At 36.0% G+C, this 71180-nt stretch overlaps 2 protein-coding genes and 1 pseudogene across 3 annotated transcripts; all 3 read right to left on the reverse strand.

Annotated features, from left to right (window-relative positions):
• Positions 1–7605: 7605 nt before the first annotated feature.
• Positions 7606–12425, reverse strand: SIS3 (SUGAR-INSENSITIVE 3). Its single transcript, XM_078293340.1, has 10 exons — positions 11996–12425; positions 11869–11907; positions 11386–11452; positions 11100–11173; positions 10879–11017; positions 10540–10632; positions 9850–9915; positions 9640–9756; positions 8261–8374; positions 7606–8135 (listed from the first exon to the last, which is right to left on the reverse strand). Exons 1-10 carry the CDS (start codon positions 12022–12024, stop codon positions 7707–7709), a joined length of 1167 nt encoding a protein of 388 aa, XP_078149466.1. The 5' UTR covers positions 12025–12425; the 3' UTR covers positions 7606–7706.
• Positions 12426–30037: 17612 nt separating this feature from the next.
• LOC144548141 (zerumbone synthase pseudogene) lies at positions 30038–33681 on the reverse strand (annotated as a pseudogene). Its single transcript, XR_013509258.1, has 3 exons — positions 33638–33681; positions 31039–31398; positions 30038–30680 (listed from the first exon to the last, which is right to left on the reverse strand). The product of XR_013509258.1 is annotated as a zerumbone synthase pseudogene (transcript).
• Positions 33682–48420: 14739 nt separating this feature from the next.
• LOC144544792 (zerumbone synthase-like) lies at positions 48421–51697 on the reverse strand. Its single transcript, XM_078293348.1, has 3 exons — positions 51564–51697; positions 50027–50382; positions 48421–49060 (listed from the first exon to the last, which is right to left on the reverse strand). Exons 1-3 carry the CDS (start codon positions 51599–51601, stop codon positions 48615–48617), a joined length of 840 nt encoding a protein of 279 aa, XP_078149474.1. The 5' UTR covers positions 51602–51697; the 3' UTR covers positions 48421–48614.
• Positions 51698–71180: the final 19483 nt, after the last annotated feature.

The raw sequence follows: 71180 nt of genomic DNA on the forward strand, positions 1-71180 counted from the left end.
TGCTCTTCTTCTCCTTCCATACAGAGATAATACTACTGTGCTGCAAGGACATTTAAATGTAGTGTTGTATTTGGGCTGCAACCACCCTCTTCTCTTTCCATACAGAGGAGACACTGCTCATGTGCTGCAAAGTGGAGTGTTGTGTTAGGGTTGCAACAACCTTTTCTCTTGTTATATGGAGCCCTCTACTAGAGTGCTACAAACACCTTCAATTGGAGTGTTGTATTAGGGTTGCAACTACCCACTTCTTTTGTAATCTGAGGACACTACTAGAGTGTTGCAAAGACCTTCAATTGGAGTGTTGTATTTGAGTTGCCACTACCTTTCTTCTCTTGTCATACAGAGACAATATTATTTTGTAAGGACCTTCAGTTGGAGTGTCGTATTTGGGTTGTCACCACTCTCTTCTTTTGTTATATGGAGCCCTCTACTAGAGTGCTACAAACACCTTCAATTGGAGTGTTGTATTAGGGTTGCAACTACCCACTTCTTTTGTAATCTGAGGACACTACTAGAGTGTTGCAAAGACCTTCAATTGGAGTGTTGTATTTGAGTTGCCACTACCTTTCTTCTCTTGTCATACAGAGACAATATTATTTTGTAAGGACCTTCAGTTGGAGTGTCGTATTTGGGTTGTCACCACTCTCTTCTTTTGTTATATGGAGCCCTCTACTAGAGTGCTGCAAACACCATCAATTGGAGTGTTGTATTAGGATTGCAACAACTCTCTTCACTTGCCATATAGGGGAGACACTACTAATGTGCTGCAAAGACTTCCAATTGGAGTGTTGTATTAGGGTACTACCCTCTTCTCTTGCCATATGGAGCCCACTATTAAAGTGCCACAAAGACCTACAATTGGAGTGTTGTATTGGGGTTGCAACCACCATCTTCTCTTACCATCTGGAGACACTACTAAGTCAGTGCAAATACCTTCAATTGGAGAGATGTATAAGGTTTACAAGTATCATCTTCTCTTGACATCTGGAGACACTACTAGTGTGCTGCAAAGGCCTTCAATTGGAGTGTTGTATTAGGGTTACAACCACCCTCTTCTCTTGTCATATGTAAACACTCCTAATGTGCTGGAAAGACCTTCACTTGGAGTGTTATATTCGGGTTACAACCACCCTCTTTTCTTACCATCTGGGGACACTACTAGAGTCCTGCAAAGACCTTCAATTAGGTGTTGCATTAGGATTACAACTACCCTCTTCTATTTCCACTTGGAGACACTACTAGAGTGCTGCAAAGACTTTTAATTGGTGCGTTTTATTAGAGTTGCAGCTACCCTCTTTTCTTGTCATATGGAGACACCACTAGAGTGCCGCAAAGAACTTCTGATGGAGTGTTGTATTAGGTTTACAACTACTATCTCCTTTTGCCATCTAGAGATACTACAAGGGTGCTACAAAGGCCTTCAATTGGAGTGTGGTATTAGGGTTATAACCAACCTTTTCTCTTGTCATGCGAAGACACTCCTAGTGTGCTAGAAAGACCTTCAGTTGAAGTGTTATATTGGGGTTGCAACCACAGTGACAAGGTTTGCGTTTTATTCGCGAATAATTCATTTTTTCAGTGTTTCCGAACCGAACAGCGTATTAAATGTTGACCGAACCTTTGACCGTATAAAACGCGAATAAAACGCGACTTTTACGAATTTTATGAATTATTCGCGTTATTTTCAGTAAAAATTCATCGGATTTCACGTGAGAAGTAAGAACAAATGTGAGGGGAGGGAAACATCAAATCAAACTTAATCATGTGGGCCATGCCCACGTGATTCCTCTCTCAAAAGGCTTGCCACTTCAACAAAAAAAAATTGAAACGTGTTGTCAGAGACAATTTAAATAAATTTTGAGATCTTTTGTGCTTAGAAATTGTATAAAATCTGTATGGCAACTTAAATTTGGTAGGTTTTTTTTATTTTTTATTTATTTTTTGTACCGAATCATTCCCGAATTATACCCGAATTATACCCGAATCACGAATTTTTGACCCCGCCAAACCGAACCCGAATTTTTCATTTGTCACTATGGTTGCAACCACCCTCTTTTCTTGCCATATGGGGACACTACTAGTGTCCTGCAAAGACCTTCAATTGTGGTAATGCATTAGAGTTACAACTACCCTCTTCTGTTGCCACTTGGAGACACTACTAGAGTGCTACAATTACCTTCAATTGGTGTGTTCTCTTGGGGTTGCAACTACCCCCTTTTCTTGCCATATGGAGACCTCACTAGAGTGTCGCAAAGACATTCAATTGGAGTGTTGTATTGGTGTTGCTACCACCCTCTTATATTGCTATCTGGAGACACTACTAGTGTCCTACAAAGACCTTCAATTGAAGAGTTGTATTAGGTTTAAAACTACCAACTTCTCTTGCCATCTGGAAACACTACTAGTGTGCTGCAAAGGCCTTCAATTGGAGTGTTGTATTAGGGTTGCAACCATCCTCTTCTCTTGCTATCTAGAGACACTATTAGTGTGCTGCAAGAATTTTCAATTGGAGCGTTATATTAGGGTTGCAACCACCCTCTTTTCTTGCCATATGAAGAAACTACTAGAGTGCTACGAGGTCCTTCAATTTGAGTGTTGTATTAAGAATGCAACTACCCTCTTCTATTGCCATATAGAGACACTACTAGTGCTCTGTAAAGAACTTTAATTGGAGTGTTGTATTAGATTTACAACTACAAGACTCTTGACATCTGGAGATACTACTAGTGTGCTGCAAAGACCATTAATTAGAGTATTGTATTAGGGTTGCAACCACCATCTTTTCTTGCTATATGGAGACACTACTAAAGTGCTACAAAGACCAATTGGACTATTGTATTAGGATTGCAACCACCGACTTTTCTTACTATCTGGGGACACTACTAGTGTGCTGCAGAGACCTTCACTTGAAGTGTTGTATTAGGGTTGCAAGCACCCTCTTTTATTGCCATATGAAGATATGAAGACACTATTAGAGTGCTACAAAAATCTTCAATTGGAGTGTTGCATTAGGGTTGCAACTAGCCTCTTCTCTTACCATATGGAGGCACTACTAGAGTGCAGCAAAGACTTTCAATTGGAGTGTTGTATTAGGGTTTCAACTACCATCTTCTCTTATCATTTGGAGACACTACTAGAGTGCTTCAATTTGAGTGTTGGAGTGCTTACAGACACCTCCAATTGGAGTGTTGTAATAGGGTTACAACTACCATCTTCTGTTGTCATTTGGAGACACTACTAGTGTGCTGCAAATACCTTCAATTGGAGTGTTGTATTTGGGTTGCAACTACCATTTTCTCTTGTCATATGGAGACACCAATAGATTGCTACAAAGACTTTCAATTGAAGTGTTGTATTAAGGTTACAACTACCATCTTATGTTGATATCTAGAGACACTATTAGAGTGCTGCAAAGACTTTCAATTGAAGTGTTGTATTTGGGTTGCAGCTACCCTTCTTCTCTTGCCATACAAAGACAATGCTACGGTGCTGCAAGGACCTTCAATTAGAGTGTTGTATTTGGATTACAACTACCCTATTCTCTTGCCATATAGAGGAGACACTAATAATGTGCTGCAAAGACCTTCAGTTGGAGTGTTGTATTAGGGTTGCAACTATCATCTTCTCTTGTAATATGGAGCCCACTACTAGAGTGCTGCAAACACCTTCAATTGGAGTGTTGTATTAGGATTGCAACCACCTACTTTTCCTTGCATCTGGGGACACTACTAGTGTCCAGCAAAGACCTTCAATTAGAGTGTTGCATTAGGGTCACAACTATCATCTTCTGTTATCATCTAGAGATACTACTAGAGTACTGCAAAGACCTTCAATTGGTGTGTTGTGTAGGGTTTGCAACTACCTTTTTTTTCTTGCAATATGGAGACACCGGAAGGGATTAGTGTCCTAGAGCAAACTTAATGTTGCCATTTGATATGAATTATAGAATGGTTGATGAGAGTCAATTTATTGCCTAGAAGTTGCATTACTTGTGGTTCATCTACAATTTTAGATTGAGTGGCAACCATACTATAAAAGTAATTAACTTTAAAGTATCCCTAGCCAAAGTAATCAGCAAGGAACACTGATTGCACTCAAGGCTAGTGTGACGATTGAATGTTGTGATTTAAGCTTACGGATCAACTCGAACTTGCTGCTGGTTCAATGTCACAGATGCATATAAATGTCTATATGACATCGGATTTGACCATGCGTGAACATCATTATGGATTATGTGTTTTGTCATTGATGGTTCACGGTGTTGTTGTCTGAGAATATGGTATGCTCGCTTAAGGAATGTGCATTAGTGGTTTATGTCCAACGCTCTCTGTAAAAAGGGGCCATTTAGACATCTTCTCTATGTACAGTACTTACGTTGGGTATGACGCATATGTCAATAGGACTAAATATCCCTTGCCTGCATCCTAGTATATGCGGTAAGCTATGATATCCCTGGGCCCCTTGATAGAGGTTATATTATATGTGCACAGCCTAATTGACTAGCTGCAATCAGGTATTATAATATGATACTCACGTGTCAAGAAACATAATCGATGATAAAGCGGGAATGACAAACATCATGTCTCGCGTTCATCATTGGATAGTCATGAGATATTGAAAATAATATATGCAGTGTTATGCACTATCTATATTGGATCTACGATACTGTCTGGATACATATCGTCTGTATAATTGGATAGTGAAGGTGTGTTGCTAGACGCTAACCTTGATTAACTGGAAACTAGCTGTTCCAGATTGCCAACATAATACAAATCCAAACCGGTCACACCTCCAAGGTCACTGGTCGAGATGTCATACAAGTTTATGACACCATGCAGATATGTTGGAAACAACATGCACAGCGAATTATATAATACGAGTTATTAGACTGTTCAACACTATGAGAGATATGAGGACATGATCAAAGCAAATTTGTAATTGACTGTACAAATTGTGTTTTGATTATATGAGGTGTATTAATCCTGCTATTTTGGTGAATTTAAGTGTACCAAATGATAGAGGATTAATAGACGAGCATGTGGATATGTACAACGCGCGAAATGGACTTGTAGATCAAAAGATATGGCTAAAAGAAGGAAGGTTGACAAAAGTCAAACTTGGTCAACTTCAGAATTGACCAAAGGAGAGTTTTGTTGACCTGGTCAACATTATGAAGAGATGAGAGTTTTCTTGGAGGGCAAGTCCCTAGTGTGGACCATGAAGAAAGCATTGGATTCCATTTGAATTAGATTTAAATGGACTCATTGTCCATACACCCTTTTGAATGATATTACTATTGTGTCCCTTTAATTAATGCACTCTTCTAATTAATTGAAGGGGCATGATCGTAATCTTTCATGTCTATTTAAACACATGATCCCTCCATCCAAACCATGCCAATTCATTCTAGCAAGATCTACTTTCTCTCTCTTCAATTAGATCACTTGTTTGAATCTAATTATTTCTTCTCCTTCTCTTTGATTCCTCTTTCTTGCAAAAGAAAAGAAATGCCACAGTAACGGGTCACTGCTACAGTAACGGGTCGAGCTACATTACCAGAAACTATAGTTCGGTTTGCTACAGTAACCCGTGAACAATTATTTCTACGTTGCTACAGTAATCCAGCCAAGTAAAGAGATTCAACTCTCTTTTGATCGCCGTTTCGACACCGCGTGATTGATCGCCTTGAAGTCGAGCCGCAACAAGTCCGAATCAAATCTGATCTGTGTATGCCTCTATCCAATCCATGCTTGATCGGATGAGAGAAGATGCGAGCCGCCTCGACTTGATCCAAGCCAATCCACCACTCCACCGCCGTGAGCCGCGCGTCGCCTTGCCTTGATTGGCTAGACCCGAGCCGATCCATGTTGATTGGATCTGAAGCCGTGCCATCGAGCCTCCACCCGAGCCGGACCTAGGTCGAGCCGCCTAGGCCATGTGCCACCATCCGCCACCGATCCTCCAAGCCGAGAGGATCGCGTCCGCCGGTTCCGCCTCTTCTAGATTGATTTCGACTTGATCTATTTGAGGTGATGTGATCTAATCCTTGTTTAGATTCAGAATTATGGATGCGCCTCCTCACGTGGCAGAGCGCCTTGTGTCGCCACCACATCATTTCGCCGAGTTTGATCTCTCTCTCTCTCTCCTTCTTGCATGAGATTGATCTAGATCCGTTGGATCTAGATTTTGGCCTCTCCTTACCTCCTCGATTCGAGTTGAGATTTGGATTATCAAGAAGTGTATGAGATTGTGTTGATGCGCTATGCGAACACTATTCAAAGCAATTTGAAGTAGTGTGCTAGCATTCTAATTCGCAAGGGAAGAGGACTATAGAACTAGCATTCGACCTCCTCTTTTCTCGACTAAACTCTGGTGTGCGAAGTTTGAGGTTTCTTATTTTGAAAACTAGCGAGGCGACCAATCAAGGGTAACTATGGAGCTGGCAACCTATCTCCCTTTATTTAATGGAGATGTATGTATTATAACATTTTGCTTGATCGTGCATGGTAGCACCATCCATAAACTGTGTGGGATTGATTGCATGTTCTATCGTAAGATCGTCTCTAGATGTTAGAAAATTTTAAAAAATGTACCTGCTAACCTAGAGAATACCGTAACAGACACTACAAGAGTGCCGCAAAGACCTTCAATTGGAGTGTTGTATTGTGGTTGCAACCACCCTCTTCTCTTGCTATCTGGAGTCACTACTAGTTCGTTGCAAAGACCGTCAATTGGAGAGATGTATTAGGTTTACAACTACCATCTTCTCTTGACATCTGGAGACACTACTAGTGTGCTGCAGAGGCCTTCAATTAAAGTGTTGTATTAGAGTTGCAACCACCCTCTTCTCTTGCCATAACACTCCTAATATGCTCTAAAGACCTTCAGTTGGAGTGTTGTATGGGGTTGCAACCACCCTCTTTTCTTGTCATTTGGGAACACTATTAGAATCCTGCAAAGACTTTCAATTGGGTTGTCTTTCACCTTCTATTAGTTATCTTTCATATTATTCTAGTTGTTTTTCTTGTTCAACTAGTTGACTTTCATCTCATACTTGTTGTTTTTCATATTTTGCTAGTTGTCTTTCATCTTCTTCTAGCTGTGTTTCATCTTCTTTGAGTTGTATTTCATATTATTCCAGTTGTATTTTATCTTCTTCTAGTCTTTAAAGTTCAACTTGTTGACTTTCATCTACTACAAATTGTATTTCATCTTCTTTTAGTTGTTTTTGACCTTATACCGATTGTCTTTCATATTCTACTGATTGTCTTTTATCTTTTTCTAGTTATATTTTATTTTCTGCTAGTTTTTGTGAGACCTCCAAATATTTATGATGCACAGATTTTGTGATTACTTGAGTACAGTTACTGTTATTAGTTTCCTGTATTAAAAAAATAAAGGCTCCACACCACACCGATCCTGTTCTTTAGAATTTTTATAATGGAAGTACATTAAGTCGCATGTTTTTAAATGGTCTATTTGAGTCAAGTTTCCTTCAACGTTTCAACCGTTTTCTTTAATGTAGGGATCTTATAGGAAAGGAGTGAATTGTCAAGGAAAAAGATGATGAATACACAAGGAATAGCTTATCACAATTTTTGAAAAAAAAAAAAAAAACTATCACAAGCACCATTAAGCATAGATTATATCCCTCATTAAAATAAAGAAAAAGTTATCAACAGTTACGACAAGAACATGAAATGAAATCACCGATCTGGCAACAATTGGGGATCAATTACTACACAATGGTGCGGCGGAACCGCTTCCAAAACTGACATGTGAGATCCATCATTCTCCAAGACAGTGGGCCCCATCCCAGATCCTTCAACCCTCACTGGACAGAGCAAGCCCTGCAACCTCAAAAGATAACTCTGGCTCTGGGCAGCTGGTCCCACTGACCTGATGTACCTGTTGACGACATCAGATGTCACCACAGTACTGGTGGTGGTGGTTAGGTCACTGATGAGGAGGCCCCGTGCTGGGGGTTCAGGGGGCTCTGCACGAAGGCCATTGAGTGCACTGAGATCGAGGTTAGGGAAAACAGAGCATCGACATCTGGGGCACTTCACATTTAATCTCAGCCATTGATCAATGCAGTCCACGTGGAAGTTATGTGCACATGGAAGGCCACGCACCTACATTATAATTCATACGAAACAACAACAACATAAATGGATATACACTTATTTTAATTTGAAAAGTACACCAATTATTTACTTGTTCCAAAATAATTAATGTTTAAGATGTACAAAAATAAGACCTCATTGCCCACATGAAATTCTTCAAGGCAGATGGGGCACTCGCTGCAGTCTGTGGGGACAGCTTTCAACCTGAATTTTGGTAGCTCCTGAATCAGTGCTGCTACTGCTTCTCTCTAAAGAAATGTAAATGACATACTTTTAGATAAATAAAAAATAATTATAATAATTTTTCATACATAACCAATGTCGTATCTGGTATGATACAGATGTGTCTACAAGAGAAGTCTGAAAATGCTAAGATCCAGTACACTCAAAAGTTAAAACTATATATTTTATTAGTTATGAATAAAAATTCACGACTAATTTCTTCTATTAAATCTCAATATGTTTTGTTTTGTTTACAAGAGTATACACAAGTAGTTAGGACCATCTAAATTTGTATTTTTTCCAGAAAATATGTAAATAAGAAACTAAAGGATAATGATTTCTTTATGAGAAACAAATTACAGAGAATGAAAAATATATGTCAGTTAACACAAGTTTTGAGGTTTCCATACAAATTATTCATGTGACGAACTGCTCAAATAATTAGAAATGCCTCTGATATGAATTGTTTAAATGCATAGGTATCCGTATTGGATATGTATCCACTACGGAATACAGTTGCATGCATGGAGTATTGGGTAACATAGATCATAAGCATCAAGAACAATGACAGCTTCTATATAGTAAAATGTTGGGAAACAGGGAAAGCTGAAAGGAGGCTGGGGAAAGAGCCGTTAGGAGTGATCCTAGAGCACATCTGACTTAAGCAGACCCCCATTGGTCCACTCCTTTTCCACAATAGCTCATGGGAAGAAACAGGGCTGTTGGAAACCCCAGCCTAGCCCTCACTTCCCTCTCTAACTCTTCCATCCTCTTCTCTCCCTCTCCAACCAGATTCAGGTTACCACCAAGCAAAATTTGTGGGTCAAAAGATGAGGCAGGTCACTTGGGGTTTTTGATATTAATGCAGTGTTGCGGTAGGTCACAAGCTACTGCAGGTTAGCCAAAGATTCTTCTCGTGGCCGGTCACAGGGTGCTCAGTATCAGATAGCCTGAATAGGTTTTATGCCCATATGATGCGGCAGGTCAAAGAGAGTAACTGACCGGAGAAGTGGCCACAAATTATGAGTTTGCTGGATGAAGAGATCATTTTGGGTCATGCATATCAAGAATGACTAGTGGATGTTCAGTCACGGTTCTACCGGGCCAACTACGTGTACAATGCGGCGGTTTTTAATGATTTAGGGATTTTCTATACTCTGTTTGTACTTGTGTTGTTTTCTTGCATTATTTTCTCCAATTCTCCTTGTAAACTCTTTTTATTTATTTGATAAAAGGCATTTTGCCTACTAATTCAAAAAATAAAATAAAATAATAAGCACAAATACATAACCTGAGTAGGGGTCAAATAAAGGCCTGGATGGTATGCAGTTTCTTGACCAAAGCCTCTCATCTCCTGACCAGCTTCCTCAAATGCCCAATCAGGTACCCTTATCATATCTACCAATACCTAGTAAAAATAGAAAACCATGTAAATACAAGTAATATATAGTACAAAAAGACATAATGTAGTTCTAATAAGAAAAAAAATAAGAAATCCAACCCCATATTCAGAGATTGGAATTCCTTGCTGTGCCCTCTGTAAGTGTACATGCCTCCTGTTTAACCACTGTATAAAAATTTAAACAAACAAAATTAACATAAATAAAATTAAATTAAATAAATACACAAACCATATACCAAAGGGAGAAAACAGGCTGGTCAGATAGTCTCAGGTTAGACCAAGTCTAGTCTCAGGGTATTCTGGTTGGGTTATTTTGGGTTCGGGCTGTTTTATGTCTTGGATTATTTTTGCAGCTTGAAGCTGTTTTAGGCCTTAAAATTTTACAAGTTTTGGATCTGATGCATTCAGGTTTCGGTTCAGCTGGCTTGTTAGCACTGGTAGTGTTCAATTATTGTCAAGAAAAATAATTTTAAAGTGGCAGTTGAGTTTTTCTGGGTCAGAATTAGGTTACAAGTCTGGTTGAGAGCCAGACCAGGGTGCTGGGCTGGACTGGTTGTTCCAGAGCACCTCAGAGTGCAGAGTGCAGGTCAATGAGGTTGATATTAATTCAGGTCAGGTTTGGTCATTTGACTTAATTAAAAAAAGAAAAAGGAGTCTGGTTCTAGGCAGGGTTTTCAGGTCAAGCCATATTTTTTCAACCCTAAACCAAAACAGAAGCATGTAAAAAAATAAAAATAACCTACTCGCCAAATAGTTTGAATTATCAAAGGGGAAAAGGGCATATGATACCTTTCCACCAGCCATGCATGCAATGCAAACAAGACCACAATAGCTGAAGAGCAACCATATGAGAAACCCCCATTTCTGTCCTTCCTCTGGTAACTAAAACAACAGATAAAATAAACAAGAAAGTACATTACCACTATTATACTACAATTTCTCAATCCTTCTCCAAGATGAACATATGAAAGTAGGGGTTATTAGGTCTCTTTTTAATGCATGAGTAAAAAGGGCAATTTCTCATGCTTGCACAAGGAGCCACGGGAAGCATACATAATATGCCTTTTTTTCAGGTTTTCAATAGACCACAGGAATGGATGTAATTTGGGGAAAAAAACAGATACTTACACAACTCCGTGCACTGGTAAACCAAAGTGTACCAATTATGGTCCAGGCCCACAGAAAGGGATACAGAAGAAGCACCAGAACTGAAAGTACCACAATCCTGCCACAGAATCGGGCGTACCGCTGTTGCCACCCCAGATCCCTAATTGAATGTCACTATTACGAGATAATCCTAATTCAAATATCATGAACGGAGAATGTGATAGTCAAGAATAGATAATTACAGGCCCATTCCTGAAGCAAGTCCATTATCCAAAAACATAAGCAGCCTAAATATAAACACAGTTGTGTAGTCAACCTAGAAATCAAAAACAAAAAATTTCAGAAAGAAAGAGACTAAATTACAAATGTTTCTTAAACGTATCCAAAATGAAAAATATAAGCTAGCGTGCGCTTGCCATTGGAAGTCCAAAGTTACAAGTTGAACTGTAATGGCCTAATTGGAATTAGGATAGATTTAAACAAGGAACTAATGTAACTAAATCTCATTAAAAGAGCCAGATAACTTACCACAATCCATATATGAAGAGGATGCATGCATAAGTGGTACCTTTTCCAATTTATAGACACAATTATACTAGAGTAATATAGTTAAGGAGTACAATCAATCTTGAAATATAGCGACCATTTTGCAAAAAATAAAAATTAAAAAATTCTGATTTGAAATTTCATGTCACCATAATAAAGTTTTCAATAAACCTTGTCTAGCAAATGATGCCAAAACAAATCACTTTTCTACATTATTTACCTGTTATACAGCACATACCAATATTTTAACATGAGGAAATCGAGTAAAAACGGGTAAAAATTTATGGAAATTACACAAACATATATCACAAGCTCAGTTTTAGCATAAATGTTTAACAATTGAGCTGAAAAAACTTAAGAAATATTTCTTGAGTAGGCTTAATTAAGTCCTGGAAAGAATATGGTTTGGTACAAAATGACAATAATATATAGAAACGGACATAAATAAGCAATTGAGAAGGATACACACTAGTGGCAAGCATCGAAAGAAAGAATCCATCATACCTAAAATTATGCAATTTACAACAGATTAAACTACATTAGAAAAACAGCAAACGATGATGTACAGTGTAAAACTGAAGTCGACAATTACCACTTAAAATCGACTCCTCGTATTGCCATGATTATAAACGCTTGCTACATCCAGAGACGGAGCGCGGGGGTGGCCTCCCCTTTTGTAATATTTGCGAACTACCTTATTTTACCTTCTACTATAGCAAGTTCCATTGTTGCGTTGCTACCATATTTGGAAATTCTATCAGCAGCCCACGATCCCCAAAATTGTCCGATTCCCAAAATGACTGGCCGGAGGGCGATAAACCGCTGGAATTGGAAGAGACTCGCCTTATGCCGAGTTAGTTCGTTCTAGTTTATTTGTGACTGACTGTGATTCTTGAGGTATCTTTTATCGATTCTTCAGAGGTTGAGGGCTTGAAGCCAAGTCGGATCTGGTGGATTGAAAATCGGAAGAGAGAGATTCGGAGATAGCGTGAAGCAGTGAAGTGTGTTTCGTTAAAGAGAGAGAGTACTTTTTTTATTGGGTCGGGTCGCGTATTTAGAGTTTTTGGGCCTGCTATTTTTTTTTTTGTATTTAATTAGATTAGGGTTAATTATGGTTTTTTAATTTCTTCCTCGACGGTATAAAATTTCTCGTTTACCTCTCAACTATTACAATGCTTTTCTCATTTGCCCATCTGGTTAAAATCATAATTTCAAATATATTCTGAAATATTTATTCCATAAACAAAAGTAAAGAGAGAGAATCAGGTGAAGGTTGATAAACTAACAAGGAAACGTTGAAAGTGCATGACGAAAAAGAGACTTGGATAAATCAAGTGAACTAGCATCACCGATTTTATTAATAACGATTAAATATGGAATTAAATCAATAACAAAAAAATATATATAAATGGAGTTTGAAAAATAATATGGACAATGTTTGTTATTTCGTCTCAAATCTTTTTTTTTTACATAATCAACAACAACAACAAAAAAAAAAAAGAGCTGATAATAGTACCACACTGTACCCGCAGGGAAACATCAAAAATTAAATGTGGAAAGATAATTTTATGTGAGGGTCACAAAAAACTTCACAATTCGAATTTTTTTTCCTAAAGTATTAATACTTATGCACGGAAGTATTTATAGCTATGAGGTGAACAATTATTTATTGCGTGGGTATTGTAGCACGAAGATAACAGTACCCGCATTGTACCTGAGAGGAGGACCACCAAAAATTAACTTGTGTAAAGTTAGAGTTTTTTCAATAAGAAAAAACAGCTAAACACCACTACAAAAATGCATTTTTACCATAAATCATTTTCTTTTCTCTTTTCTATTTTTCTCTAAAATTCAACACTATGTTTATTTTCTATATTCATGCATTTGCAATGTTTAAACGTATGTATTCATAAATTCTTATTCATCTAATATGTTAGTTTTTATTTAAGTTTGTAAATTGAAAATTTCTGAATAAATGACCCAAAAAGGGGGAGAACATTCTTTTTGTGTGTCTTTGTAATTACACGGTATATGTGAACGTATGTGTTTATATGTTAAAAGGTATATATAGAGTTGTTAAATTGAAATTGAAAATATTATTGAATAAATTTAAATAGACAAAAGAAACGTATCCTCTGCATTTACCTCATCTTTTGTTAAAACGTATGTTAAAACGTATGTGTTTTTATGTGTTTCCAAATAAGCCGCTTCAACCCGAACTGACAACACGCTACGACTGAACGAGTCCGGATCCTCTGCATTTACCTCATCTTTTGAGTTTGTATCGGGACCGTCCGATCAGAATTCGGATTGATATGGGTTGTTGGCACAACGGCACGTCCTGTTTCGGAAAGCCAGGTCGTGTGTGTGAGAGATCTTATATAAATTATTTAGTTTAAGAAAAATTATGTCTCTGTTATAAAATATATTTATGTGGATGTTCATTCTATAACTTTCAATATTAATTTTCATTTTATTGCCCACTACCTCCACTACCTCCACTATCTCCACTACCATGGACATTCATTTTCTCCTTTATTATTGTAACATCTTTTTCTAGCCTATAAATAGAGGTTTTGTAAGTAGAGAATGGACACACATATATGATATACAATAGTGGAGAATAAAATTCTATTATTGCTCTCTCTATCTCTCTTGTTATTTACTTTACTTCTGTTGCAACTTTATCTTAATTTTACAACACGTTATCAGCACGAATTGCTCGGAAGAAGTTGCAAAGTAATCATGTAAGTAATTTGTGTGATTAATTATTATATCTTTCATTAATTTAAATTTCATTTAAATTTTTTATTATATTTGTTTTAGTTTATAAGAATCATTCGTTGAAGTGAATGATGAAATAATAACCTAAAGTTATTATCGAAACTAAAAGTTTATCAAGAACCTGAAGTTCGTATTACTTGAATAGAATAATAACCTGAAGTTATTATTAGAATTATTTACAACCTGAAGTTCTATTATAAATTTTAGTATAAAATTAATATAATAACCAGCAGTTATTATATGCCACTGGATGTTCTATGGTAGCCAATCTGGATGAATAATAACCTGAAGTTATTCTCAATTAAAAACTTGAAGTTTTATTAGAAATTTTCATATAAAATCAATATAATAACCAGAAGTTATTATAGGTCATTGGATGAAAATATAACCCGAAGTTATTTCAAATTAAATTTTACAATTGCGCAGCCAAGCAATTTAATAACCATAAGTTATTAAATAAAATATTTTATTATAACATGAAGTTATATAATATTAATCTGAAGTTATATAATATTAACCTGAAGTTATTAACACATTTAAATTTATTTATTTATTTATTCATGCAATTTACGTATTCTTTTATTTATATTTATTTATCTCCCTTTTCATAACCTGAAGTTATGATATTGATAACCTGAAGTTATGACATTGATAACCTAAAGTTATGACATTTATAATTCAAAATTATGGCATTCATAACCCAAAGTTATGACATTCATAATCCGAAGTTATGGCATTAATAACCTGAAGTTAATGCATATCTTTTTTGTATTACATATGACAAATCTCACAAAGTTTGAATTTATCTCCTTTATCATTTATCATAACTTGAAGTTATGGTAGTAATAACTTAATGTTGAAAATACATATTAATGAGAAAGAAAAATGTTCTGAAGATGTTTGTTTCAGATGTGGGATGATAAATCATTGATCACGTACCTGTCGTACGCCAAAACATTTTGTAGAGCTATATCAAGTCACAATCAAGAAATAAGGGGAAAATGTGAAAACTAACTTTACTGAATATGACCCCAAAATGAATGCCATATGGATACACATCTTGATGTATCAGATTTCTTCCATAATGTCAATGAAGAAATATATATTATTACTTAGGGATAAAATATAGTATAAAAATTTATATTTATGTTTAATAAAAGTTTAGTTTACTTTTTAATTTTTTTTTATGAAAATAAGTTTAATGAATAAAAGTAATTTATTTTTGCATTTTAAAGGAAAATGACTGACACAATGATAAGTAATGAAGATCCATGTCTGGTAGACAGTGGAACAACTAATACTATATTGAAAAGTAAGAAATACTTTTCACAATTGCATCTTGGTGAGAATACTATTCACACTATATCTGGCACAAGTAATTTAATAGAAGGCTCCGGAAGAGCTTGTATTTTGTTACCTGTTCACACGCAAGCGTATACACAAAGTTTCAGGTACAGCTAGTTGTACCCTTTTAAACCGTGATTTAGCTTTCGAATTAGGTTGCAAGTGCACAACCCTTATCTAATAGTATAATCAGGTATCGATTCACAGGGACGGTACAGTTCAACTTTGGACTCTTTTCTTATCTCAGTTAGGTACTAGAAGTGAGAAAAAATTGATTTGGTTTGTTTAGGTCTCCTAAATTCAATAACAGTAAATGATAACAATTAAAGGTTTGGTTTTACTCAATTACAAAAGGAAGTTTCTAGGGTTTCAGACTTGATCTTCAACTCTGCCTCTCTAGATCTTCATGCGACTCGCATACCCCTGCATGCGACTCACATGAGAAGTGATGCGACTCGCATGATCTTCGAGTGAATGCAGCATGCGGTTCATTTCTGAATTATTCGTTTGTGTAAGGATCTGTTGACCGTACCTAGTATTCCTAAATCTCAACTCTTGTTTATTGACTTAATGAACCTAGTAAGGAATTGCAACTTCTCCTTCTTAGATCTCCAACCTCAAACTCTCGTTTACTGGTGTTCAACCTAAGTTACTTGTCTGGTTTGCTAAAGGTATTCACTATCTCTCAATAGATGGAAATTTTACCTCTCAGTTACTATTGATCTCACCTCTCGGATCTAAGATCCTCCTCAAATACTTGATCTAATTGCAAGAAACATCAAGGCCAAGGTACTAGAAGATATGCTATAGACAATCAACAGTAGACATCAAGATTCATTCAAACAATTTCAATCAAGTAATGAAAAATAACACTCAGACAAATAAACACAATCAAGAATTCAAATTCAAACCTTATGCATACAAAATAGAGTTTCAAATCTCATCAAAACCCTAAAAACTAAAAAGACTACTCACACATGATCAAGAAAAGATGTAAATCTGATAAAGAGAAGAGAATTCATCATAAAACCGAAGGAGATGATCTTTCTTGAATCTTCCCATATTCCTTCTCAGCTCCTCTTTCTTGAGCGACACTTCAAAGCGCCAAAAATATTTTTAATCTCCAAATCTGCTCCCCTGGTTAGTGGTAGAGAGGGGTCTTTTATAGCCTTCCAAAACGACCCTTCTCATTTGGGCAGTGGGCCTTTACTGGGCTTTCATTGGGCCTCCGCCTTTTGTTCTGGAAAACTCTGATGCGAGTCACGTCAGCAGTGATGCAACCCGCGTCGGAGTCTGTCTGAGGCGCCTCGCATTGGTGATGATGCGACCTCTTCAAAGCGGCTCGCATTGGTGGATGATGCGACCTGTCTGATTCGCGTCTGTAGTATCATCAGGTTGATGTGACTCGCATCAAAATCTCAGAATGTCAGCAACTTCCCTGATTCGTCAGTTTTTCTGCAAAACAAGAATGAAAGTGCAGCAATACCACATTCTATATGTATTCAATGTAATAAAAGCTATTTGATGGTTTAAAATGCAGATTTTGGTACGGAAATTAGTCAAAACAATAGGTCAAATAAGATGATATCATTACCTGAAGGAACAAAATTAATAATAGATGATGCATTATATTCAAGTAGATCCAGAAGAAATCTACTAAGCTTTAAAGATATTCGAAAGAATGGTTATCATATTGAAACTATGAATGAGAAAAATTGCGAGTATCTTCATATCACATCTATTAAGAATGACCAGAAGATCATAATTGAAAAGATGCAAGCAATGTCATCTGGATTATATAATACTTATATAAGTAAAATAGAATCAAATATGGTTGATAACCCGAAGTTAGCCGTTACTAACCAGAAGTTAGTTGTTACTAACCAGAAGTTAGTTGATCCAAAATTATTTACATTATGGCATGACAGATTGGGTTATCCAGGAAATATAATGATGAGGAGAATAATTGAAAGTGCAAATGAGCATCCCCTAAAGGACCTAAAGATCCTATTATCAAAAGATATGACATGCGAAGCATGCTCTCTTGGAAAACTAATTATTAGGCCATCTCCAAATAAAGTTGGACCTGAAGCTCCTTCATTTTTAGAAAGAATTAAATGAGATATATATGGACCTATTACACCTCCATGTGGACCGTTTAGATATTTTATGGTGTTAATTGATGCATCAACATGCTGGTCACATGTGAGTTTGTTAGCAACAAGAAATGTTGCATTTGCTAGACTATTAGCACAAATTATCCAATTGAGAGCTAATTTTCTGGATTATCAAATCAGAAGAATCCGGCTTGATAATGCAGGTGAGTTCACTTCTCAAACTTTTAATGATTATTGCATGTCTATTGGAATTACGGTAGAACATCCAATGGCCCATGTTCATACACAAAACGGTCTGGCAGAATCGTTGATATTACAATTAATTGCTAGACCATTACTCATGAGGTCTAGTTTATCGTCTTCCGCATGGGGACATGCCATATTACATGCCGCTACACTAATTAGATTAAGACCAACTGCTTATCATAAATATTTCCCATTACAATTGGTCTCCGGAAGAGAACCAAATTTGTCCCATCTAAAGGTATTTGGTTGTGCAGTATATGTTCCAATTTCTCCTCCACAACGCACAAAAATGGGACCTCAAATAAGGTTGGGAATTTATATTGGTTTTAACTCTTCTTCTATTATTAGATATTTAGAACCATTAACAGGAGATGTTTTTACAGCAAGATTTGCTGATTGTCATTTTAATGAATCAATATTCCCAAATTTAGGGAAAGAAAAACAAAAACTGGATAAACAAGTAACTTGGAATTCATCGTTATCTTATCTTGACCCCCGAAGTGGTCAATGTGAACTCGAAGTTCAAAAGATCATAAATATGCAAAGAATTGCAAATGAATTGCCTGATGCATTCACAGATACAAATAGAGTTACTAAATCACATATTCCAGCTATAAACGCACCTGCTCGAATTGACATTACAAAAATATCTAATGAATCTAATGTGCGTAGAAAACATGGAAGACCACTTGGTTCTAAGGATGTAAATCCACGTAAAAGGAAAGAGCAGAATAAAGCAGTTGGTTCAACCCCATAAACGGTTGATGGTAAATCTCCTGAAGAAGTCAATAAAACCCCAGAAGAGATTGACAGTAAAACTCCTGAAGAAGTATATAAAATCTCAGAAGAGATTAATGATATAACTCATGAAGAAGTTAATAAAACCCCAGAAGAGATTGATGAAGTTCCAGAAGAAACTCAAGTACCAAATGATTATGAGATTTCTATAAATTATGTAATAAATGGAATCTTTGCATTCGCTATAGCAAGCGATGTTATAAACGAAGAAGATAATGTGCCAAAAACTCTAGAAGAGTGTAGACATAGAAATGATTGGCCTAAATGGAAATATGTCATACAAGCAGAATTAAGTTCATTAGACAAGCGACAAGTATTTGAACCTGTAGTCCAAACGCCCAAAGATGTTAACCCTGTAGGTTACAAATGGGTATTTGTCATAAAAAGAAATGAGAAAAATGAGATTGTGAGATATAAAGCAAGGCTAGTGGCACAAGGCTTTACACAAATACCTGGAGTTGATTATGAAGAAACATATTCACCTGTAGTGGATGCGATAACTCTCAGATTTCTAATAAGTCTAACAGTTGCAGAAAATCTAAAAATGCGACTTATGGATGTTGTAACAGCATATTTATATGGTTCACTTGACAATGACATATACATGAAAATCCCTGAAGGATTGAAAATGCCTGAAGCATTGAAAATGCCTGAAGCATATAAGTCAAAACATAGAGAGATGTACTCTATAAAATTAAGAAGATCTTTATACGGACTAAAACAATCTGGTCGAATGTGGTATAACCGACTAAGTGAGTACCTTCTAAAAAAGGATATAAAAATAATATAATTAGTCCGTGTGTTTTTATTAAAAGATCAAATCTAGGTTTCACAATCATAACAGTGTATGTTGATGATTATTGGATCTCCTGAAGAGATTGAGAATACTGCAAAATTAATTAAGAATGAATTTGAGATGAAAGACCTTGGTGTAACAAAGTTTTGTCTCGGCCTGCAGATCGAACATCTAAATAATGGAATATTTATCCATCAATTAAATTATGTTGAAAAAATATTAAAGAGATTCAATATGGATAAAGCTCATCCTTTGAGCACACCAATGGTCGTACGATCGCTAAATGTAGAAAATGATCATTTTCGCCCACAAGAAAATAATGAAAAAGTGCTTGGTCCTGAAGTACCATACTTAAGTGCAATCGGGGCATTATTATATCTTGCAAATAATACGATACCCGATATCTTATTTGCAGTAAATGTGTTAGCAAGATATAGTTCCAAACCAACCAGAAGACATTGGAATGGAATTAAACAAGTGTTTCGGTATCTCTGTGGAACTAGAGATATGGGGTTATACTATCAAAAAGATACAAAATCCAATTTAGTTGGATATGCAGATGCAGGATATTTATCGGATCCACATAAAGCACGATCTCAATCGGGATATGTATTCACCTATTGTGGAGCTGTAATTTCATGGCAATCGACAAAACAAACTCTTACAGCTACATCTTCAATGTTGAACTAAGGGGCACCTCTAATTGCTCAAAAACTGAAATTAAATTGCAATTGAAAGTAAATATATGAGTTTAGAGAAATTTGACACGCGGGATGTTAACGGAGTTCGGCAAAACAAAGGCCTACGTCTCCGGGGCTTCGCAACCTTGAGTGGTGCGCCTTTCTATTACCCAATACGAAAGGATTACAACTTGTGAACCGTTGAGCCCTTACACACCAAGCGGGAAGTCAAACGGCCAACTCAAAGAGATGAGAACAAGGTCTCGATTGTCTAGAGAATCAAGAGAAACACTCAATAGATCACTCTAACCTAATCTATATCAAGATTGGTGAAGTAGGTTTGAGGTTGCTTGAGGAATTTTGAAGTTTTAAGCTCTCACAACAATGGTGTAGCCTAAGCTCTCAGAAAATCGCTTTTAAAATTATTAGGGTCGGCTCAGATGATTTGAGAAGAAGGCCCAATTAACTATTTATAGAGTCAGCTCAAAAATGAGCTAATTGGGCTAAAACGTTACAACGTTTTCCTTTTGCAATTTTTAGGTTTTCAATTTCCTGACAGCTCAGCTAGTTGTTCATAAACGTTATAACATTTTAGAAACATTACATAATGTTTTGTTTTGTAAAATCTTGATAAAAACAGGAATTGTTTGAAGCTCAGATTTAATTAAAATGTTACAACTGTTAGTTTGTAATAATCTAGAAGTCAATAATACGATAATTTATCATAAAACTTTGTTCATGAATTGAATGTTTATTTATATATATCATTTTGTTACCTTGAGTATTATTGCATTTATGGATTATTTCAAGTTCATGACTGAAATTGTGAAACTCCATAATATAGATGATATATACTCTTAAAAGGCCACTGACCAAAGTAATTAGTAGGAACACTAATTACCGCTATAAGGTTAGTATGTGGATTAAAAGATTGTTAAGTTTTACAAACCACCTGACACGAGATGTCATTTTAATCACATAGATACATGTTCTAGGAACATGGTATTTGACAGACCCCGAATGAAACATTAAATAGAATTGTGTTCGTGTCATTAATGTTTTCATTCAGTGTCAAGTTCTACAGTATGAGGTATTTATCGTTCCTACTAAGAAATATGTATGTGTAAGTGTTATCTAACGCTGTCCGTAAAAAACAGTCATAACGGTAGCATTTCCATATGTATAGCTTAGCTGAGGAAGTGATAGTCTGCCAAGAATACTATTTGTCCCTCGTATCTCTATACGAGCTATAGCATTACTGGGCCCCTTGGTAGAGTTAGATTATCTGCATGCGGTATAATTACAAGAGTAATTATATTTGATAATCTACTCAAGATCAAGAAAAGATACAGTTAGCAAGGATGACACACATCTACCTTGAAACTGATCTGATAGCTATGAGACAGAAGAACTGACACAAGTAAATTGTTTACTGGATCGTGATATTGTACAGTACATCATCATCTGTGTAATTGGATGGTCATAGTGTATACTGTCAGATGCCTCCTATGATTATAGAAGTTAAAACAGTTTTAACCTATATTTACCAACATAACACAGATCCTATTGGGTCACACCATATAGGAGCTAATCGGAGAATCTTACTGATTAATTATAAATTGATTATAATTAATATTAAGATGGTTATAATTAATTATACGTGATATAATTAAATTATAAATGTCATATAAAATTGACAAGCAGAAACAACGGTTAATTCATAAACGTACATGTTACGTTGTATAAAAGTTACCGAACAATAACCGAAAAGAAATATAATTGTACATGACAATTATATATATTTAATTTGGAATTTTAATTGTTAATTATGGATTTGAATTATGGATTTAAAAGCCCAAAATAATCAAAGCCTTAATTAAAATTAAAAACCCAAAGTCAAAAGCCCAAAATCAAAGCCTTTTACTATTCATGCTTAATGGGCCAAGGGCAAAATGGTCTTTTCACCATGGTGCCGACCTCCCCCATGTGCTTTGCAAGGTGGCATGTGAGGTGGAAGGGGTATTTTGGTCTTTTCACATATTAAAGCATGAGGTGTCAAGGTATTTTGGTAAATAGATTTGTTTTGAGGGGTATTTCGGTCTTTTGTGAACCTCCTCAAAACCTATAAATAGAGGGGTGAGGGTGAAAGAGAAACTTACTAATTCACGTGTTAATCTGATTACTTCGTTAATTGAAATTTCTCTCTTCCCCGGTTTCGGTTATTACGAGATTCGGAAATAATATATTTTTGCAAACTCTGCAGTATTTCTGGTTTTGCTTTTAGCGAAACAGAATAACTTTGAGTCATAAATATATTTATTTTGTCCCTTTTTGGTGAATAGTGTTTTTGCAGAATTCCGCTGTTTATAGTATTTCTGGCAAAAGAAATAAACCGCTCTCTGGTTAGTCCTGGTGGATAACCAATAGAGGTATCACACGTGTGATACTCCGAGTCGATTCCTTCCCTGGTGTAGTTCTTCTCGCTCGATCTGCATTCCAACTGTGATTTGGAAACAAGGTATAAATTGTTATATTAATCTATTTAATTGGTAAATAGATTTAAAGCTTTAGAAAATCAATTATGGACTAGATCTGTAAATAGGATTAAACGGCTTCTTGATTCATTTAATTCGTAGCTTAAGTTAGATGTAAAATTTTTTTTTTACTCTTTCCGCACCTTAAGCTAAATCAATGGGTTTGAACCGTCAAAACCCCAACAACAACGTTTTATGAAAACGTTACAACGTTTTCAATTTGAATTTAGCATTGATACAGACAATCCTGAAACGTTATAACGTTTTACAAAAACGGTACAACGTTTAAGTTGTTCTGTACACCTGTGCTTCAGCTGTTTTGACAATCCTAAAACGTTATAACGTTTTGTAAAAATGTTACAACGTTTTAAGTTGTTTCTGAGTTTTAATCAAGCTTTTACTTCAGTGTTTTTGAACGAATTAAAACGTTACAACGTTTTATAAACGTTACCAACGTTTTACTTCTGTAAAAATAGCCTCAAACTTATTTTACCAAACTTCTGATTTTACAATTCGCATTCTTGATAAAAGTCTTCATGATTTCTTCAGTCCAAGCATATTATATTGCAATTCCAACTCTTCTTGGACCTACATTATCTCAAAATAGAAGAATTCGTAAAATTCAATAATTGTATGTTTTTGCAAATTAGTCAAATAGACGTAAAAGATTATTGTACGAACAACATTCAAATCACACTGAACTGGTCACCTTATATGAGGCGGGTCGAGAATGTGTTTGGTTACGGTCAATGATTCAAAATATTCAAGAAGAATGCGGACTTGAAAACATCAAGGTAAATCCTACTCCGCTAATGAAGATAATGATGCATGCATTGCACAAATCAAAGAAGGATATATCAAAGGAGACCGAACTAAACATATTGCACCAAAGTTCTTTTCGACACATGATCTACAAAAGGAAGGCGTAATAGATGTTTGCCAACTTCGATCAATTGACAATCTAGCAGACCTATTCACAAAATCTTTACCGACAAAGGTTTTTGTACAACTCACAAAAAAGATAGGTCTACATCGATTGAAGGATATTCAATGATATCAAAATGAGGGAAAGCATTATATGCACTGTACTTTTTTTTCCTTAACCAAGTTTTTATCCCAATGGGTTTTTCTTGGTAAGGTTTTTAATGAGGCAGTACATGGTCCTGAAGTATCATGTTAATATCGATCCTGAAGTATCATATTAACAACGTATAATGAAAGATGAACATCCAAGGGGAAGTGTTATAAAATATATTTATGTGGATGTTCATTCTATAACTTTCAATATTAATTCTCATTTCATTGCCCACTACCTCCACTACCTCCATTATCTCCACTACCATGGACATTCATTTTCTCCTTTATTATTATAACATATTTTTCTAGCCTATAAATAGAGGCTTTGTAAATAGAGAATTGACACACATATATGATATACAATAGTGAGAATAAAATTCTATTATTGCTTTCTCTATATCTCTTGTTATTTACTTTACTTCTGTTGCAACTTTATCTTAATTTTACAATAGTCTCTAACTAGTCGAATTAACGCCTTATAAAAGTCATCTGGCGACTACGTGGCCTGACAAATAGTCGCATAATCGCAATGTTTGAACAGAAACGTCCGCAAATTAAGGAAGTGAGTATCGTTCCGACCTTACACGGGGCTGCTTTGAAGAGGCCCATAGAAGTGGGCTTTGTTGGGCCTTCGCGAGCTCTTTCTGAGCCCAATCGCATAGATGGGCTCGAGAAGATCTCGGTATTGGACCCAATACTTGACTTATGGGAAGCTTGTGGACCTTTGGCACATGGCCCTATCACAAATCAATTAGTATATAACGAACGGTTTGAATTCTTTTTTCTGTTTTTTGCAATCATGCATGCCCGTAGGCTTCTTTATTTCACATAACACAGAGTTACATAGTAGTCACTTACAATATGAAAAATATAACAGCATGCTCTAATAAAAAATTATATGCAGCAAAAGTTAGATATGTAAATCCCATTTGACCCTTAAGCATCCTGCTACCTGCCTTAGCACAAAATCAAATGGTGAGATTATGAGATACTTTAGATGGTATGAATTCTGACTTAAGAGGTGTCGAAGCTGGGACACGTTATAAATAGTGCTCTGTTTTTTGTGCAACTTTCAGTGTTTTATGCTCACAAAAATTGCTAGGGGTAGCAGAATATTTTGGATGGATCGAACCGGTTTGTTTCGTGTTCTAGTTATAAGTTATTTTATTTGTAAAATTGGTATTGTACTTGTTGGGTTATTATAAAATTTCTTCAGGAATCATTGACTTTTGTTATATAATATTAATCATGCAATGAATTTTGATTTGTTCTTCATAAGCCATTAATATTTCTTATTTCTCCAATGTAAAATTACATTCAGAAAAATAACAATATCTAACAATAGGACGGCTTAATAATGATGCATACTGCATACAGCTTTAGTCTACTGATCACTTATGTAGACAACTATTTGTTATATGTATTTTTTATTGACATCATAGTGATCAGCATTATGTTTACCTTTTCGTCTAAGGGTTTTTCCTCAAAAAAATAATAAAATGTTTGCCTTTGGAAATTAGGAACGTGAGGAAGGGACATGATCGGAGCGAATTGACAAAGAATAGTGTAATACGGATATAATCCAAGAATAGTTTTTTTCCATAATATAAATAATATGTTAAAATATAAACTATTTATATGTAAGGGAAAATATCCAGTGTAATCATATAAACTTTCAAAATAATCAATTTTTTCATGAAAACATGATAATATCTAATGTCTACATAAAAACTTAAAATTATTTCTTCTATCTCCTTTTATTTATTTAATCTTATATTTAATTATTTTAAAAATAAAATTGACAAGAATACTCTCATCTCTCCTTCTTCTTCACTATATACAAACTTCTCGAATTGAATCTCATCATTGATCAGGGGCTTAAATTGTATCAAGCATAGCATTAGATTTAGTAATAAAGCTAAAGGTACCTTGAACCTTGGTACATGTGATACAAGACAGACCATAAATAGAAATAATAGCAAACGGTGCAAGAAGATAGGAAACGGTAAAATTAGATAAGTAATGGCTACTTGAGCCATTGTATATATAGAGACAGATAAAGTGTAAAATAGATAACTTTTAAAAAAAAGGAGCATCTAGCTATCTCTTCATAACAAACTCCTATTTCATCACTCAGTCATTAATTACTTGAATAACTACTTATGAGGTACTAAATGACATCTTCATGGACAAATAGAAACAAATTTCATATTTTTATGACTTTTCTATAATTTTTTAGAGCATTTTAAAGTTCAGGTTCTGAAAAGAAAAAAAAAACTAGTATTGTACCAGGCTGGTACACAAAATGCCTCTCACATAATCAAACATCTGACATAGCTAGAGGTCTCAGAAAAATTTAAAATTTTCTAGCGTTAAAGCTTACACTCTTATGAGAATTTCGACACCAAGAACACAAATTGTAGATTGGCCAATGCAAAATTCACAAAATAGATTGTCAGAATACGTAAAATTCACACAAAAAAAAATCTTATTTTTTTTCCGATTTTAAGTGGCTTATGACATCCCACTTTTTTTTTTCATTTTTCTATTTTTGATAGTCTTATGGCGTCCCGCAGAAACACCATAACTCCTACCTGCCTTCTCATTTTTGAATTTTCAACTCAACATTTCCTATTCTTAATTTCTTAATTTTCCTATTTCCTATCAATAAAAATTCGGGCAATATGAAGGATAAAAATACAGACTAAACAACATTGCATTTTACAATCACACCTCTTTTGTCTTTGCCAATATAGCAATTAACAATGACGAGGAGCATTGGATCGATCAGTTTCATACGACGTACGGTTATTCCACCTTCTTGATCATCTTAGTTTTGTGTGACCGTCAATTACAGTTAATTCATAAGCGCGAAGAGAGATGCGTATGATCGGAGGTGGTGGTGATTGGACATGATCATGTTAGGTGGATCTCCGTCTCGCTGGAGAAGAAAGGCGGTGAAGGTGTGGAGACAAGGGCACAGACAAGAGAGAGAGAGGAGAGATACAATCATACAAGAGAGTAAAGAGGGAGCCAGGAGCAATCGGTCAAAAATTTGAGAAAAAAAAAAAAAAAAATTGGACAATCTAGCAATCCGGCCGATTCGATAATATCGATAGTGATAATATTGGCATATGGTCTTCTAATTATAACAACAACAATAATCAGATAGTTACAATTGATAATGATGACAACAATCACAATAATTATGGTGATTGTTATTTCGCATATGTTATAATATTGACTTATTTATAAATTAATTTTATAGCAAGCTATGAACACACCACATTTTCTAAACTGAAATGAAAATCCTAATAAATGTAAATTCCTTTACTCAAAAGACACCAAAAGAAATTCTTACATATAATAGGTACAAAGATCACAGACAGATAAACCTGCAGTTCAACTTTGAGACAAATTAAGGTTTATCTTGAAAGAAGAGGTATTTTAAGAAACAACGAAGGGAACAGTATTGCCGGTATGAAACGCGTGGGCCACCATGTCAGCTACAGTAATGCTTGAACGGATCCAATCATATAGCAAAATCCATATAACTTTTGCCAAGTACATAGCCATCTCCAGTTCCATTGCCATTAGTAGTGCTCTCGATCGATCTCCCTACAGCTTCTCTTTCTATCTCCAACAATATATATAGGTAACTGGGCCAATCAATCAGCAAAACTGATCTTCTGATTAATGGCGAAAGGATAGTGAAATAGTATGGGACTATTACAAATGGGATTGAGATACCGACCTCTCTTAATGTCAAATACTATAAGATCATAATATGCAATCGGCAATTAAAAGCCTCGCAGAAGTCACCAACCCTTTTGTACCTATTAGTGCTAATTATTTAAAGGGTATATCATTTTTAAATGTCCAGTTCAGTATAGCTTTTGAACTTGTGCGATCAACTAACATAGACATTTCAACAGGCAACCACTACTGTTCTAAATGGTTCCCACGTACCAACCAAAATGATCAATTTTGAAAGATAATAAGTTAATAACAATGAAATTTCACCAAAAAAAAAAAAGAGGAAAGATAATAGTAATGTCAATTCCGAAATTGATGTCTTTAACATCTACTAATTAATAAATTTCAATGCCACTAGAATTTTATTAACTAGACGAAATATTTATTAATATCCAAAAAAAAAATACAAAATATCAAAATCTACATCTTTTTTGGACAAAATTTCAAATCTACCCAATCCGGTAGATTATTTACTGGAAATTCACTCTATTTTCGGTGAATTATTCACCGGATTTGAAAACTAACTTTCCGGTGAATAATGATTTCTAGTTTTTTTATTTTAATTAAATAGATGTTATTTTTTTATTATAATATTAGAATTTTTTTTATTTATTAGAAAAGAGATGAAGTGCTATATAATTGAATTTATTAAAAAAACTGTGACTAATAACTCAGATCAACATTTTTCAGGCTGGATTTTTTATGACTGTAAAAAAATTAATATATTTTTTGATGTGTTACCGGAAAAAAAAACGTTTTGGATCTGAGTTATTGATCCCGATTCAAAAGTCACTTTTGGGTCCTAGTATATTCAAATTTTAAGGTACTCCATTTTTTTCCGAACTTTGTATTTGACATCATTCGACAAAGCCGAATTTTTTATTCTTTTGTTAATTTTGAAAATAGATGGGGTATTTTAGAATTTGAATGTACTAAAAGGATCACAATAATTTCTTCATTTATCCAGAAGTTATTTTTGAACCAGGATCAATAACTCAGATCTAAAACATTTTTTTTCAGTGACACCCAAAAAAAAAAATTTTATTTTTTTATGGCCGCAAAAAAATCCAACCTAAAAAATATTGATTCAGGTTATTTGTCGCAGTCTTTCTAATAAATTCAATTTTATAGTACTTCATCTATTTTCAAAGAAATATAAAAATATTTCTAATATTTCAATAAAAAAAATAAAAAAGCATAACATCTTCTATTTAATTAAAATAGAAATTCTATTTCGGTGAATTATTAATCGAAAATAGGATTTCAAATCTGGTGAATAATCTATCGAAAATAGAGTAAATTTCCGGTAGATAATCTACCAGATTGGATAGATTTGAAATTTTGTCTAAAACAGATGTAGATTTTGATATTTTATCTTTTTTATATTAATAAAAATTTCGGCTTAATTCGCCTTGAGAGCACGGTCAAACTCTTCTTATGATTTATCAACCAATAATTACTTAAATTATGGACCGAAGATTAAAACTGTAGTATTTATATTCTCAATTATTGTTGCTTCTAGAGCGATCAATTAATATATATCACACATTTGCAATAATACTAAACATGTTCACAATTATAAACCGAGTTATCTAATACATCTAAACACAAGATATATATACTTGGAAAAAATTTGTACTTCTTTATTTAATTACTTTTCTACCAGATGGGTGAATGGAAAGATATATTTCCGTTAGACACTGTGTAATGATTTTTTAAAGTTTTTTTTTAATGGAAAATTCAAGAAAACTGCAGAGACAATAATAGTTGGATTAGAAACAATTCTAAAAAGAATAGAGAAAAAACAATATAAAGAGCAATTGCCATTGCCATTGTCATTGCCATGTCATTTATCTAACCAAAAAATAGTAATAGCACCATCACCTATAGTCCTATTAATCCCCATATCAAAAATATGTACAAGATCTAAAATGCTAGTCCAAAAAGAAGATAACCTATGAGAAACTAAACCAGTATAGTCATATTTGGCAATTAGAATAGATTTCCATTTCCCTAGCTATGAAAGTTAATTCATTTCCCTATGATTTTTGAAAGTTAATTCAAGGATTGTTTGGACTGTGATAATTATTCAGTTTTTGTTTCCATTGATTATAGTTTTTTTTTTTTTTGAAAACCGGATAGTAGCTATCTGGTTGTGTACAATTAAAATAAGTAAATGACAACCATTGATTATAGTTAACAAGACACGGACACTTCTGCTTTTGAGTTGCTGTCTGTTAGTTTTGGATATACTAATTACACGATCATCCACAGTTGAAATATGTTGCTTCCATTTCTTTTCCCTTTGATAACACGTCGATTTCAGCTTTGACAATTCAACGCGCGCACGCGCATATGCACACCCCCCATACATACACAGATTTGAATTCCCCCTCGTTGCCTCAATTCATCACTTGAGATGGAAAACAAACCTCAGCCACTTCACCACCACAACAGAAGTAAAATGAACTTGGAATTAATTTGCTCAGTATCATGAACTTATTAGAAAAGCACGCAAACCTTATTTTTATGTTAAAGTCCGCAGCTTACAGTACTTTCCACGTGGAAACAATTACAACAGATTATAAGGAGAATTCATTTTCTCTCTTAAAATTTAAATACACAATTAATCCATGACATGTAGAAATGACTTATATATGAAACAATTAATACTAACCTAAAATGCCCATCCAGCGCATAATACTAATGATTAGCCTGAAGGGGCTATTCACAACCGTCAGCCCGCCATCCACTGTTAAATTTAACCCGCTGACATACCTCGCCTCGTCGCTTGCCAAAAATAGCATGGCCTCAGCCACGTCATTAGCCTCCAAGTGGACTCCCTTCAGATTTGCATAGTACCCGGTCACTGCAAAGTATATATTCAGCACAGCTGCTTTTCCCAACCATGCCGGAAATAACGGCAGGGTAAGGCCAGAAGCAACCCCCGCGGGTGACACACAATTGACTCTGATCCCGTGCTTGCCTAACTCTGACGCCACGCTCTTGGTTAGCCCCACCACGGCATGCTTCGAACCGGTGTAATCCATCGGACCTAGGCCACCGAGGATGCTTGCTAAACTGGCGGTAGAGATTATTGATCCCTTGCCACGTGGGATCATGACCCTAGCTGCGTGCGTCATCCCTAATACCAAGAGGAAAAAAAAAAATCAAGGAATGATAACTAGTGTCATCTTTTATAACTAGTGTTTGCCTAACTCTAATCTATCAAGAGCTTTTGCATATAGCGCCAAATAAATTTCTACAGGTGAAAATACACCCCAATTTATATATTAAATTGCCGTAATTAGGAAAAATCACGCTCTAATTGACTCATCATGGATACTCTTGCGGAATGTAGCTTTTTTCCATTGCATTCAAATGTCCAACAGTTATGCACCATTTGAAAATTGGAATCATGGTAACCTATTTGGTATGGTTGGCAAAGGCTTTAGATATGTAAAAATTAAAACTAAATAAATCAGGGTACCGATTGTTCTTACCTAAAAAGACGCCATCCACATTGATTTCAAACACCTTGTTCAATTCCTGTAAATCGGCTTCCATTATATCGGCGAACATATTTCCAATAATCCCAGCATTATTCACCAATATATCAATGGTATCGAAAGTCTCAACCGTGAAATCAACTGCTTTGCTTATGTCATCCTCCTTAGTTACATCACAGTGGATGAAGCGGGCATGGGTCCCACTACCCAGTGACTTAAGTATTTGGTCACCTAGTTCATCCTGTATGTCAGCGATGCAAATTAACCTTGGCACCCTGCTTTATGAAGAGTCTGACAGTTGCTTCACCGATGCCAGAAGCGCCTCCTGTTATAAGAGCTACCTTGCCTTCCAATCTAAAGCATATTTTAGACTTTTAGTTTATGTTTAATACTTTTCTTTCTCGTGGATCAGGTTAGATAAGGAATAAAATCTAGTTCTGCCTTACACGAGTATTTGAACGAGGATCAGGTTATGGGATTATTTGAATTAATTCAAATTTCCCAAAACTTTGATGATTTATATTTTTTGTAACATAATTAATAGAATCAGTAGCGTTGATGTTAAGCAATAGTTAGTGTCGTAACTACTTTCTGTTAGAGGATTGTAAATAGTGACAGTTACGAATAGAGGTGCTACTTTTACCCGATTACCGGATCCGATCCGGAACCGACCCGGATCCGATTAATTTGGATAGGGTATGGTTTAAAAAATATAACCGATTAAATTATGGGTATGGATACAAAATTAATAATTTAATATCCGACCCGGATCCGAACCGGAACCGATACTGTAATGGGTAGGATATGGGTATCATTTAATTATCCGACCCATAACCAGACCCGACCCGATACCCATATAAATACCCGATAAAATATATATTAATAACTCTGCCTCAAGTTTTTGTGTTAGATAATATATTTCAGCTGAGCTATAATTTGATAAAACTTAACCAAATTTATGCTATTGTTTTACACTACCCTTTAATTACATCCTTAACTAGCCATTTAATTACTCCCTTTAATTTTTGTTCTATATTATACACATGTGACACATGACACATGATTGTCAAATTTATTCTTCCATAACCAGCTTATTTTATACATTTTTTCTTCTATTACATTCAATTCATATATTTTTTTAAATTAGAAAAGGAAATCATCATCTCTAATATTTTACTTTCTAAAAATTATATCTCCTCCATCCTTCTGAATTCAAAAACTATTAACAAAAAACTGAATTCAATAATTTTTGTTACACCATGAGTACTCCAAACAACCAACAACCAACTAATAATTTAGAGTTATTATTTTTATTTTGCTATGTAGCATGATATATTTTATTATTTATAAACATGATTAATAGTATAATTTTTATTTTGCAGTAGTTTTTAATTTATATTGTAATGATTTATTATATGAGATGTTTAAGAAATTATAATTATATTTAAATGTAAATAATTTCTCGAATACTTTGGAGTTGTGACCTATACCCGCTCTGGATCCGGAACCGCCCCGTATCCGAATCGGACCCGATAATCCACAAACAAGTTACGGGTATCTATCTAACCGGAACCGAAAGACTGGACTCAAAATATCTACGGGTAGATAGGTATCCGGATCCGGACCCGACCCGATTTGAAACAAATAAGTATATGGATCGAAATTTGGACCCGAACACTTTTAGGGTCCGGGTCCAAATATAATAGTACCCGAATCCGACCCGACCCGATAGCACCTCTAGTTACGAATTAGTTACTCTTGTAATGAGCTGTACAATGACTATATAAGGCATATACTGTAATCCAAGACAGAATTTTTTTTATTTTTTTTAAAGTAGCTTTAAATACACACTAACAATTTCATTGATAAAAAATAGACTTATAATGGGTCAAATGACCTTCATTTATTCTCATAAAATCATGTAAACTACTATAATCAATTAATCATATACATCTACTCTAAAAAACACTCTATTACCTCTTTCTCCATCTCTATCTACGACCGGATCTGTTTTCGTCCGATAGCCGTCGCCCTCGGATTTGCTGCGCTCCGATCAAGATGGAGGAAAAGACTCTACACTTCGAGTTCTGACAATACTGCGCTCTCGGCTCCGATCAACTACGCTTAACTCAACTCCCTCCTCTCTTCTCATTCTCTTCTCTGCTTGAGGAGATAAAAACGAGAGAGGGAAGAATATCATTAGAAGAAGAAAACTAAGAGTGGGACGAGTGAAATAGAGAGAGGTGGAGGAGGAAGAAGAGAGCAACGACGGCTAGGGTTTCTCCTCCCAAGACAGAAGTTAATGAAACAAGATTTAAATCAACATGATTCTTTACTTTACAAACTCTATCAATCGATGTAAATTTAGATACAGATCTACTAATGCCAAAAGAAAGACAGTGTTTGGCGTTGGCGTGGCCAGTTTATCATACTCAACAGAGATCGGGTATGTGACAATACGCAATGCCTAGTCTCCTTAGCACACGGGACACACACACACATAGATGAGGAACTGGGAGTCGATTCTTGCGTGGATCGTAAGATGGAGATGTGAAAATTGAACTTGACAATTAAAACAGAGAAGAGTCCGTACCTCCTTTTGGAAACTGATGAGGAGGTGACCAAGGTATTTGCCATTGTTCCTTTTAATTTTCCAGGGGAGACTTGGCAGGCTCACATGCAAGTTTTTTCACTGAGAAGCCACCTAACAGTGAGGGTACTGGATTTTAAAGCCCTAGGTGATTGAAAGTCTGATACTCTGATGCCACACTATATATATATGGAAAACTTACCCTTCATAGTAAGCGGGACCAACAGTCACGTCAAATAGTACCACTTTGAAAGTTGAAACTGCTGGCCCAGAATTAAGGGGTTTTAATAGTACCGCTATGATTAAGTGCCCCGGTACCAGTATTATTGTTAGTATTAAATGCGAGCACTGTAGGCGAATCATGATGGCACCAAATATTACTAATATTGTTTCAGTTCCAGCTGGCTTTAATTCAACAGTTACAACTGCTTAGAATAGCATACCAATTCCAGTGTTGTGCCACCAAGATTATTTGGTACATCGTACCAGTATCCAGTACGTACTGGTGTCGTTATGATCCAGTACAGAAACTAGAAACAAAATGAACTGATAATGAACTCAAAAGTACATATTCCAACTTTATATATATATAGAGAGAAAGTGACTAATATACTTTCGGTAACATATGGACCGAAGTGCTACCGTTCTGATGAGTATAAATTAGGTATACTTTTACCTATGGTTTTGTATTGATAACTTGACAAATTTTCGTGCATTTAGGTTAATTTAGAGTAATTTGGTTTAGAAATATATCAAGAACCAAGTTACTGCCGTTTGCTCATTTTATTTGTAGTTTTGGAGCATTTGTAAGCTTTGGAACGGTCTCTGGGGCACATGGTGCGACCGTATCCACTTTGGAAGAAACATCAATCAAAAAGAAACAAAAATAGCCAAGACAGAGGGGTTGTGCGGCCTGACCGACTCGCACACCCCTCAGAAGCGCCAGAAGACAGCACAAACGCATTGGTGCGGCCAGCTATGCAGCTACCCCTGCCCGCACCATGACCCGCACACCTCATCAGAAGATACCCCAATCGAGTCAGAGAGCTTCTGCGGGTGAAGGTGCGGCCTCCCCTGACCACACGGTCTCCATCTCTCCTCACAGCGCAGCCGGCTGTGCGGCTTGACCAGGACGCAGCCGGCTGTGCGGCCTGACCAAGCCGCACTCTGGGCCGCACCAGCTAGATCTTTGACATATTTTGTGCAATCTTCGCTCGATTCACTTCTAGATTTCGCTTGATTATTCCCCAAGTCACGAATTTGGTTATAAAAGGCAGCATGCAATCATCTGGGGGGATTATCTTTGATACCACAATTCCCTCCATTGAAACCCTAACCTCTTTCTCCATCCATCTCATCTCTCAAGTAAATCAAAGGTGCGAAGGATTGAAGAACTTGGCTAATCTCGAGGAGCTTGCAAGGAGGAACTGAGGCATAACTTGAGAATTGGTGTATTATATTTCTCTTGTTATTTTATTAATTTTACTTGTATTAATTTCTTGTTTTTCTATCATGGATGTTGTTGTTATTGCACCCATGAGAGACTAATTTCCTATCTAAGGCCATGTTTGGTTGTGGAGTAAGAGGTGGAGTAAACCTCTTACTCCACGCTTAAGGAGCCAAACGAGAAGTAACATAGGCGGTTTAAGATGGAGTAAGATTTGAGCTAAACCGGAGTAACTTACACCACCTAGAGAGGTGGTTTAGTTTACTCCACCAAACATGATTAACTTACTCCGGTTTAACTTGGAGTAAAAAATTTAATCCGGTTTAACTTTACTCCACAACCAAACATGACCTAAGGGCTTAGATTGTAGCATGAACTTGTGTTAGTTTATTTATTTGGATGTTCTCTTTATAATGATTGTTTTGGCTTGATATTTGGTTTTATTTTATATATTTGTGAGTCATGCATAATTTGTGTTTTGGTAATTGAACATTTTTAGGGTAGTGACGGTACTTTAGCATTAAGGGTGTATGATAAAGAAGAAACACTTTCATTGTACACAAATAATCTTAGGGTTTAGATAAGGTTGACTGGATTCAAATCTACTCCCGAAATTATAGAACCAAATACAGTACCGAGTAATAGTAGTAGATGCTTCATGTTAAATAACCCAATTAGGTGGATGAGAGCTCTAATTAAGAGGTACATTAGCAGTAGAATCATGAATTGTGAAAGGTAGTTCTAGGAACTCGAAATAGACCAACCTAGTTGGAACTCTCATCAAGACATGACATGAATTTAGAGAACTCCAAAAATAAATAGATTGGCCAAGTGATTGTAGGCCGAAAGCCCTTAGACCTTGTTATCTTAATTCACAAACACCTTTTCATTTGCATTTAATTTAATTTATTGTTACAAACTAACTAATTTGGGTATTGAACCCACATTTAGTTACTTGCAACAACCCCCCTCCATTTATTACTTGTAATTTATTTAGTTTTAATTTAGTTTTAATAAAAATTATAATTGCCTTAGTCTTTGGATCGATACCTATATTATTACAAGGATAGATTGTGTGCTTGCAATTTAATCTACTTTATGTTTTTAGATTTATAAATTTAAATCATTTGTATGATAATTAGTTCAAAATAAATACCCCTAAAATTCACAACACGGTCCAAATTTGAAATTTGAAGATCCAAAAAGTCAATCTGAACCGTTCATCTTGTTCTCCATATGAATATGCGCTTGGAGACCAAATTTTACATTTTTCTGAAATTTTTTACTATTTATTAAGCCAATTTGAAAATCGTTGATCCAACGGTGGCTTCTGATTTTACTGTTTTGTTAAGCCACTATTGGATCAACAATTTTCAAAGTGGCTTAATAAATAGTAAAATAAAATCAGAAAAATGTAAAATTTGGTCTCCAAGCACATATTCATATAGAGAACAAGATGAACGGTTCAGATTGACTTTTTGGATCTTGAAATTTTAAATTTGGACTGGTAGCACTTCGGCCCATATGCTACTGAAAGCATATTAGTCATTCTCTCTCTCTCTATATATATATATATAGAGAGAGAGAGAGAGATAGGCTAATGTCAGGGGCGGAAGGTAGTATATTGCAGGGGTGGCTAAGTAAACCCCATGGTTTTCAAAATTTATTATTATATATATATAATTTTTCTAATTTTTTTATTTTATATGTATTAGCCCCCTCTATGATAATACAAAAAAATTGAAGGGCTAATATAGAAGAATAACATGTCTTTTGGATTTCCAACGTACCAAAACCATGTAAATAAATAAATAAAACCATCTTTGACTTGATTTTTTTTTATTATTAAAGCCTGTAGGCATTTAATTCAACTAAACAAAGTTTTTACAAACATACATCACCTATTACATTAAGAAACTTGAGGAGGGGTGTACCCAAATTAACAGCAGAGGAATTTGCACTAAAACCAAAAACATCTCATAAAACATGCACATAATCCAAACGAATAAAAAACAACAATAACACAACCCCTCAACTCAAGAAAACATGCACATAATCTTTGATTGGAAATTTTTTGAAATATAGAAAGGTAAAACGTATAACAGGAAAAGAATGAATCCATATCCTCTGAGGTAACATAATATTTTTGTTTGGACCATGGCCGTCCGATCGGAATTCAAGCCAAGCCGGCAAGTGGAATGCACGGGGCCGTTTTAATAGTCATGTAGATTCTGATTGAACGATCTAGATCCAAATAGAAATATTTTGTTACCTTAAGTTGATATGAATTCTTTTGTGGAAAAGGAATTTTTTAATAATTATTAGATTAATTTATTCAATATTTCAGAGTTTGATTTAATTAACCAACGTATTACTTCTCACTAATAGATCTGTGATGAATGTTAATTTTAGTATTTTACTTTCATATTAAATCACTAATATGATATTTATTGTATTCGTGGATGTCTATTAAATTTTTAATTTTTGCATAAAAAATTAAATTATGTCAAAAATTATTAGTGCATGGAATTGTAGAAGAGGTTAGTTATTTTTTTATATGCTATTTGTACATAGGTAAAATTATGTTTAAGAAAAAAGATTACATGCTTGTTTATATCGAGGAAATAGCTAATAAGATTAGCTTAAATGAGATTATTGTAGAATTTTCTCTTTTAGAAAATCATATTCAAATTTTAAATAAAAAAAATATATGAATATGAATTTATTGTTCGCACAGAATATATGCTACAAAGTTTCAGTATAGCAAGCGATACCTTTTAAACCTTTGTTATACTCTGTCAAATCAGATAGCAAGTGCACTATCCTATCGATGAGTATGCTCAGGTATCGATCCACAGGGACGGAAGAAAATGACCGGACTCGTCTTAAAATTACTTGAGATTCTAGAAGTGAGAAAAATTGGTTTGATTTAATCCTAACAATTCTACTGATTTATGACAAGTTTAAAAGACAATAAAAAGAATTAAAGTTGTTTTCAAATGATAAAAAGGCGTTTCCAGGGTTCAGATTTCATTTCTGTTCAGCCCCGAGGCATACGGCCCGTATGGGAATCCATACGGCCCGTAGGGGACCCCGAGTTAATGCTGCAGCTACTGTTTTCTGTGTTGATACTAATGTTTAGGGTTTCTATCGACCAGATCTAGATACCTAACCTCAACTTTCGCATTTTGGCCTAGTACCCGATTACCGGACTCAAATACTTCCCTCTTAGATGCGTTAAACCTCAACTTTCGCATTTTGGCCTAATTTATCTAAGTTACTTGTTGGTTTACTAAAAGTATCCAAGGACTTTCGCCTCAAGGAAAGTTTCACCTTTCGGGTACTCCTTGGTTTAACCCTACTTCATATACTTTATTCGGTTGGATTAAATGTCATAGACTTGGCTCCTAACACTTAGATGTGCGCATTCATCTAACGGGATGACTAATCAATTCAAGCAAGCACAAATAAAGCAATCAAAATACTACTCAACAAAGTAAAAACAAAGCATTCAACACAAAATCCAAGTAGCATGCAAACAAAACCAAACTAGAAACTACATCTTAACCCTAGAAACAAAGTAAATTAGCTACTCATGTTCATAAGATAACACAAATAACAGAAAATAAAAGAGTTCATGACAAAACAGTGGAGAAATCTGAAGATCCGTTGCAAACTCGCGTTTTTCACTTCTCTTCTCCTTCTCCCCCCTTGTCTTTTGCTCCAAGAAAGCTTGTCCAAGTTCCAGTGGTGAATCTCCCTTTTTTTGGTGAGGAAATATCTCATTTAATGCCCCAGATCGCGTCTCCAGAGGCTTCCTTTTCGGCCTCCTTAAATTAAGCTGATTTCAGATTCCAGCTGGATTTTCCGAATCTGTGCCCTACGGGCCGTAGGGGACCCCGTACAGGCCGTATGGGACCCCGTACGGGCCGTATGCCTGTGCTTTGTCTTGGAGACTTTGTGCCTCTGTTGTGGAACCTTCTGTGCACTTGGGCAGATCTTGTACGGGCCGTACAAAATGTCATACGGGCCGTACGAAAAGTAGTCAGATCCATTTTTTCGCCCTCTTTCCTGCAAAATACCAAACAAAGCATAGCAGTACCACATTTCATCGAAATATAAGTAAAAAGTCCACATTTATAGGCTTTAAAGCACAGGTTTCAGTGTAAATCAGGGCTGTAATTTAGATATAATATGGAGATATCAAATTCCCCCAAGCTTGAACTTTGCTTGTCCTCAAGCAAAAATCCCAACATGGGTATAGGGTTGGTCTTTGGATTACCTAAATGCAGATAAATTCCTAAATGTGAAAATTTACATGAACTGCTCTTATCAAGAACCATGAGAATCTTTTTGGATACAATTTGGATTTTCCTTGATCAATTTTGATTCACCCCACTAATCGATTAATCAAACTTCAAATTCTGAAATGTTTCAATATTTGCAAAGCTAATTACCCGAATTGATCACTATTTCATTCTTTCACTGAAACTATGCCCTCGTTTGTGGTGATTTTTCTTCTTTTAGCCCCCCCAAGCTTGGAACAAGCTTAGGTCAGAAAGTCGCGGACTTCGTGTGTTGATGTATGCAAAAGTTATTTTCTTTTCTAAATTTGGGAGACGAGCTCAAAGGCGCCCAATAGGACTTATTGCCAGTACTCTTATTTTCTCCATCTTTTCATTTATTTCATCACTTTTTTTTTATTATTTTTATTTTCGCATACACCATGAATACACACATCTAATGGTATTTATTCATACCAATGGATATCCCAATCTTTCTTTATTTAAAACTCATTTCCCTATTTAAAAGGCACAGTTCAGCTTCAAAAATGGCTTTTCGATACAATTCAAGTTTTCATCTTTTCAAGTTTTCAAAACATCTCTTCCTAATCAGTTCTTTGATCAATTATGGGGTTAGTTCTAAATTTTTTCAAGGTCATCCCAAACACAACCAAAACTTTTCACAAAAGTCCCTAATTCAAGTAATAACGCAAATTTATCACCTAAAAATATAAATTTTTGAAAAATAAACAAAAAAATAAACATGACCTAAAAAAATAAACATGACCTAAATGCAGATACAGTTTTCTTCTATTCCACCCCCCCAAGCTTGAATGAAGCATTGTCCTCAATGCTTGAATTCACACAAGAAAAAGTAAATAGAAGAAAATATGGAAACTAACCAGACATGGAGTGAGGGAAGAGGCAGGGGCGCCTCACCGATTGGTGGAAAGTGGGTCGGGTGGATCTGGGCGAAGTGCCCACTTCTGATGTGTACGGACTGTGTGGATACATGTGGTTGGTTGCGTGCTTGTCAGCTTCTCGATCAAGTCCCCGATCACAGTTTGCTGAGCTTTCATTACAATACCTCGAATCACCATTTGCTGAGCTTTCAAATCCTCCAAGAGTCTGAGGTTGCGAGCCGGGTCGAGGTCTGCATTTAAAATCACATGACAAGATTTATTTGGGTCTGCGAACTCATACCTGAGGTTAGCTGGAAGAGGCTTGAGCTCAGGAATCGGCGGCTCTGTTCGGGCTTTGACGCGGTCCGCGTCAGGTGCACTCGGCCCGCGTGCAGACCTCGCGTCAGCTTCATCCGACCCGCATTCTCTGTTTTCCAAGTCTTCGGACTGTGGCACGCGGCCCGTGTGGGATTCATCCGGTCCGTATTGCTTACGAGATTGTTCCTTGGCCAATTGATCGACCACATCAAGCCAGCAGCATGTTTCTGTTTCGGGGGGCACTTCGTAGCTCGGTTGAGGTTGAACTGGACTTTCTCATCTCCAATTCGCAGAGTCAAAGTCCCCTTCTCCACGTCAATGAGTGTTCGAGCTGTCTTCAAAAATGGCCTTCCCAGAATGATGGGGATTTCCTTGTCCTCCTCCATCTCCATGACAACGAAATCAACCGGTACATAAAACTTGCCGACCAGAACCGGCACATCCTCCACTACGCCAAGTGGTACCCTGACAGAAGAATCAGCAAGTTGCAGAGTCATGCGCGTGGGTTTGAGCTCGCCTACTCCCATGCGCTCAAAGATGGTGCGTGGCATGAGACTCACGCTGGCCCCTAAGTCACATAGTGCTCGCTTGATGGTAGCCTTCCCAATTTCGCAAGGAATGGAGAATTTGCCAGGATCTTCCAGTTTGGGTGGGAGCTCGTTACTCAAGATTGCGCTGCACTGCTCTGTGAGTTTCACTGTCTCATGCCCCTCCAAGCTTCGCTTGTTCGTGAGGATGTCCTTGAGAAACTTGCCATATGTTGGTATTTGGGTCAAGGCATCGGTGAATGGAATGGTGATGTGTAGTTGCTTGAGCATTTGAAAGAACTTGGTGAATTGACTGTCGGGTCTGCACTCAACTAGCCTCTGAGGAAAAGGAACAGGTGGCCGGTAAGGCGGTGGTTTCTCAGTCACCTTCTTTTTCTGTCTGTCAGCTTCATTCTGTACGGGCCGTACGGGATTGGTACGGACCGTATGGTCTGTCTTCTCATTCACAATTTCAATCGGATCAGGTTCTGACTGCTCGAAAATCACAGGGGGTGTCAATACGGGCCGTATGGGATTCATACGGGCAGTAGGGTCGGCTTCTGGCTCGACATGCATGGCTGGTCCATGGTACTGTGTCCCACTTCGCAAGGTTATGGATTTTACTTCCCATCTGGGGTTGATTTCTGGTTGGCCTGGTAGCATTCCAGGTTGTGGTGGTGCGGTTTGGCCCCCATTTTGAGGTTTGTTTTGGGCAGCCAAATTAGCCAACTGAGCACTGATCGCTTGCATTTGCTCAAAGAGCATTTGATTCATCTTTCCCTGCTCATGCATGAAATCACTCACAGCGGGAGCGATATACGGCTCGGGAGGATCGGATTGAAATGATCAGTTGTTCGAGTTGGGAAAAGAAGCATTCTGGAAGAAGTTACGGTTGTTGTTGTTGCTGCCAGAAGGGTTGTTGTTGAGGTATGTGGGATTGTTTTGCTTCCACCTCCAATTCTGTTGTTCAATCGGGTCCTTGGAATAGGTTCGGCTGAAAGGAGGTTTTGGGAAGTAAGAGGGCTCATTGTTAAGAGAATTCACTTGCTCGGGCCCTTCATCCATTTGCGCAAGCGGGCAATTCTCATACTCGTGCCCCTCGTCTCCACACATAACACAAGGTTGTGGTTGCTGATTACCAAGCGCTTTTACACTCATCTTGTCAAAAGCCTTCTGCATGGCATCCATCTTGGCGGTGAGAGCTGTGATCTGATCGACCTCAAGTCGGCCTCCTCCAATTCCTCGAGTGCTCCCTCGGCCAGACCATTGTTGGTTGGTTGTCATATTGTCAATTAAGTTCATTGCCTCGGTAGCCTCTCGATCCATGAGAGCTCCACCTGCAACTGCATCAACTGAAGTACGAGTGGTATCAGTTAAACCAGCATAAAAAGACTGAACAAGTAACCATTCGGGAATACCATGATGTGGACAAGAGTATTGCAATTCCCTAAACCTTTCCCAGGCCTCATTCAGTGGTTCATCAAACCTTTGTCTGAAACTGGTCAGTTAGGTCCTAACCTCGGCAGTTCTTTAATGGGGAAAAAATCTGGTCAAAAACAGTTTGGACAATTCCCTCCAAGTGGTAATTGAATCCCTTGGTAATGACCCTAACCATTTCTTGGCTTTATCCCTAAGAGTGAAAGGAAATAAAGCAAGTCTAATGTAATCAGCTGTTGCGCCATTGATTTTAATGGTGGCGCAACACTCAAGAAAGATCTGAACATGGGCATGCGGATCCTCATGATCCATGCCATGGAATGTGTTTTGCTGGACGATGTTGACAACACCCGGATTGAAGTTGGGTTGGTTGCCAGCAATCCTTGGCAATCGGATTGCTCCTCTAACATCTTCAGCTCTCGGGACATTGAACTCTCGCAATGTCCTGGGCGCATAGTCTGCTCCTTCATCATCAGAGAATTGGTCCTGGACGGGAGGGTCCTGGATGGGTGGATCCTGAACGGGTGGATCAGTGATGGGTGGATTAACTCCGCCGTTATTCATTGCGCCTTGTTCTAGGTCTGTCTGGCCTCTGTTGTCGGTTGGTACGGGTCGTGTGAATGTCCTACGGGCCGTACGGAGAGGTGACAGATGTGGTGGTGCTGGAACGAATGTGTTGGAAGTTTGCCCCTTGCTTCTGAGATGGTAGTTGTTCTTGGGCCGTGACTCTTCCAGTATGTTCCTGCAAATATGGAAAAAGAAAAATTAAAATTAAAATCTAGAATCAAGCAAAAATAAGAAAAAGTCCAGAATTTTCGTTGCCGTCCCCGGCAACGGCGCCAAAAACTTGTTCGCACAGAATATATGCTACAAAGTTTCAGTATAGCAAGCTATACATTTTAAACCTTTGTTATACTCTGTCAAATCAGATAGCAAGTGCACTATCCTATCGATGAGTATGCTCAGGTATCGATCCACAGGGACGGAAGAAAATGACCGGACTCGTCTTAAAATTACTTGAGATTCTAGAAGTGAGAAAAATTGGTTTGATTTAATCCTAACAATTCTACTGATTTATGACAAGTTTAAAAGACAATAAAAAGAATTAAAGTTGTTTTCAAATGATAAAAAGGCGTTTCCAGGGTTCAGATTTCATTTCTGTTCAGCCCCGAGGCATACGGCCCGTATGGGAATCCATACGGCCCGTAGGGGACCCCGAGTTAATGCTGCAGCTACTGTTTTCTGTGTTGATACTAATGTTTAGGGTTTCTATCGACCAGATCTAGATACCTAACCTCAACTTTCGCATTTTGGCCTAGTACCCGATTACCGGACTCAAATACTTCCCTCTTAGATGCGTTAAACCTCAACTTTCGCATTTTGGCCTAATTTATCTAAGTTACTTGTTGGTTTACTAAAAGTATCCAAGGACTTTCGCCTCAAGGAAAGTTTCACCTTTCGGGTACTCCTTGGTTTAACCCTACTTCATATACTTTATTCGGTTGGATTAAATGTCATAGACTTGGCTCCTAACACTTAGATGTGCGCATTCATCTAACGGGATGACTAATCAATTCAAGCAAGCACAAATAAAGCAATCAAAATACTACTCAACAAAGTAAAAACAAAGCATTCAACACAAAATCCAAGTAGCATGCAAACAAAACCAAACTAGAAACTACATCTTAACCCTAGAAACAAAGTAAATTAGCTACTCATGTTCATAAGATAACACAAATAACAGAAAATAAAAGAGTTCATGACAAAACAGTGGAGAAATCTGAAGATCCGTTGCAAACTCGCGTTTTTCACTTCTCTTCTCCTTCTCCCCCCTTGTCTTTTGCTCCAAGAAAGCTTGTCCAAGTTCCAGTGGTGAATCTCCCTTTTTTTGGTGAGGAAATATCTCATTTAATGCCCCAGATCGCGTCTCCAGAGGCTTCCTTTTCGGCCTCCTTAAATTAAGCTGATTTCAGATTCCAGCTGGATTTTCCGAATCTGTGCCCTACGGGCCGTAGGGGACCCCGTACGGGCCGTATGGGACCCCGTACGGGCCGTATGGGACCCCGTACGGGCCGTATGCCTGTGCTTTGTCTTGGAGACTTTGTGCCTCTGTTGTGGAACCTTCTGTGCAGTTGGGCAGATCTTGTACGGGCCGTACAAAATGTCATACGGGCCGTACGAAAAGTAGTCAGATCCATTTTTTCGCCCTCTTTCCTGCAAAATACCAAACAAAGCATAGCAGTACCACATTTCATCGAAATATAAGTAAAAAGTCCACATTTATAGGCTTTAAAGCACAGGTTTCAGTGTAAATCAGGGCTGTAATTTAGATATAATATGGAGATATCATTTATTATGTTTTTTCTTTTATGATAAACATGTCATTTATTGGTTTTACTTATTTATTATAAAATTCTATACAATCTAATAGTGAAGAATTATATTATTTTGTGTTATATAGATATTGATTTTTATTAAAATATTTTTTTAATATATGATGTTTAGTCGGTCAGTCCCCCCTATACTCAAAGTCGAGTTCCGCCCCTGGCTAATGTGCTTTCGGTAGCATATGGGCCGAAATACACACGGTCCAAATTTAAAATTTCAAAATTCAAAAAGTCGATCTGAACCGTTCATCTTGTTTTCCATATTAATATGTACTTGGAGACCAAATTTTATATTTTTATGAATTTTTTCACTATTTATTAAGCCACTTTGAAAATTGTTGATCCAACGGTGGCTTAACAAAATAGTAAAACCGTTGGATTAGCGATTTTCAAAGTGGCTTAATAAATAGTAAAAAAATTCAAAAAAATGTAAAATTTGTCTCCAAGCACATATTAATATGGAGAACAAGATGAACGGTTCAGATTGACTTTTTGAATTTTGAAATTTCAAATTTAGACCGTGTGTATTTCGGCCCATATGCTACCGAAAGCACATTAGCCTATCTCTCTCTCTCTCTCTCTCTCTATATATATATATATATATATATATATATATATATATATATAGGCTTGGATGTTATGGATAGCATAGAGGCCTACGGTGCTACGGCTCAATATTCGAGTTTTTAAAATCCTAACGGTCAATCCGAACCGTTCATCTTGTTCTCCATATTAATATGTGTTTGGAGACCAAATTTTACATTTTTTGGAAAAAATTTACTATTTTTTTAGCTAGGTAGAAAATCACTTGATCTAAAAAATTCTGCACCATTCAGATATTTGATTTTCTACCTATCTACAAAAATAGTAAAAAATTTCCAAAAAATGTAAATTTTGGTCTCCAAACACTTATTAATATGGAGAACAAGATGAATGGTTCGGATCGACCGTTAGGATTTTAAAAACTCGAATATTAAGCCGTAGCATCGTAGGCCTCTATGTTATCCATAGCACCCAAGCCTTACTATATATATATATATAGGATTTGGCTAATATGCTATGGGTAGCTAAGAGGCCTCCCGTGCTACGGCTCAATATTTGACTTTTTAAAATCCTAACGGTCGATCCGAACCGTTCATCTTGTTATCCATATTAATATGTGTTTGGAGACCAAATTTTACATTTTTTGGAAATTTTTTACTATTTTTTTAGATTTATTAAATATCGCTGTTTTTTATGGTCCAGATTTGTCTGAAAAACAGCGATTTTCAATAAATCTAAAAAAATAGTAAAAAAATTTCCAAAAAATGTAAAATTTGGTCTCCAAGCACATATTAATATGGAGAACAAGATGAACGGTTCGGATCGACCGTTAGAATTTTGAAAAGTCGAATATTGAGCCGTAGCACGGGAGGCCTCTTAGCTACCCATAGCACCGTAGCCAAGTCCTATATATATATATATATATATATATATATATATAGAGGTAGTCTACGGTGAGTTGCGAAGTAAAACACGTTTCTACTTCACGCTGTATTTTTATTTTGAAAGTCCAAATTACCGATCCGAACCATTAGATATTTAATGCATATTGAAATGTGCTTGGAGACCAAATTTTACATTTTTTGGAATTTTTTTACTATTTATTAAGCATTTTTAAAAATTGTTGTTTTGCTGTGAACAGTAAAAAACAGTAAAATTTTATGGACCATCAGATCAGTGACTTTCAAAATTGCTTAATAAATAGTAAAAAAATTCCAAAAAATGTAAAATTTGATCTCCAAGCACATTTCAATATGAAGAACAAGATGAACGGTTCGAATCGACGTTTTGAACTTTAAAATCGCAAAATATGAGCGTGAAGTAAAATAGTCGCTTTACTTCGCAACTCACCATAGCCTAGCTCTATATATATATATATATAGAGAGAGAGAGAGAGAGAGAGATGGGCTATTGTGCATTGCAATGCATAGGCCATGGTGTGCATTGGACCATAAATCACCGATTCAAAGTCCAAATGACCAATCCAAACCGTTCATCTTGTTCTCCATATTAATATGTGCTTGGAGACCAAATTTTACATTTTTTGAAATTTTTTTACTATTTATTAAGCCACTTTGAAAATCGCTGATCCAACGGTGACTGTTTGGAACAGTAAAATCAGAAGCCACCGTTGGATCAGCGACTTTCAAAGTGGCTTAATAAATAGTAAAAAAATTCCAAAAATGTAAAATTTGATCTCCAAGCACATATTAATATGGAGAACAAGATGAACGGTTTGGATCAGTCATTTGGACTTTGAATCGGTGATTTATGGTCCAATGCACACCATGGCCTATGCATTGCAATGCACCATAGCCCATCTCTCTCTCTCTCTCTCTCTATATATATATATATATATATATATATATATAAAGAGAGAGAGAGAGGGGTTGGCTACTCTACTTCCATAAGTATATGAGGATATATGCTTATAAGTCATTTTTTTCGTTTTCAACTCCAAAAAGTCGATCTGAACCGTTAGATGTGATCTCTATATTGAAATGTACTTGGAGATCAAATTTTATATTTTTCTGAATTTTTTTACTATTTATTAAGCCACTTTGAAAACCGCTAATCCAACGGTGGCTTAACAAAACAGTAAAATCTGAAGCCACCGTGGAATCAGCGATTTTCAAAATGGATTAATGAATAGTAAAAAAATTCAGAAAAATGTAAAATTTGGTCTCCAAGCACATTTCAATATAGATATCACATTTAACGGTTCAGATCGACTTTTAGAATTTTAAAAACGAAAAAATAAGTTGTAAGTGTTTGATCTCTCTAAATGAGATATATTTGATCTCTAAATGAGGTGTAATTGTTTAATTATTTGTTCTCTTCTTGAGTTATAAAATTAAAATATATATATATATAGGACAAATCTTTCATGAGTAAGGCTAATGCATGCTCAAGTACACCTTGTTAGTGATTTAACGCTGAAAAACATCAGATTAGTTTTACATGAATTTCAACCATCGATCTTGATCTTCTTGGTATAAAACGTTCACATTCAGAATTTTAAATTTTCAAGCTCATTTAGTATCAAATTAGAAAATAATATATTTGTGTACCTCGTAGTCTTATAAAAAAACAAATTAAAAAATAAGTTTTTTGGTCTAGTGATAAAAGGACAAAATTATAAATAGAAATTTAGACCTCTATCTTTCTATCTCAAAAAAGAAAAAAAAAATTAAGTTTGTCATTTAAAACTAATCCAACGATATTTCAAGTTAAATTGGCAAGCCTCTTAGTGAGATCAAAACACGGATGAATTATTCCCTCAAACATTTGGTAAGTACCAGCTGGAACTGGTATGCTTATTGACCAGGCAGCAAACGAACATCTAAGTTATACACCGACACCGTGCATTCAATAGGAATTTGACCATATAAAGCATGTAAACTATTTTTCTCCTAGATTTTGCAGCCTGTACACTGACAACGTAAAGTGCTATGAAATCTCGTATGAACACTCCTAGCACAAATTCACAACAACTTACAGCACAATTGTAACGTCTCAAGGCCTTCTTGTAAAAAGGAAGGCATGGTTTCTCTTATTACACACGTACCATACTACCTCATGAAACAATTTTTGCCAAACAATGGTTGACATATTAGTGCACAAAACACCACATAATTCACAGCTCAAACGCCTTCAATTCATTATTCACAACTGAAAACCCACCATCCACAGTCAAGTTGAGCCCGCTCACATATCTCGCCTCATCACTAGCCAAAAATAGCACAGCCTTAGCCACATCGCTCACCCCCAAGTTAATTCCCTTCAAATTTGCATGGGACCCAACAAATGTCAAGAAGTCCTTCATGGCTTCTTCAGTTCTCTCACTCTCTGGCAAGTGGGCCATGGAAAGGCCAGTGGGAGTTGCATAAGGGGATACACAGTTGACTCTTATCCCATGTTTTCCTAACTCAGCAGCCACACTCTTGGTGAGCCCCACCACAGCATGCTTTGACCCAGTATAACCGTGTGGGCCCAAGCCGCCTATCACACTAGCCACGCTGGCTAGGGAGATTATGGAGCCCTTGCCATGTGGTATCATGACCCTTGCAGCATGCTTCATCCCTGGTGCCAAAAGAAACACAGAAGACGACTATTATTGTCAAGATGATAGACGATTATTATTATATATACATAAAACGATATACTACTATGATATGTACTGTACAATCATGATTACTTGAATTGGATTTTTTAGAACAACCAAGGATAGTGGTAATTAGATATGCAAGTGGTACCATAAAAATGCGGGTGCCTTTATTTTTCATCTGTTTATGTTCATTTTGCAGCTGATGGCTGTTTATTGTGGGCTGGAAAATTAGGATAGATGAAAAGTGCCAATCAAATTTTCAAGCTGGCACCACTCTGCAGGTATTTTGTTATGATAAAATAAGCCATCCATACACTGCTAAAGAGAGGGTAGTAAACTAACAAACAATTCAGTGTCATAAGATCAAATTACATAATTTAAATTATAATCATGCCAAGAAGGTATCACCAATTGTCTTGTTAACAGACCACAAAAGGAGTTCATTTACTTGGGATCTACTGTTATTCTTCATAAGCATCTAAGAAAAAGGAACTTTTGCATGTTACATGCAATATATAACACTATTTGTGTCATGGTTGGGAAGGACTCAGGGGTAAACAAGGGTGCTTCTTCCAATAAACAAAAAAGGCTGTACTTCTGTACCCTTGTTAGTAAAAACAACAACAAAGAAAATACAAATATATCACAGTATATTTCAAATAACACCCAATCAATAATCATACTTTTAAACAAATTGACCAAATTGCCCCTCATTGAGGAAAACTGCCCCATCATTTGTTCACCCCAAATTCTCCGGTACATAAGATCAAAAAAGAAAAAGAAAAAGAAGAACAACTTTGTCGGTGTATGCCTCCCTGAAAAGTACTTTTAATTCCATCAGATATGTTTTACATTGGGTGTTATTTGAATCTTTATACAATTAATGTTGAGATTTGCAAATAAAAAAGAATAGCACAGATCGATAAGACACTTAATAATACCTAGAAAGACCCCATCCACATTAATCTCAAACACCTTCTTAAATTCCTGGAAATCCACTTCCCTTATGTCAAGCACCTTATGTCCAGTGATCCCAGCGTTATTTACCAGTATATCAAGCGTGCCAAAAGTCTCAACCGTGAAATCTACCGCTTTACTTACATCATCCTCCTTAGATACATCACAATGGAAGAAGAAGGCATGTTTCCCGCCACCAAATGACTCACATAGTTGCTCTCCACGGTCATTTTGTATGTCAGCAATGCAAACCTTAGCACCATGCTCTATGAAGAGTTTGACAGTGGCTTCCCCAATGCCTGAAGCACCCCCTGTTATCAGAGCAACTTTTCCTTCTAGTCTGAAAATATATTTAAGAAGGAATACATAGTATAGGTAAATTTTTCTTCTTTCCATCTCTAAGATCCTGTCTAAGTTAGAGCATACAGTGTTGGTTCAAGACTTATTGCAAAGAACAAAAAAAGCATTAGATGTCATTTTTCTTATTAGTCTAGGTACCTTACCTGATATGTCCCTTACAGATTCGGTCTAATGCCTTATGGATTAGGAATCTAAAGATTCAGATTGATCCTGGATCGCAAAATTAAGCAGAGGACAGCAAAGGATCTTCCCTGTTGATTTAGATTATCAAAATATGTTCTTATAATGAAAAAAAAAATCTGGTATGATGTTTGCATATAGGTTAACATAAAAAAGTTCCATGGCGGAATTTGCACGTCTCATCTAACTGTAAATTTCAGAGGGGTAAAAACCTGGTATTGAAGGAGAATAATTGGATACACTAGGAACAGGGGCAGATCTTGAGAGGACCAAGGGAGGACTGCACCGGCAACCGGCAACCGGCAACCAGCAGCCAGCAAGTTTTCAATGATCGATGTATTATGTCTTAATAGAGGTCTAAGTACTTATATTAACTGTTAAGAGACACTGAATCAGTCCTCAAGAATCTCAATTTTTTTTTAAGGTTTGCGGCAATTGCCGCTCACGGGTGTATTGATTAAAAGAAGTTATTTACATGGTTACATAATTACAAGGTTTACAAGGTTCTATTACTCCACTATTTGCTAAACAGTGTTTCTCGAAGTGCACAGAACGCACTTGCACAACCCAATAGCAACCTCAAGAATCTCATTTTTTACATTCAGAAGGCCGGTTGTTGAAAAAACTTGGCACTTTGTGTAGCAGACCACAAAATTATATTTGCTCAAGCTCCATCACTGATTAGGACAACAACTGATACTGGTGATCTAAATTTATTTTAGTCTTTCTATTAGGGAGTGCTAGATGCCAAAATGAACATAAATGTAGTGAATTCTTACAAGTAATACCCTGTGCAACCACAAAAACCAATCACACGACGTGAGGGGGGTGGTTGGTGGATCAGACTTTGGGACTAAAGGACTAAGCTCTTTCGATATTCAAAGAATTTTCAGGTAAGACAAAAAAACAAATCAATGGAAAAAAAAAATCGTGAAGAAAATTTGGGGAAATGAAATGAAATCAAAAGGGGAAAACTAGTACCTCCCTGTGGCAGAGGAGGTGGCCGTGGTGTCCGCCATGGCGAGATGTAGCACGCTTATACAAGCTTTTCGCACGAAGAGGGTTAAAGCAGAAAAAAGAAAAGATTAGTGTACTTTCGAGTTTCGACTGACTGAACCGGGTGTTTATTGTAATTTTGTAAAATACTAATTACTAATTATAGGTTGACCTTTCCTTTTCAGTTCAATAAACTCTCTTTAATCCTGTGCCGACTGCCGAATAATTTTGCACGAATTTAGCGCAAACCTTTTTCCCGGTTTTTTTATTAATAGAAATAAAATAAATTAAATATTTAAAAAAGAACACTGCTTTTGAGTTTTTGCGAAAACTAAGTAGATCGGACTCTGTAAACCCGTCCCGGTTAATCTGATTAGCCGTTAACCAACATCACGGAAAAAAAAAAAAAAAATTCCCGGACGGGTTTAAGCATCCCGTCCCGGGCCTAAAAAAAATATATATTCCCAGGCCGGGTTTAAGCAGCCCATCCCACTCTAAAAAAAAAAAAAAAAAAATCCTGGACGGGTCCTCTTAACCCGTCCCCCACTTATTTACTTCATTTCTTCCGCTGTCTCTCGTTGTCTCCGCTCCGCAGCAAAAAACGATTTCGCTGTCTCTCGCTGTCTCTCGTTGTCTCCGCTCTGCAGCGCAAAAAACGATCTGGAAGGCGGGCTGGAAGAAAGCTAAAGAAGGGGACGGACTAATACAACCCGTCCGGATCTGTGAATTTTCGCCTCAGCCATCCATCATTTCAAGTTTGTTTTAAATATAATTAAATTAAATTAGTGTAAAAATGTATTAATTTGTAGTAATTTTTAATTTGATTTGTTATCAAACTATTGATTATAGTGAATTTAATTAATTTGTTAATTGCATTTTAAAAGAATTGATTAGGAGTATTCAAACGGTTCGATTTTGGACCGAACTGAATTAGTTCGGTTATTTCGATTTGTTGGATCGGTTCGGTTATTTCAGTTTATTGGATCAATTTGGTTGGTTTTTCAAAACCGAATTATAACTTCAGTTCGGTTCGATTCGGTATAAAAAAATTTAAAACCAAAATAACTGAACCGACCGAACTTTCATATAATATGAATTTGATCGGAACCACACCCTTTTATTTGTTAATACTCTGGTTTATTTCTTAATCAATTGCTTTAAATACTTGGTTTATTTCTAAATATCTTAGTTTATTTCTTAATAGTCCGGTTTATAATCAATTGTTTTAATTAAAAAAATTAATATATTTCGGTTTGAATCGAACAAACCGAGCAAACCGAAATAAAACTTTGGTTCGGTTCAGTTCGGTTGCTATGCTAATTCGAGTCGGTTCGGTTCTATTTTTAAAACTGAATGATAACTTTGGTTTGCCAAGTTCAGTTCGGTTTCAACCGAACCGAATCGATGAACACCCCTAGTATTGATAGCATTATTTTAGTTATTCTTGAGATTAACTACCTACTCTCAATCAGTAGTTGCAATTTATTAGATATAAATAATTCATAGGATTATTTGGACAATATTCTAGCCTAAAGTTCATAGTTCATTAATTTTAGATTTTTTGGTAATACAAGTAATTTAGGTAATGTAGGTACTTATTTTCCTAATCTATTCTGAAAATGAATTGAATTAATTAGATTTCATTTTATTAGTTTGGTAAGTGTATTTTGCAAGAAGTGATAAATTAGATAATTTATTCATCTCGTATTTTATTTATTGAGCGATGCTTCTGTGCATACAAGGACCTATTTGTAAAATGAACATATTTTTATTTTCAATGTTCAAACAGTCGATCCGAACCATTCATCTTGTTCTCCATATTAATATGTGCTTGGAGACCAAATTTTACATTTTTCTGAAATTTTTTACTATTTATTAAGATGAGTACAAAAAATATCAAATTCAGACCATTGAATTTTGTACCCATCTTAATAAATAGTAAAAAAATTCAGAAAAATGTAAAATTTGGTCTCCAAGCACATATTAATATGGAGAACAAGATGAACGGTTCGGATCGACTGTTTGAACTTTGAAAATAAAAATATGTTCATTTTACAAATAGGTCCTTGTATGCACAGAAGCATTTGCCTTATTTATTTATCAATTTATTTATTCTTGTGAGTTTTAGAGTTCATAGGTAATTGCTTAATTTAGTAATTTATTTAATAATATTAGTGGTTAGTAAATTTAGATTGTTATAAATTTTTTTTTAAATATCATGCATGCAGAATGTCAAGTAGTCGTGATCCGGGTGGCCCTTCACATGCTGCATCTACACATGATGATTTTGGTTTTGAATCGGCATGGTCAGCAAATAATTTTAGCAATTTATTATGGATGCCGCATGACCAACATAAGGTCTCACGAATCCATGATGATGTAAGTTACTCCATGAATCATATAATTTTGTTTTTTTATAGAATGATATAACTATTTGAATTACAATATTTTACTTGAATTAAATTGTATAACATTGACAGGATTACAGAGATGTAGGAGTGGACCCTCGAGGTATCTGGACTGGGATTAAGTACAACGACCTTTGCAAACCATTCTTACTTAGACTCGGTTTGTATCAGGTTTCTCAAATGGCTCACATAAAAATTGAGCGACAATTGCTATCTGACTGAAACGGACTGAAAATGGCTCTCTGTGCGAAGAAGGTTAATAAGTGGACGGGACGGGTTTAACAAAACCGTTCGGGGTATTAATTTTTTTTTAAACCCGGGACAGGTTAAGAGGACCCCGTCCAGGAAATTTTTTTTTTTTTTTTACGGGACGTGACGGGCTGCTTAAACCCGGCCTGGGAATATTATTTTTTTTCAGGCCCGGGACGGGATGCTTAAACCCGTCCGGGAATTTTTTTTTTCCGTGATGTTGGTTAACGGCTAATCCGATTAACCGGGACGGGTCAATTGGACCCGTCCAGTGGGACGGGTTTACAGAGCCTGATCTACTTAGTTTTCGAAAAAACTCAAAAGTAGTGTTCTTTTTAAATATTTTATTTATTTTATTTCTATTAATAAAAAAAACACAACCTTTTTCCCGGGTATGATTTACAACGATCCTATTTTTATGGTGAAAACTGTAGCGGGTACAAAACTATTTCGGAATTCGGATGGGTTGTGAAAGCATGACAAGCTACAGCGTACCAGTGCTCATTGCCACTAAAGAAGGTACGGGAACAAGCACGAGTGCGTATCCTCTGAGATATCTCAACTTTTGCGTGACCGACGTGTCTGGTGCCTATTCGGGAGTGATGTAGGGGGTCAGTATTATGTGTGCTTTGAGATTCGTGCAGAACGTAGTTAAACGATTGGGATTTTCCATAAAGTCACGCAAAGTTTGAGATATCTCAGAGGATATGAATTCAACAAGCACATGGGATTGTCGAATATTGTTGAATCTTTAATTGTCCGTGCACAAAATATCTGTGTATCCACTGTATGGCCGTATGGATAAGACTACCGTGTTATGGGTTGCATAGAGGACTACGGTGCTACGGCTCAATATTAAAAATTTTAAAATCTTAACGGTCGATTCGAACCGTTTATCTTGTTCTCTATATTAATATGTGTTTGGAGGTCAAATTTACATTTTTTGAAAAAAAAATTACTGTTTTTTTAGATAGATAGAAAATCAAATATCTGAATGGTGCAAAAAAATTTAGGTCAACTGATCTTCTACCTATCTAAAAAAATAGTAAAAAAAATTTAAAAAATGTAAAATTTGGTCTCCAAACACATATTAATATGGAGAACAAGATGAATGGTTCGAATCGACCGTTAGAATTTTGAAAACTCAAATATTAAGCTGTAGCACCGTAGTCCTCTATACAACCCATAGCACCGTAGCCTTACCCCCACTATATTAAAACCCATACTTCACACATTTGGAGTTGGAACAAGAAGTGGATCTCCCCCAGTCCCACCCACGTTGGTTTCGTTTATGCGGCACACCATTTTTCGGCTAAACCCTTCAAAGTTTGGAATATTGTGTGTCCCCTCAGGTCCTGTAGAATTTGTATCCTCTGCATTAACTCAAAAAGGAATCTTTTGAGTTAATACATTAGGATTGTCCGATAAGTTTTAAGATTCATACGAATTAAATCTGCACTAATATTGAAGACTCCTATGTTTTAAGCGGGAGCCGAATGGACTCCGTTTACAATCGGACGACCGATATCTAGTAACTCAAAAGATGCTCTTTGAGTTAATGCAGACGATGCGGACTCAGTACCGTAGGTACACTGTACACCAGAAAATCTCAGTTGAACAAATTTTTTTGAACATGTCTTAGATGCAAGATTTTTGAGATTCATATCATACTAAAATAAACCGTTCGAATCTTATTTACCGGATGACTAGTATCAGAGGCGGAGCCAGTATTGGTCAAGGGTAGGCAACTGCCTACCCCTAGATTTTGAAAAAGACTTGTAAATCTGTATAAAATTCGATTATTACCTACCCTTATTTCGGTTCATTGCCTACCCCTGTCATGATTCTCTCTAGATGTGGCTTGATTCAGCCTTTTTTGTGCATCACTTGAATTTATTAATTTTGTTGATTTGGGAAAAAAAATGAAGAGAACGAGATCTGTGGAGAATAAAGGTTGGGTGGAGAAGAAAGTTAATTGAATACTTCTTCTTAAATACACTTGATGTATTGATCCATTGAGCATAAAAATTAAAAAATAGTAGTTGGTTCATATTGAACCAGGGCCATGAGAAGTTGTTTGGACCATGAGAAGTTATTTGGGCCCTCACATCAATCAAGATAATTATGTCTTGTTATTTAGACGTTTTTAACATGTAATCAATTTACTTTTAAGTTGTAAAGAAAATTGTCTAAATCACAAATTATATTGAAAATTTTAATTATTATTTTTTCAGTTATGATTTAATATTTTCATACATGTCCATTTAAAGTTAAAAATATATCATATATATTGTGTTTGGTTAACTTGTAAATATAGTAAACTTTAGTAATATATGTTTGTCCTAACATGATTTTGTATACAAATTAACTTTTTATTGAATTGTTAGAAATAAAAACTATCATTATTTTTACGAAATAGTGTCTTGACAATTTTAATTTTATTAAAAAATAATAATTTAATAATAACTCATTTTTTTCCTACCACTGATGAAATTTCTGGCTACGCCACTGACTAGTATCGTGCCCTTACGTTGCAACTGGAACATATTATAAGATTGAATAGAATACGAAGAGATTTTTTTATTTTGATATTCACAAAAAAAATTAAATGAAAAATAAAGACAAATAAAAAAAATTCAAATAATAAATATTAAATAACAATAAAAGAAACAACAACAAATGAAAAAAAGAGATCAAATATAACATGATTTTTTTTCTCCAGTTCAGAAATATATAATTGTTTCCATCAGCACAAGATCTGCTATTCATCTATTCATAAAAATACAACAACCCTAAACAAAATCCAGAAAGATATGATTCTTTTCATTTTCATTGTCGAAGCTATAAAGGAAAATTGAGAAATGAAACAGAGGAAATAGAGAAACAAGCAAATAATTTAATTGCAAAAATTGAAGATAGTTGTAAGGAGAAATAAGAAAACTGATCGCTATGGATTTATTCAATTTCAATGTGATAAACTATGTAGGAGTCTGTGTGGCGAGTATGATTTTAACTAAATTTAGACTTTTACACATAAAATAGATTTATTTAATCAAAAGAAGACAGATTATGTGATCGAAGGATTGATATTCAATTTGAAAATTCATCTTTTAATCCGGCCATTTTTATTAATACCCAAAAAAAAAACATTTTTACAATAATAACCTGACAAATTTTTTTTTTTTAAATCTGACCAGACCGCCGGTAATTGGGGCGGTCCGATTCCATACCAGACCGCCTGGATCCCTGGCGGTCCGGTAGCCCCTTTATACCCGACCCGTTAGCCCCCCCTTCTTCCCTTCTCTGTTTACCGAACCAGAACGAAAAAAAAAAAAAAAAAAGAGCAGCGCCGCGCCACCCACCCCGCCCAGCTCCGCCACGCCCGCCGCTCGGCTCCGCCAGGTGCACTCTCTCTCTCTGCTGCCCCTCTCTCTCTCTTCTGCCTCTCTCTCTCCCTCTCTCTCTCTTTCTGCCTCACTCTCCCTCTCTCTCTCTCTAACCAATTTTGAATATTTTTGCCCCTCTCTCTCTCGTAGGGGTGTCTTTGTGGTACATTGATCGTGATTTGGTGCTTTTGGGAAGGTTTGGAGGCGAAGCGAAGGATCTCGAAACCGACCGCAACCCGCTGACTCGTTGTGTGTTCAAGCTATCTCAGGTAATTATCTAAATCAAAACTCGTTATGAATTGGTTGTTCCGAATTGCTTGTGACCTTCCCGGGTTGTTGATTTTCCCGGAAGGCGACCCGATTAGGGTTTAGGGTTTGGGTTAATTGGTTAAATTTGTAAATGAATTGTGTTAATTGGTTGGTTTTGTAAATTAATCGGTTGAATCTGTAAATTAATTGGTTTAGTTCGTAAGATTGTTGTTGGTTGAATTTGTATGGAATTGGGGCCATGACTTTGTTGTTGGGCTATATTTGAATAAAATTAGTTGGATATCGGCTTTAGAATTGTAAAATTGTGGTCGAATTTGTCGAATTGGTTCAATTTTGGGTTATTAATAAAAATTTATGGTTAGGGTTTACGGATAAAAACTAAAATTGATAGTTTAGGGTTTTAAGAACAAAATTGATAATTTTTAAGAATTTTTAAGAATTGATTAGGAATTATAAGTCATAATTCTGTTAAATTGTATGTTTATGGAAACTTCTCCTAGTTATTAAATAACTATTTATGTATCTATTATTCTATTTATGCACTTGTAATTGGTTATACTTGTAATTTTAAGCCTTATATATCTGATATGAGGACCCTACTATTTGTAGCTTGGATTGACCACTTAAATACAAATATTAATATATTATATCATTTAATATAATGGTTCTGAATATTCTTAGGAAAATCATAATTTTTTTTTATATTATGCAACATTGTTGTTTGAATTTAGAAATTTAAAAATTGTAAGTATGTTATTTAGTTAATTATTTTTTAAATATTTCTTTTAATTATTTGTAAAAATTGTAAATATTTCTTTTAATTAATTTTTAAATATTTATTTTAATTATTTTTAAAATATTTCTTTTAATTATTTTTAAAATATTTATGTCAATTATTTTTTAAATATTTTGTAATTATTTTCTAATTAGTCGTTGATTACTGTACAGTTAGTATTTAATTACGCACATAATTAGCCTTCCTAATCAATTGTTGTCACTTGAAACCCTAGTTATAATGGCACCCAAAGTTGAAAAAAATAGAGGAAGAACTGAAACCGAACGCGAAGCAAAAAGAGCACTCATTAATAATTTTTGGACGGCTGAAGCCTACGCGATGCGGAATTTGGAAAGATTGTTTTCACCCAAAAATAATGAAGAATTTCTGAGCACTCTTGATCCATCAATTAGAAAAATGCTGATGGAAGGCTGGGTGGACAGGGTCCCTCCACCTGGATGGGGACAGTGCTGCTTATGTGAGCTGAAGGGAGATATGGTGGATATGTTCTTCTGTTATAAATGTGGCAAAGCTGTTCATCCCAATTGCATGGACCTGCATGCAGATCTGCTGAATGACGCTCGTCTCACTACGTGGGAGTGTCCTGCGTGCGTCCGTCGGGGTGAGGAAAAAAAGGGAGCAAGCTCCTCGTCTCGTAAGGCTTAGACCCCAATTGTATGTTGTTGTAGTATTTTATGTTTTAACTGTAACGGTTTGTATAATTGCTATTTGAACTGGTTGTTGCTGTATTAATTTTATGTTACCTTATTCTATGGACTCGACGGTACTGTATTATTTAGTAATGTATATGGATTTTATGAATTTTAAATTCCTGGTATTTTAGTTGAACATGAGCTGCATTATTTTTGAATATGCTAGAAATAAGTGTATGTGTATGTGTATATTATACATATAGTTCACCAAACAAATAAAAATAAAAATCAAAGTTATAAAAATTTACGATATCACTTCGTAAATATATCAAATATTTTATCTTTTGGCATACACATACACATATACATAATATTTTATTTTTTGAACTGTTTAATTTTTTTTTTAAATGTAGTATGCCTAAATCTAGACGGTGGGGACTACGGCCTACGCCTGGAGCGGGTTCGGGTGGAGCGGGCCCGTCGTCTGATGAGGATGTGGCTGGAGATGGAGCAGGATTTGAGCATCCGACTGGAGCGGGTCAGTCGTCTGAGGCCGAGCCTAGTTATCGCTGCCACGATCCTGACACCTTCAGTCCTATTCTGTGGACCCATCATGTTAAGCACCGTGTCTCATTGGCATCTCTTGAGGTACGTGATTATTATGCGTAATGTACATATTACTAAAAAAATAACACGATTTGAGTCTCATAAATTTATAATAAATACAGGACGATGGCTTACTTACGGTGAGGCACCGCAGGTCTGAGATTCCGTTTGTTCCCCATCCGCTGATGACCCAATGCCTCTTGCAGCTTGGGTTGTATCAGATTGCCATGATGCCACAGAGTAATATCAATCCGTATCTGATGCACGGTCTAGGGGAGAGATGGCGACCTGAGACGCATACATTTCATCTCCCGCCTGGGGAGATGACAGTCACCCTCGGTGATGTGAGCGCATTGTGGGGATTGCCTATCGATGGCGAGCCCATAGGTGGCGTCTCAGACCATCCAGACCTGCAGAGGATGATACCGGAGTTGTTAGGGTGTCATCCGAATCAGCTACAGAAGAAGTTCAACAAGAAGAAGGGGGAGGAGGAAGAGGCCCGGTCTTCTGCTTACTGTATTTCTCTGAGATCACTCCGGGCTCACTTCTTCCAGAATCAGAATCAGATATTCCCCGAGACAGACGATGTTGAGGCGGTCAGGAGGTACCATTACGTTCTTCAATATTGTTAATATCGTTCATATTCATAATCTCAATAATTTCAATGTTTTATATTGATTGTTTCATGTTGCAGGTATATTAGGGCTTTTGTGCTGGATCTGTGCGGTGCCGTCATGTTCGTGGACTCTAGCGGTGATTCGGTCCCGATTATGTTTCTCTCATTGCTGAGGGACCTTGATAAGCGTAAGAGGTGGAACTGGGGTGGAGCCGTTCTCGCCCACTTATACAGATCCCTGTGTCACGCTTGTTTGGTAAGTCTGTACTAATTTTGTTGTTACTTTAAAGTTGAAAATTCATACGGAGTTCTTATTTACAGTTAAAATTTTAGGTGAAGAACAAGCAGATTCAAGGGCCACTTCTTCTACTCCAGCATTGGTAGTGGTCACATCTGCCCATATGTCGGCCAGATATACCACATCCACCTCCCCGTTGGAGAGTTCCAGACCCAGACAGATGCCCCGCATATGCTGCTATATGGGGCAGGGATCACGACTACCAGGAGACGGGCAAGGGGGTTTCTTATGTCCGGGGTCAGCTCCAGATGCTCCGACATTGTAACATCGATTGGTTCCCGTATCGTGCATTTTATCGTAGCGGTCTTCTGAGCCAGTTGACATTGGAGCAGAGACCACTCTGGTTTTATCAGGGACCGTTAGTTTGTTACTGGATAGTGGAGTACCATTATCCCGATCGGGTGTCCCGACAGTTCGGCTTGGATGCCTTCATCCCGGAGTACCCGCTGATTGGTCAGGATGAGACGGACAGGTTCCACAAGTAAGTACTATCGACAAAGGAAAAAATATCGTTATCACTTTACTATTGTCATTTTAATTTCGTTTCTGGACTTTCTAATTAATTGTACTTGCAGAACGACTCACTGCAAGCCCAAAGTCGACTGGAGGCAGCGTTTCAGCTTGGAGTACGACTGGGCTGGACATCCGGAGCACCACTTATGGAGTCCGCCATCTCCTGAGTCATTGCCTGTAGGTCCCGGACGTTTGAGATATGAGGTATGGTACCAGAGACACGGCATGCCGTCAGTCTACCTTACAGGCCATTACGGCGACACCCTTCGACGTAGACTGATGGAGGATTCATCTAGGAGTTTCTTGCCTTGGGGTCCGATCCATGCTCGTGCGGTAAGTACAACTGAAATATACTTTAATTAAAAATTGCAAATTTTAATTACTTATTGTTGTCATAATCATGATAATATGTTGAGTGCAGTTACTGGCAGCTGTGAGAGGGGTTGGACACAGCTTGGTCTGCATGGCGAGGGATGCTTGGCGAGCCATAGGATGCCAAATGCTCGAGCACACGGCACCAGTCGTGGAGGTAGGTGGTTGGGAAGGCCGCCTCATTGGCATGATGCGCGATGCTGGAGAGAACATCAATTGGCGGGAGGCGATCAAGACTACCAGGCGAAATCCGGATCAGCCACCAGTCCCTATCTACGCCTCCGAGATGCCGCCACCTCCTGCAGGTGATTACAATTTAATATTAAAAGTAGGACACACATAATCATTTCATTTTCCTCGAATTCTCGGTTCTAATTAAGTTAACTTTCAATTATGCAGCTGATGACTCAGGTTGGGCATTCCACGAGTGGATTCTGAATACCCAAGGATGGGACGCTTACTACAATAAATATGGAGTTCCGGTGGAGATTGGCCCGGTATGTCAGCTTTCTATATTTTATAGCAGAGTTTTTTGTATATAGCAGATCTGACCTTATTTAAATTTAGGATGGAGTACCTGCTCGGCAAGACCCTCTCGGTTTTAGCACGAACGACCTTCCCGAGGAGGATACAGATGACGAGGTGATTGCCTCTTCGAGACCAAGATACATAGATACGATGCAGCACGACTATGAGGCTGGTGGGAGTGCATCTCAGACCACAGATGGATTTGTATCTGCATTATTTGGCGCACCGCCTCCTGCCACCTATGCACCTAGCTGGGCCGAGGATCCATGGGAGATGCGTACGCAGACCACCGTTGCCGGGTCAGCCATTCCATTTGATCCCTGGGGAGCCGATACAGGTACGCCGTACATGTATACACAGGGCCCGGGAGAGGTTGACCTCACTGCTGATGAGAGTCAGGGTGGAGAGGAGGACTTAGGAGATGTGAGTCCTCACTCCCAGCAGATACCTCGGCGTGTGCAGCCGGACAGGGAGCTCAAAGGCAAAGCAGCTGCTAGGTTCAGTCCCTCGGGGAAGAAGCATAGGAGATGATTGCAGTTTTTTTATGATGTATTTATTATGATTGCAGTTTTTTATGATGTATTTTCGACTGTAGTATTATTATGATTGCAGTTTTATTTTATATTTCATGTTGGTTTTTATGTTTTTTCTGCTTTACATCAAACGGTCTTCTGAAATTACAACGTATCTGTTTCGTCAAATTATAACTAATCAACTGTTAAAACTAAGCAATTATACCTGTAGCAATCGCCTCAAAATAGCCCAAAATTATCCAAAATTGAAACAGTCTGCTATTTTTTTTTTGACAAATCAAATCAAATTACATCAAAGTTATAAAGTTCACGAATACAATTAAAGTTCAACGATACAACTGAAGTTCACCAAAACAGCTGCTAGGGACCAGACCGCTGGTGTCTCTGGCGGTCCACTAGCATTCCTATAAAATCAGCATTTTCTCTCTCCAGCACACACTGCAAAGAAGGAGAAAGACAGAGCGCAGGCGATTGTTTGGGCGATTTCAGGCGATTTTCTTTCAAGTAATTTTTTTCATTCCTTTCTAATTATTTTTTAATTAGTGTATGTTTACTGTACAATTAGTCTATGTTTCTGGTCCTGTTGAACAGGATGGACAATAGCGAAAGAGGTACTCATGCTGCTAAATGTCACTGTGATGCAATACTTCTTTTGAAAAGAGTTGGTGTCAAATATCCCATTGAAAATCCACCCCTTTCAGACGATGACTTTGTCGAAAATCCATATGGATATGGTCTGAAAAGAGTTCCATGTACTCATACTAGTAAGGCGAGCACATCGTCGGGTGTCACGAATCAGAAGCCGGCGGCTAAGAATACTGCTGCTAAGAATCCGGCTCCTAAGAAGTCAGTTGGTAAGAAGCCGACTGCTAAGAAATAGGATTCTAAATTCGTCAATTGAGTTTTTCCGTTGTGAGATGTTTCTTAATGTATGTTATAATCTTGTCAGACAATTTATCATTTATCTCTGAATTTATTATTGAATATGCTAGATAATATAACTGTAGTTCTAAAGTAGTCTAACATACTCTACACAATTATACAACTGAAGTTCACCAATATTCATAACTTAGTTCAAACCAAAAAAGAATAAGTTCACCCAAGCAAAATAATAAGTTCATCTCTCACGACGTCGGAATAAACCCAATAGACGAGAAGATTTTCTGGTGCCATAGCCACCGCCACCGCCTTGATGCTCATCGATGGGTCCAACTTAATGTCTGCCTCAATTGCATCGGCAATTAGTGATGCTGTCAGGTTTGAATGGTCTGTCCTTGTGGACGCAGACTTGCATGTATGAGGTGGTTCACACTTTTTAATTATCCATGCTTCCCCCGAACCCGCAGGGGTTGCATAAAGGCGAAACTCACAACGAGGGGCATTTTTGCATATCACAACCAATCTTTTTGATTCCCTTTTTTCTAATATACATTCCCAGTTGCCGTGAACGTGAGTCTCATAGATTTTCTTTACAAGTTCATCTATGTTGGTATAGACTTGCCCTGGGGCAAGTTCACGATTGTATACAACACGAGGACCAAAGAAACTAATGTCAGCCTCTTCAAAAGCTGTGGTATCGTTGAATGTGGCGACAGGATGCCTATTCCCCCGACCCCTGATTGGGAATTTTTCTTCCCTGGACAAACCTGGTACATTTGCATCACCATCTGATAAGTCATCAGATTCCCAAATTCCTTGGTATTCATCTCCGGTTTCCATTTCTCTTTCCGGTATGGCATCAATAGCATCAACATCAATATTAGTATCATTTCGATTAACGGATAACTGTATCGGTACTGACTCTGGTATAGCTGCAAATGTAGGGATTATGGGTGTCTGTCTGGGCGGTGGTGGTGGTACAACTTCAGTAAACTCACGGGAGTTATGGTACCCCGGGTTGTCATAACAGGGACTGTGGTACCCCTGGTTGTCATGAGGGGAGTGGTGGTACCCCTGGCTGTCATGAGGGGAGTGGTGGTACCCCTGGCTGTCATAAGCCGAATTGTCATAACCTGAAGGTCCAGCAGGGGGAGCCCTAGAAGGTCCAGCCCCAGCCGCACTAAAAGGTCTAGCCCCGGCCTGGGGAACCCTCCTGGAATATAAGTCTATCATAGCGACCCCCCTAGACTCAAATTGTTGGTACACAGCCTTCCACAACTCCTCATCTGTTATAGGAAAACTCACAAAGTAAGGTCTACCCGCCCCAGCCCGTTGTGTGTCAATTCGGGTAGCCAATTCTAATTCATACCGGTTGGGGTTCACACCAGTCTTTTCATATACTAGTTGCTTAAGTTCAATAAATGTGGTTCTTTCATTAACCTGCAAGCCGAATGAGGCATCTTTCGAGTAATACACGCCATCTACACCCTTAATTAGCCTACCGCCCACGTACAGTGCAACCAGCATTTTGTCCTTAACAAACTACATTTAAAAAAAAAATTCATAAGAATTACAGTATAATAGATTCATTATTTTTTGGAATTTAAAAGTTAATTATAATATTAATTAAAGCCTAATTTATAGTTTTTACAGACTGCGGGTATAATAATTATTAATTAAAAATTAAACATAAAATAATTAAATAAAAAATAATATACCTGTAGCAATCGCCTCTAAATCGCTTAAAATCGCTTCAAAATCGCCAAAATCGCTCTCTCTTTCTTCTCTGTGGTTTAATAAATGATACTGTGCTGGAGAGACAGCAGACAGAGCTGCTATATGGCAGCATAATGGACCGCCAGGATCACTGGCGGTCTGGTCCATAGTGGACCGCCCAGGTTCCTGGCGGTCTGCTATGGAACCAGACCGCCAGCAACCCTAGCGGTCTGGTCAGATTTTAAAAAAAAAAAAATTTCAGGTTATTTTGGTAAAAATGTTTTTTTTTTTGGGTATTAATAAAAATGGCCGCTTTTAATCTCAGTCGTTGGTGAATCAAGACAACTACGTGCATAATACAAGAACTAAAAACTCTCATATCTTAACATAAAATTTTCTTTCCTTAAAAGTTATTTTTATAAAATATGTTATTTTGTTTGAAATCTATCCATCTCTCACATTTTATTATATGATTTTCTTTCTGTAAAAGTTTGATTTATTAAATTAGTAAATAATATGTTGTTTCCATTATTTATTTTCTTCAAATCTTAAGGTTTAAAAAATAAAATAAAATAGTTAAATATTTTATTATATTATGAAAATCTAGTTATATATCGATTTATTTTACCGAGTTTCACAAATTTTATTGGCAATTTACTTAAAAAATATTTTGGCAATTACTATTTTTATCTTTACTTATACAAAAGACACTATAAAAATTGAAATGATTATTTATATAAATTGATCATGAAAACATACTGAGTGCAAATGATCATAAATAATTTGACAGTACAACTTAACACTACAATAAAAAATTACCTGAATTATGTTAATAAAATTAATAAATTGTTTCACGAATAAAAAAAAAGAATTATCATGATTATCAAACTTCAAATTAAGAAGCTTTTTTTTTCTATGTTTTTTCCTGGTAGTTATGCAATTAATAAATGTAAATTAAATATGAAAACTTAATTAAATTTTTTATTAACAATTTTAATTAAAATAGACATATAGATTATATATATTATAAGTATCAAAATAAGAGGAAAAAATATACAAATTAAACAATATATTTGATTTCGATGGTATTATACTATTATTGATTAAAGCATGTGAATCATATTATCAAATTTCTTGAACCGATGTGTATTCTATTTTGTAAATTATGTAGTTATATATTTATGAGTTTTAATATAAAACTTAAAATGATCGAGAATTCATTCAAGTAAAATCAATTTTATTTTCTAATCTTTTTTGTGAAGGGCAATACTAATTGTTTGGTTTCGGAAGTGCCAAAACTCGTTTAGGCTTAAGCTATGGAAAGACCGTAAAATAAAAATTTTACTTCTAACTCAAGTTGTGGATTAAAATGATATACCGGAAAGACCACCGAGACTGTCCATCCCTAGTCTTTCATTGCAAGGACCTTTTAATCCTTTACAGATCTACTCCATGATTGATTTCTAAAACTTTAATCAACTTACCAATTAAATAGATTAATATAACATATTTATACTTTGTCTCCAAATTCCAATTGAAATGCAGCCGACCGAGAAGAACGAATCTGGGGAACTGCTTGCCTCGGAGTATCAGACATATGATACCTCTATCGGTTATCCACCAGGACTAACCAGAGAGCAGTTTATTTATTTTGCTAGAAAACCGTAAACCGCAGAATTCTGCAAAAGTACTATTCACCGAGAAAAGGACAAAATAATAATATTCACGACTCGCAGTTATTCCGATTCACTAATAAGCAAAAATAAAAATATTGCGACTTTCACAAATATATTATTTTCGGATCCCGTAACAACCGTAACCGAGAAAGAGAGAAAATAGATTACCGAATCTATTTGGTATCGAGTGAATTAGTAATTTTCTCTCGACCCTCACTCCTCTATTTATAGGCATTTGAGGAGGTTCGCCTAATTACCAAAATAGATTACAAAATGCCCCTAGATGACGATTTTGAGAGGAGGTGGCCAAATTTGATTTTTGCACTTTGGCCCAAAATTCAATTGATTTGATTTGGGCTTTTAATTTTAATTAAGGCTTTAATGTTAATAGGCTTTCGGCCCATAATTTAAATTCATAATTAACAATTAAAATTCAAATCAAATATATATAATTGTCATGTACAATTATATTTTTTTCGGTTGTTGTTTTGGTAACTTTTATACAACATACCGAATACGTTTATAAATTAACATTTTGTTTTTGCTTGTCATTTTTACATGTCATTTATAATTTAATTATATTCAATCTCTTCATACTAGTATCGTGCCCGTGCGTTGCAACGGATACATATTATAAGATTCAATAGAATATAGAGAGACTTTTTTGTTTGACATTAAAAAAATTTAAGAAAAAATATATTGAAATGAAAATAAAAGACACAAATACAAAAAAAAATCAAATAATAAATAACAATAAAAGAAACAATATCAAATAAAAAAAAAGATCAAATATAACATGTAAAAAATTCTTAAAGTATCATTGCTATTTAATATCTAATTTTCTCTACAAGTAAGACATGTCATTCAAAAATTTACAGGAGAAATGATATGATTAAATGATTAAAATAAGGATTTTTTTCACATATATATTATTGATGAAAATTATTTTAACAATGAAATACATATCATTTCTCTACACAAAAGTTCTAGATATTCTTTGTTTTCTTTCAAAATTGGAAATATATGATTGTTTCCATCAGCATAAAATATGTTGTTAATCTATTTAATAAGATATAGTAGCCCTAAACAAAATCCGGAAAGATATGATCGTTTTCATTTTCATTGTCGAAACTATAGAGGAAGAGAAATGAAAAGGAGGAAACAGAGAAATAAAGAAATAATTTAATTGCAGAAATCATAGATGTAAAGAGAAATAAGGAAATAGATCGTTAAAAATTTATTCAATTTTATTGTGACAAACCATGTAGAAGTCTGTGTGGGGAGTATGTTTTTAACTAAATTTAGACTTCTACATATAATATAGATGTATTTAATCAAAAGAGACATATTATGTGATTGGAGGGTTGATATTCAATTTGAAAATTTATCTTATAATCTTAGCCATTGGAGGATCAGGACAACTACGTGCATAATATAAGAATGGAGATGGAGATAACCATCTTAATATTAATCATAATTAATTTATAATTAATCAATAAGATTCTCCGATTAGCTCCTATACAGTGTGTTGGGTTTCGGGGTAACCAAAACCCGTTTAGGCTTAAGCTGCGGAATGACCGTAGAACAAAAATTTCTATGGCCAACTTAAGCTCAGGATTAAACGGGGTATGTCAGGAAACTTTCCAAGGCGGTCCACCTTCAGTATTCCTTTGGCATCAAAACCCAATTTAATCCTTTTTACAGATCTACTCCATGATTGATTTCTAAAACTTTAATCTACTTACCAATTAAATAGATTAATATAACATATTTATACCTTGTTTTCAAATCACAGTTGGAATGCAGACCGAGCGAATAGAGCTACATCACGGGAATGATTCTCCTCGGAGCATCAGACGTCTGATGCCTCTATCGGTTATCCACCAGGACTAACCAGAGAGCGGTTTATTTCTTTTGCCAGAAATACCGTAAACCGCAGTTTTCTACAGAAACACTATTCACCAATCTCGTGAATATTAAACAACAAACCGTAAACCGAGAAAGAGAGAAAATATAATTAACGAACTGATCAGACAATCCGATAACACGTGAATTAGTAATTTTTCTCTTTCATCTCACCCCTCTATTTATAGGCATTTGAGGAGGTTCGTCAATGACCAAAATACCCCTCAAGTTCGGCCTATTTACCAAAATGTCATGCCACCTTTCATGCCACCTTTCATTCCATTCCACCTTGCATGACACCTTAGGGTGTAGAAGCATGCAGAAGAGTGTGGAAGGTGGTGTGTCATGATTAGTAAAAGGCTTTATAAATTGGGCTTTGACTTTGGGCTTTTAATTTTAATTATGGCTTTGATTATTTTTGGGCTTTAAACCCATAATTCAAATCCATAATTAACAATTAAAATCCAAATCAAATATATATATAATTTTCATGTACAATTATATTTTTTTTCGGTTGTTGTTCGGTAACTTTTATACAACGTAACGTGTACGTTTATAAATTAACCTTTGTTTCTGCTTGTCATCTTATATGACATTTATAATTTAATTATAACACGTATAATTAATTATAACCATCTTACTATTGATCATAACCAATTTATAATCAATCACAATAAGATTCTCCGATTAACTCCTATATGGTGTGACCCAATAGGATCTGTGTTATGTTGGTAAATAGAGTTAAAACTGTTTTAACTTCTATAATCATAGGAGGCACCTGGCATAGTGCATTATGACCATCCAATTACACAGATGATGTTGTACTGTACAATATCACGATCCAGTAAACTATTTTACTCGTGTTAATTCTTTGTCTCATAGTTATCAGATCAGTTTCAAGGTAGGTGTGTGTGTGTCATCCTTGCAAACTTAATCTTTTCTTGATCTTGAGCAGATTATCAAATATGATTACTCTTGTAATCATACTGCATGCAGATAATCTTAATCTATCAAGGGCCCAATAATACTATAACTCGTATAGAGATACGAGGGACAATAGTCCTTTTGGTAAGCCATCACTTCCTCAGCTAAGCTCTGTATACCGAAGAGCTACTGTTATAGCTACTTTTTACAGTTAGCGTTAGGTAACAATCACACATACACATATCTTAGTAGGAAAAATGAATACCTCATACTGTATAACTTAATACTGAATGAAATCATTAATGACATGAATACAATTTCATTTAATGTTCCATTCGGGTCTGTCAAATATCATGTTCCTATAACATATATCTATGTGATTAAAATGACATCTCTTGTCACTGATCTGTAAAACTTGATCATCTTTTAATCCACATACTAACCTTGTAGCGGTAAATTATTGTTCTTACTAATTATCTTGGTTAGAGACTTTTAAGAATATATATCATCTATATTATGAAGTTTCACAATTCTAGTCATTAACTCGAAATGATTCATAAATGCAATAATACTCAATGCAACAAAATGACAGTTTATTTATCACTCAATTCATGAACAAAACTTTATATGATAAATTATCATATTATCGACTTCTAGATTATTACAAACTAACACTAATTGCACTATGAAAATAAAATAAAAATCAAATATGAATAAATCAGAAAAGAGTATCTGGTAATTATGGAAATAAAATCATTAATAAATTATCACAATATTCATTACATTATGGAAAATAATGTTGAAAAGATATAAAAGAAGGTTAATATTGTTCATACCAATGTTATCAGAACCGGACCGGACATCGATCCGGTAAATCTCCGGGTTAACGGTTTACTGGTCGGATCGGTGGATCAATCGGTTCAACTGCTGATTTTTTAAAATAATTACAATAGATGGTTGATATTCAATTCAAAAATTCATCTTTCAATCTCAGTTGTTGACGAATCAGGACAACTACGTGCATAATATAAGAATGGAGATATACCTGACTGAATCTAAATTTCTTTTCTTTTTAGGAAAAACCTTAGACACTGAATCCAAATTTCAAAGTTTGATTTATGAAACATACACATACCGCACAATATTTCCACGGTTACAAACATCGAATTGGATTAACTCTATTTAAATATGTCAGCAATTAAGAATCAACTTTGATTTAGTGACAAAGAATATATCTTCTGATGTAAAAGATTATGGGTTTAAAATTTGAATAAAAAAATATTATAATAACAGAA

This window comes from Carex rostrata, chromosome 2 (assembly GCF_964058835.1).
Source record: "Carex rostrata chromosome 2, lpCarRost1.2, whole genome shotgun sequence".
Lineage (NCBI taxonomy): Eukaryota > Viridiplantae > Streptophyta > Magnoliopsida > Poales > Cyperaceae > Carex > Carex rostrata.

What these genes read in the sequence shown, in the direction of transcription:
- SIS3 (XM_078293340.1), bottom strand. Translation starts at nt 12,024, where the DNA reads ATGGCAATACGAGGAGTCGATTTTAAGTG. An exon ending in TCGATGCTTGCCACTAGTGT is followed by an intron (nt 11,453 to 11,868) that starts GTATCCTTCTCA and finishes ATATTACTCTAG; the next exon opens with TATAATTGTGTCTATAAATT. An exon ending in CATGCATGGCTGGTGGAAAG is followed by an intron (nt 9,916 to 10,539) that starts GTATCATATGCC and finishes ATTTTTATACAG; the next exon opens with TGGTTAAACAGGAGGCATGT.
- LOC144544792 (XM_078293348.1), bottom strand. Translation starts at nt 51,601, where the DNA reads ATGGCGGACACCACGGCCACCTCCTCTGCCACAGGGAG. An exon ending in ACCTCCTCTGCCACAGGGAG is followed by an intron (nt 50,383 to 51,563) that starts GTACTAGTTTTC and finishes ATATATTTTCAG; the next exon opens with ACTAGAAGGAAAAGTTGCTC. An exon ending in TGTGGATGGGGTCTTTCTAG is followed by an intron (nt 49,061 to 50,026) that starts GTATTATTAAGT and finishes TTTTGGCACCAG; the next exon opens with GGATGAAGCATGCTGCAAGG.